Source organism: Arvicanthis niloticus, chromosome 24 (genome assembly GCF_011762505.2).
Source record: "Arvicanthis niloticus isolate mArvNil1 chromosome 24, mArvNil1.pat.X, whole genome shotgun sequence".
NCBI lineage: Eukaryota > Metazoa > Chordata > Mammalia > Rodentia > Muridae > Arvicanthis > Arvicanthis niloticus.
Genome location: NC_133432.1, coordinates 29,408,585 through 29,480,673, shown reverse-complemented (window position 1 = coordinate 29,480,673; position 72,089 = coordinate 29,408,585). Strand labels below are relative to the sequence as shown.

General features: G+C 44.6%; 1 protein-coding gene across 2 annotated transcripts; it reads right to left on the bottom strand.

Annotated features, from left to right (window-relative positions):
* Positions 1–35,717: 35,717 nt before the first annotated feature.
* On the bottom strand, positions 35,718–71,622 carry LOC143437992 (zinc finger protein OBI1-like). 2 transcript variants are annotated; one of them, XM_076923393.1, is made up of 5 exons: positions 71,420–71,622; positions 64,555–64,662; positions 55,227–55,353; positions 50,120–50,212; positions 35,718–39,167 (listed from the first exon to the last, which is right to left on the bottom strand). In XM_076923393.1, the coding sequence occupies exons 3-5, from the start codon at positions 55,258–55,260 to the stop codon at positions 37,387–37,389; spliced, it is 1,908 nt and encodes a 635-aa protein (XP_076779508.1). In that variant the 5' UTR covers positions 55,261–55,353; positions 64,555–64,662; positions 71,420–71,622; the 3' UTR covers positions 35,718–37,386. The 2 variants fall into 2 exon arrangements, with proteins under 2 accessions (XP_076779508.1, XP_076779507.1); XM_076923392.1 differs by lacking the exon at positions 64,555–64,662.
* Positions 71,623–72,089: the final 467 nt, after the last annotated feature.

Here is a 72,089-nt window from a genome sequence, read left to right as displayed (position 1 = left end):
TGGTTGTGGTTGGAAGGACCATGACCCTCCAACAAGGCCACACGGTTACCACCCTATCTAGGAAGGAGGGTGCCTGCTGCCTTGTGTAATCCACACACTTCAATCCACACTGGAAGGCAGCTAAGGCCTTGAGTACACAGTCTCCTCTGACAGACAGCCCAGGAGACCAAGCAGCTGTTGCTTCTGCCTGGCAGAGCTTTTAGTTTCTTGGCTAACACTGGGTAGGGCTTTGTGTCTTTCGGTGGTGCACATGCCATTGAGACAGAGACAAATGCAAGCCTAGATCTAGCAACAGCCCAGGAATGACCCCCCCCCATGACCCCAACCCCCATCCCGCAGGAAAAGCTGAGCCTTTGTTTGGAGGCAGTCACACCCTCACACTCTCCAGAGGAAAGAATGATGGCTCCAGACTAGGTGGAGACCCAGCAGGAAGTGGGTGAGCTCTGTTCAGGGTTTAAAGGTTCATTGGTGCATTGCAATGGACCACACAGAGTCACAAGCTGATTTGAATAGCAAGGAGAGCTGTTCCTTCTCAGAGGAGAGCACAGAGTGAGGCTGTCATGTGATAAGGAGACACCACTGTGAGACTCACCAGTGACATCAGTGAAAAAACACAGGCCACAATAGTCTCGTGGGCTCCTCCAGTTTATGGAGAGTATTGACATCAATTAGTAGAGATTGATTCGATCAACGATGTGGAATCATTTCCTCTTACTGAATCCCAAATAGTTTTGATTGGAAAATAACATAAAGACTGTCTTAGGGTTTCCACTGCTGTGAACAGACACCATGGCCAAGGCAACTTTTATAAAGGACAACATTTAATTGGGGCGGGCTTACAGTTTCCGAGATGTAGTCCGTCATTGTCATGGTGGAGAGCATGGCAGTGTGCAGGCAGACATGGTGCTGGAGGAGCCAAGAGTTCTATACCTTGATTCAAAGGCAGGCAGGAGGGGACTGGAATTCCACACTGGGAAGAGCTTGAGCATAGAGATGCCAAAGTCCACTCCCACAGTGACACTTCCTCCAACAAGTATTCAAACTTATGAGTCTATTGGGGTTCATACCTATTCAAACCACCACAAAGACTAGAGTCAGGCTGATGGTGTACACCTCTCCCCTCAGCACTCTAGAGGTGGGGGCAGGAGGATCAGGAGTTCAAGCCATTCTTAGCTACCATGGTGCTTGGAATATGCTTGGCCCAGGGAGTGACACTATTAGGAAGTATGGCCTTGTTAGAGTAGGTGTGGCCTTGTTGAAGGAAGTGTGTCACTGTGGGCGTGGGCTTTAAAACCCTCATCCTAGCTGTCTGAAAGCCAGTCTTCTCCTAGTGTCCTTCAGGTGAAGATGTAGAACTTTCAGCTCCTCTTGCATCATGCTTGCCTGGACATAACTTCTGGCTTCCACATGTGCACACATAGATGAGCATATCTGTACGTATGCATGCATAAACACACACACACACACACACACACACACACACACACCCTCAAAAAGGCCAGGAAGATAAAATAAGATAATGTTCTACACTGACATTTTTAGAGAACTATGCAGGGGGGCTGGAGAGTTGGCTCAGTGGTTAAGAGCACTGACTGCTCTTCCAGAGGTCCCGAGTTCAATTCCCAGCAACCACATGATGGCTCACAACCATCTGAAACGGAATCTGATGCCCTCTTCTAGTGTGTCTGAAGACAGCTACAGTGTGCTCATATAGATAAAATAAATAAATCTATTTAAAAAAAAAACTGTGTAGGGAAATACAGAAAAATAAATTTAGTTGATATTGACAGTATAAGTTAAGGTAAAAAACAAAGGAGAGGGGTAGTTATAATGATTTAACATACTAGTGTATCCCCATATATGTAAAAATTTCTTGGAAATAATTATTTCCATTTCTACTGAAAAGTGGGCAAAATGCACAAAAAAGCAAAAAAAAAATTGTCATTAAAAAATGAAAATGTCTAGTAGCTTTTATTGATAAAGCAAATATAAAGAAGAAGCTACAGATTTAAGAATTTGGTTCTCTTTTTTTCTTGAGAGTCTGTTGTATCCCACTCTGGCTTTGAACTCTCTATGGACCCAATTTGACCTTCTGACCCCACTTCCTCTGCCTCCAGAGTGCTGGGTTTCCAGGCCTGTGCCACCACACCTGTTTTATGTGGTGCTGGGAATGGAACCCAGGGCTGCATGTATACCAGGATAACTCTCTGACCATTGAGCCATTCTCAGCCCTTATGACCTTTTGAGAGTGCAAGGGCAGTGGTGATGGTGAGGAGTGCTGTCACACTTGGGGCAGTGGTGGGACATGTCCCAGCCTTTAGGCATTCATGGATGATCCACATCTACTGTTGTCTAGAAATTCAGAGCCGACCCTGTGGTATGGGGCTGACAAAGGCAGGCATCTGAATAGCAGTGGGAAGAGTCACACAGATGGGTGTTGGAGCTGCGGGGACCACATAGCAGTGTGAAGCATCCACCAGGAAATGGGGCAGCCGCTTCCTGGAGTGTGCGGTAAAAGTAAGTCTCTATGGTGTGAACAGGGCGTCAAAGAACCAGTGTAATGAATCTCTGGAGAGGGCTGGAAGGATCACTCAGTTGATAAAGCACTCGCTGAACAAGGATGAGGACCCAAGTTCAGATCTACAGACCCACAAAAATACTGATTGGCATGGAATCTCACAGTAATTTCATTGCTGGAAGGCAGAAGTAGAGACTCCTTGGAACAAGCTGACCACAACCTCAGCAAGCTCTGGATCTGCTCGAGAAACCCTGCCTCAGTGATAAGGTAAGGAATAGTAGCTTTGTCCTTCCACATGCATGCTTCCACGTGTTTTAGTGCACCCACACATATGGGAGCACATACACATGCATGCACACACAACACGTACGTGTGCTAAGTTGGTTAATGACATGTTTAAAGAATGATGGTAAGGTCAGATGACACACAAGCCAGCATGAGAGGACCCGCAGCCACATCGGGACAATCCTGAGTGGGACAGCAGCCATACTAACAGAGAAATGTCTCAGCTTGAAATACAATGAGGACGAGAATGTTTATATATCACCAAAGAAGCCTATTTCTTGACACTGGACGCAAAGGAGACGGTGGGAGGAATGGTAGACCCCACTACAGTCGTGGCCAATGAAGCACGTCATCAGTAGCAGAACTACTGACTGTGCGGCGCCTGATGGAGCATGAGGAGGATACAAGGGTGCTTCTGCCATGCTCCTGGCAAAGGCCTCATGAGGAGTCATCATGTCCACACGGAAGAAGGTTGTGTCAAGTAGCTGGCTAGTCCACCAGGTCCAGATCACAAGAGACAAGACAAGGTCATGAACAATGCCTAAACCAGGGAAAGAAGGAGGGAGGGAGAGGGAAGAGACAGAGATGCAGAAAGACAGAGAGAAGAAGGAGGAGGGAGAGAGGCCGAGCTTGGGGCTGTGAAATGGCTCAGGGGGAAAGGGCACTTGCTGTTCAATCACAAAGGCTGGAATCCCAATCCCCAACACCTGTGTAGAAAGCTAAGCGAGCTATAGAACCCATAGCCTCAGAACTGGAGGGCAGAGATGTGAGAATCCATCATGGGACTTGCTGGCTCTCAGCCTTACTCCAGGCTCGGGACGTGAATGTAGAGGGTAAGTCTAAGAAATCCTTTCTTCCTCAAGTTGTTGTTGGTCATGGTGTGTTATCATAACAACAGAAAGCAGAATAGAATGGTGTGTTCTAGTTTGTGAAAAACAGTACTGATGGAAATGTCTGCCGGTCAAGGAACCCGGTATCCACAGCTGTTGAAGCCAAGGATGGTGCTATAGTTTGCCATCACAGCATTTGGGAGTTTGAGGCAGGAGGATTTAGAGTTCAAGGACATTCTTAGCTATAGAATGAGTTTGAGTCTGAACTATATAGTGAGTTTTTGCCTCAAAAATCAAAGTCAATGCACATACAAATCAAAATCAGGTTGGTTAGCAGTGTCAGAGAGAAAAAAAAAATCCCTGCTTCCTTGGTACTTGCAGCTTTTCTGTAGCTTGAAGACTCTCTCTCTCTCTCTCTCTCTCTCTCTCTCTCTCACACACACACACACACACACACACACAATCACACATCACACATGCAAATATGTAGACACATGGATGCCTACATTCATGCATGCACATACACACATACATACACATGCACACTTGCATGTATATGCACATGCACAAGCACATGTACACACACACACACACACACACACACACACACCACGTACATCACATTGGCCCAGTGATTCTACTCCAGAACTCATCAGAAGGTCATCAGAGGCCCTGCCCAGGCAGTGTGCAGAAGAATGCTTTACTCCTTCTGGGCAAACTTTAGAGGTGGTAGCAGTTCCCTACAGTAAATGCAGAATACCGCTTGCTTACTAAGAGCTGTGTTTGGGAAGCGAGCTCAGGCTCGGTGTGATGAAACTTTCCCCTTAAAGTGATCCTAGAGACTAGTTTACCACTATGTAGATGTGGGGGGAAAAAGCTGCAGTTTTTTTCTGGAAGACAGAGTTTAGGCAAACAGGCTGACTGGGGAAAAAAAGGTGCAGTGTGAATTGTTTTTCCTGTTGTTGTGACAAAATGCCAGGTAAAGACAGTTATGGAAGGAAGGCTTGATTTCTGCTCAGGGTATGGTCCACCATTGTAGGGCAGGCATGATAGCAGGAGGGTGGGGCAGCTGGTCCCCAGGAAGCAGCAAGAGGTGGATGCTGGTCTTATGCTCACTTTCTTCTTTTTATGCAGTCTAGGACCCTTTCTCTCGTTTGCTTCCTCTCACTTTGATAAAACACCCTGATTAAAAGCAAGTTTGGGGAAAGGGTTTATTTCATCCTAAACTCCCAGGTTACAGTCCTTCAGCTGGAACAAGTCAGAGCAGGGGCCCGGTGCAGGGATCTGAAGACAGGCCTGCTTGCTGTTCTGCACTGCGTGATCTCTGACCAGAGATCTTCCTCACAGCTAAGGGAGTTCAGCAGGAGTCATGGAGGATGCTGCTTGCTAGCTGACTCTCTGGCTCCCTCCCTCCCTCAAGTGTAATTAGCTTTCTTATACAGCAGAGGTCCACCTGCCTAGGAACAGCACCTCTCACAGTGGGCTGGGCCCTCCTTTACCAGTTAATAATCAGAACAATGCCCCCCCACACACACACACACATGTCCACAGGTCAATCTGATCTAGGCAATTCCTGAATGGAGGCTTCCTTCTCCGAAGACTCTAGGCTATGTTAAAATTGGCAACGAAAGCTAACTAGGACCGAATGGTGCCACCTACGCTCAGGGTGGGTCTGAATTACCTAATCTAGAAACTCCCTTACAGACAAAGGGTTGTCTCCTAGGTGATTTTAGATGCTGCCAAGTTGATTCTCAATATTAACCAACAAAGAGAAGTGTGTGGGGCTGGGGGAGAGAGGAGAGGAGAGGAGAGGGAAGGAGAGGGAAGGAGAGGGGAGGAGAGGGGAGTGGAGGGACAGAGGAAGGGAGAGAGAAAGAGAGAGAGAGAGAGAGAGAGAGAGAGAGAGAGAGAGAGAGAGAGAGAACACAAGTGGGGGAAGTAGAGGGAGACAGGGTAGCAACCAGGGAAGCGCCCTAAGAGCATGGTAAGGATCCCTACACAGTCCTTCTGTGCCACTTGTGATGGACCAGTCTGGGATGAGTCCATGTCCTTCAGCGTTGTGAATCCCAGAGTCACCGAAGCTGCACAGACTCTGGGGTCTAGAATAAAGACAGCACTCTGGTGTGGCTCCCTCAGGGCCCCAAGGGCCAGTTCCATGGTAGGTCCCAACCCTCCACATCTACACATTCCCAGGGGGCTGAGAGACCCAGTCACCTCACCTCATAGGGCCGTGCTGTACATGGAGCCCAGTCATCCGTGTGGAAGGACGGATTCTCCAGGCCTCAGAATGCCTGGCTGTAATTGCTGTCTGGGAAGGAAACTAGAACCCACATGTAGGTGACAGAGGATACGTGTGTGGGGTATCACAGGACTACCCCATGTCTGCAATGCTCAGAAGCTGAGGACGAAGAGCCACCATGAGGATCTGAGTTGAGAGATTGGCTGGCAACTCATTGAGGGACCTTGTACTCTCTGGTCATGTCCACTCCCTCTTTCTTTATGAACACTCGGGGTTAAAAGCCATCTTTCTTCTGGTAGAAGAATCAGGGCCTGTAGGGGAAGCAGCCATGACTTGGATGAAGACATCTGCCAGCTCTTTGTAGATGCTTATCCGGCCTCACACAGGGACAGTGAGAGCATGGCTCAGAGATGGCTGCTTCCCTAAGGCCATTCTGGCTGGTCCGCAGTCTCCCCTTCACCTTCCGGTCTTAACCTTTGCAGATCTCCCAGTGAATTTACTGGAAGGAAGGTATATGTGAAATCTTAGTCATTTCTTAACAGCCTTACAAGACTAATGGTCGGTGACACTCTCTGTGGCACCCTGTGTTAGATGCCAGCTCCTTCTCTGTTGGAGCCCTTGCTGAGGTGGAGTGGGGATGAACTGGGACAAATGACATTTGCGCTCAGCTGAAGTTCCAAGTGCCCAGGTCCACATATTTGCCCTTCATTGTCTTCGTTTTGCCCGTCAGCGTGGCGTTTTGTCAAATATTTATTTTTATTTGTTTATTTATTGGTTGATTGTGTGTGTGTGTGGGGGGGGGGGCAGAAGACAACCTCAGATGTGATTCCTCATCCTTGGGAGGCTTCTGCCCTGGATTTTGAGACAGAGTCTCTCATTGAGAGCTACAGTTTATTCAGCCTGGCCAGGGAAGGGGTCTGCCTGTCTCTCTCTCCCATGCTGGGGTTACAGGCCCGTACCACTACTCTCAGCTTTTGACATTGGGGCCAGGGATGGAACTCATGCCATCTTGCTTATGTTGCAAACCCTTTACTAGCCGAGCAGTCTCCTTAGCTCTCACATTGATCTCAGACATCTTTCTAGAGGCCCGGCTCACAACCCTCTGAGGGACCTACCTCAGGGTACTGTGGACTCTGAGCCATAGCTTCAGAACATTTTTGTTACCATCAAGAGGAACTCAGAACCCTTAGCTTGCCTCTGCTTTGCTATACAGCCTGAGTCTTAACAGCTGAAGCAGCAGGTGGCTAGTAGTTACCCTGACAGTGGATGGATGATGGCTATGTTGGAAGTTCCTCCTTATCCTCATGTGTAGCTTTGCACTGTCCGGGCCCATGCCCACCTCAAATGCCAATTTCTACAATTAATTGTTATTTAGGGATAGGAGCATGGGATTTTCCGGGAAGATGAAATCAGTCAGTAAAACTTGTAAATACAGGACCTGAGGTCAACCCCCAGCATCCCCTAAAACCAAGCATGAGGGGTCGCCATCGGGCTAAGAAAATGGCTTAGTGGGTAAGAAAACTTGTTCTGCAAATATGAGGACCTGAATTCGAATTCCTGGCACCCACATAGAATGCCAGGGCTGCCTATGTGTGGTTATAACTCCAGCCTAGGGGGACAGAGACAGATTCAGAAAACTCACTGGCTACCCAGCCTAGCCCAGTGGGTTTCTAGTTCAGAGAGACCTGCTTCAGAGTGATAAGGTAGAAAGTGATAGAGGAAGCCACTTGACACCCTCTGCTCTGGCTTCTACATGTGTGGACATGGGGGTACTCATATTCACGGATATGTACCACCCATGTGAGCACTCACACACACATATATGTGTGTACACACATATATGTATACACACACGTGTATACACACATGTGTATACACACATATGTGTATACATACATATGTGTATACACACACACATTTTTAAAAATCAAAGAAGGCCAAGTATGGTGGTGCCAGATCTGGTGCACACCTTTAATCCTAGCACTTGGGAAGCCACAGCTGGTAGATCTCTGTGTGTTCAGTGCCAGCTAGAGTTACATGGTGAAACCTTATCTCAAAACCCCAAACAAATAAAAAAAATAAAGAAAGAATTTTAAAAAGAGTATGGTATTGGGGCTTTCCCAAAGTGGCCCTGGGTCACGTGTCTTGGCCCACAATTACATGTGGCTTTGTTTTTAGGCTAATGAGAAAGAGGGAGATTCCAGGCCCAGCGTGGTTGCTGCTAGCACGGTAGTCCTTGGGTAGTAAAAATAAATACAGATAAACACACAGACAGAAAGGGAAATAAACATAGTCAGATGGCTTCTGCAGTGCTGAGGGCAGATAGACCGCTGACACCCTCAACATGGAATTGTGTGCACCTGCCTTTGTCACAGATGGCAGCCAGGGATCCTCAGGTATCAGCAAAACCCACCTGAGGCCTCAGGTCAGCATACATGTTCATGAAGTCTAATGAGACTCCACTTGCCATCCAGGAGACCCCGCCCCTGACTGGCTCGATTTTGAGAACTTGAAGGAGATGGTTATAAATAAACACAATTCTTCCCCAACATGTAGTTAATGGCCATCTCCTCCCAATCGCTCTGAAATCATTTCTCTTAGTCTTTTCCTGTGTGTGATATCAAAAGCCCAGTGCAAGATGTTTGGAAAAATGTGGCTGAGTCTGATTTCTAGAGCAGCTATAGCCACTATGCAGTTTCCTCAGGGTGTGTGTGTGTGCACGCACGTGTGTGCACGCATGTGTATGTGCAGTGTTAATAGCAACTGGGCTGCCAAGAGACTATTCAACTGGCTCTTGGCTGACAGTCCTCCACTCAAAGCAGCTAAGCATTAGGATATCCATGACAACTGTCAGAGGGTTAAATTGTCCTGCTTCCTCCCACCCACCAAAAAAAAATATTATTTTATTTAAAGCAGTGGTTCTCAACCTGTGGGTCTCGATAATTGGAAAACACATATTTTGGATGGCATTAGGAACCCCGAAACCATAAATTTATTTTTGTTGCTACTTCATAACTATAATTTTGCTACTGAGAAGTGTCTCACTCAGTTCCTAGGACCACCAGAAATATGTGTTTTCTGATGGTTGCAACACACAGGTTGAGAATACCTGATTTAAAGAAAAAATATTCATTAATTGAGTGCTTACAATAAAGGTCCTCCACTGACTCAGCTTTAAACATCGCTTTACTCCTGTTTCTCTGCCCCAGGAAGCTGCGGGTCTCTCTGGTCACTCTTAGCCTTTGCCAAGAACAGTCAGTCCTGTAGTGGGTTTAACACAAAAAGGTGCCTTTTGCCCAGAGAACAGGGAAGACAGTGGAAGACTACTTTGCTCCGATGATGAAGACACAATATTCTCCAGAGGAGTTAAAGGCCTGCTCTCAGCCTACTGGGTGTTGCAGTTGCAGGGATTTTCAGAGAAGCAATTGGGCTTGTTTACGGGTTTCCTTAGCAACAGGGATACCAGGAAGTGGGCACATGGGACAGGTGGCTGGATGGACCATTTTCAGGAGCTTTGAAGAGACAGAGTGGGCCGTGTTGAGTGAGGAGCTCTACCTCTGAAGTTCATGGTTTCAGTCTGTGTTGAGAAAGGTGTTAAAGTAGCAGGAGTTCTCCATAGATGCACCGGTGCTGTGTCCCCAGCAGTCTCTGTAGAGACAGTAGACTGTGAACACAGAGAAGTCCAGGCATGAAGCGACTTCACACTTCCCCTGAAACAGCTGTCCTCAGTTGCGTCTATGCTGAGAGGTGCGTGCAAGGTGATTATCCAGAGTTTTATAAGCCATTCCTTGGCTCAGCCCCAGGGCTGCTTAAGGCTTTGAAGAAAGACAACATCACACTCCATGAGGGACAGATGGCTTTTTATCAATCCTTGCATGATTATTGATGGAGATGTCTGGGATGCCCTGCGGGTGGAACCGAGTGGTTGATTTGGTGTAAGGAGGGGACCCTGCTCACCAGTTCTTCTGTTGTGCCTCAGGTTCTCCCAGCTCTCCCAGTTCAGGCCAGCCAGGTTCTCCACACACCTGCTGTGCCCTCCCCTCCCCCCCCCCCCCCCCCCCCAATGCACAGATTCTCTTTGTTCTGTAAGTGTCTGTGATGAGTTTCTAGGCTGCTCTTACAGTCCCATTAGGTCCCCTGTCTCTGTCTGTCTGTCTGTCTGTCTGTCTGTCTGTCTGTCTGTCTGTCTGTCGTCTGTCTCTTTCTCTCTATGGTGTATACATGTAGAGGCCACAGGCTTACATGACATATCTTTTTCTGTTATGTTCTACCTTGTATTTAGAGATAGAATCTTTCACTGAACCTAGAGTTTACTGTTTGGTTTAGACTATCCGGCCAGTGAGCCCCAGGGATCCTACTGTCTCTTCCTCACTTCCCCCAACCCTGTGGTTATAGACACAAGATGCCATACCAGGGTGTTGGAGATCTGAACCCAGGCCGTATGCTTGCCCGTTGAGCATTTTAAAAAAATGTATGCATGTGCACAGAGTCAAATCAGCTCTGCCTTACTATGAATTATTGTAAGAGGATATGGGTACAAATCAGTCTGGATTATATAAATGACAATGAAGAATCAGGGGAGGGAGGGGTGATTTTGCCCTGGTGGAATCTACCTTGTGCTTACCCCACTAGGGGTACCCTTGTGATCCCAGAGGACACAGGAAAATTATTTCTTTCTGTTTTATGGGCAGCTGAGTCTCAAGGCTCGGCTGAGAGGATGGAAATGTAGTTCTGGTGCAAACGAGGACTGGATGGGGAAAGGTTGGGTTCCCCATAGGGGTGCCAGGTACTCATGTATGCAAGGCATCCCCCTCCCCACCCCAGAGAAGATCGGGAGGCACAGAGAATCCAGTGCGTGGCCAGGGCCCAGGGGTAGCAGCAGCTTCATATTTTTGCCTTTGGCTCTTTCCTTTCCCTCCCTGCCGTCCATCTTCCTCCTGTTTCTCTTCCCCTCTTCTTTTTCTGTAGACAGGCTCACAGGTGAGCCCTATGGCTTTTCTAGGCGCTTTGCTGCACTGTTGTCTACCCTGTGGAAGACAGACATTTGTTTCTCAAGTTCTCTGCTAGGAAGTCACAGACAGTCAGAACCACATGCTTTCCTCTGCTGTGACTCAAAGGGTGTGAGGGTCAGACCCAGGGCATGTCTAAAACGGGACAGGCAATTGTTGGTTTGCTTCCCTAGGAAGGTTTTGAAAGATCCTGCCACACTCCCTGACAGAAAACAGCCAAGAAACCTATGCACATTGCAAAACAGAGCTGCTGGGGTGCTGGGGTGTGGGGTGCTGGGGTGCTGGGGTGCTGGGGTCTTGGGGTGCTGGTGAAGAGAGAGCTATGGGCCAGGGCCTTGGGGTGGGAGCAGCTGCAAAAGGTAAATTCTGGGACTTTGTGGCTCTTTTTCTTAATGTAGGGACTGGACTGGGTACATCTTGAGCCTTGTGGCAAGAGACAAACACCTCTGGGGAAAGCACAGACCTTTGGCTTGAAGGACAGGAATGAGAAACAGGAAGTTGTGGTCACCAGAGTGGGAGCTTCCAAAGAAGGAAGGAGAGAACTTTCAGACTCTCCACTCTCCCTCTTTACACAGGGATAGGCGCGCGCGTACACACACACACACACACACACATACACACACACACACACACGAGAGAGAGAGAGAGAGAGAGAGAGAGAGAGAGAGAGAGAGAGAGAGAGAGAGAGAGAGGGCACACACATACATACAGGTGCACACAGTTTCTTGGTACATACAGAGACACACAGAAAAACAGAGATGGATGCACAAACACGCAGAGAGACAGTCATGCATGTCTTCTCACACACACATAGGCAAATGTGGAGATACAGGTTTACATACATATACAGATGCATACAGATTCTTAGAGACACACAGACAGTCACACAGAGATACAGACATGCACACTTGATTTAACACTGGCAGCAACAGGATAGATGAACATGCCACTGAGAGTGAGAAAAGCCAAGATTTCAGCCTCTCCTTCAGCTGTGCCTCAGGTCTGAGGAAGTCTAGCAGGGCCCCACCTGACTCTCAGCTTCATGGAGGCCAACATTCTGGCTGCAAAGGAGCCTCTTCAACCTGCAGATCCCAGGGTAACTGCTGTCACCAGTTAGTCTGGGGCTTGCCAGGCATTTCCTCTTCCAGTGGTTGGGTTGAAGTTGGCATATTGTTCTATGGTAGGCTAAGAGGGTCACACAGTATTACTGAGGCCAAGGCATGTTCTCTGCCAGCTCCTCCTTAGAGGGCAAGGTCTCAAATTTTAAAACAGTGGTTCTCAACCTGAGAGTTGAGACTCCTGCAAGGGTCACATATAAGCTATCCTGCACATGACAATTCATAACAGTAGCAAAATTACAGTTATGAAACAGCACCGAAATGATTGCATGCTGGTCACCACATGAGGAGCTGCATTTAAAGCTTTCAGCATTAGGAAGGCTGAGAACCACTGTTCTAGAAGGTCCAGCTTGTGATGCTGCTCCACATACATGGAGAACCCAATGCGGTCTTTGCTCAGGAGTCTGGGATTCAACTGAGCGTCTGGGACATGGACCATGTCCTATTTAGGGTTTCTATTGCTGTGATGAAATACCAGGGGCAAATTTGGGGAGGAAAGAGTTGATTTATTTATTTATTTATTTTGGCTTACACTCCCACATCTTAGTTCATCTTTGAAGTTTCCTCGAAGAAAGTCAAACAGGAACTGGAAGCAAGATGCAGAGGGGCGCTGCTTACTGGCTTGCTCATCATGGTTTTTTTTTTAATCCTGATTTCTTATAGAACCCAGGACCATCAGCCCAGGAAGGGCTGGGCCCCTCCCCCATCCATCCTGAATTTAAAATTGCCCTACCGGCCTGCCTACAGCTAGATCCTATGGAGGCAGTTTCTCAGTTGAGTGTCCTTCCTTTCAGAGAGCTCTAGCTTGAGTCAAGTTGATATAAAACTAGTAGCCAGCACAGGAAGCTTCTAGAGCTGGCTCACCTGCATCCTAGAGGCTCTGGAGACAGGAATGGAGAGCAACCCAGACTGCCTTTCTTCTGAAAGAGACCATCTGCTTCCTAGGAGGGTCTTTTGCCCAGGAAATGGGACCAGAAAGAACTCAAAAGGTCCTCCAAGAGCCAGAGGAAAAGCAGTTTTTTTGAGCACACCGTGGAGATGCTGACAGCAGGCCTGGGCCCAACAAGCAGGGTCAACCTGCAGAGGCCCAAAGGAGAATCAGGGTTGTCTTGGGAAATTTGTCCAAACCTCTGTTTGTTTCTTTCTTTCTTTCTTTCTTTCTTTCTTTCTTTCTTTCTTTCTTTCTTTCTTTCTTTCTTTCTCTGTTTCCTTTCCTTTCTTTCTTTCTTTCTTTCTTTCTTTCTTTCTTTCTTTCTTTCTTTCTTTCTTTCTTTCTTTCTCTTCCTTTCTTTTTCCATGTCTTTCTCTGTCTTCCTGTCTAGCTCTCTGTCTCTGACTCTGCCCTCTCTTCTTCTCTCCTCTCCTCTCCTCTCCTCTCCTCTCCTCTCCTCTCCTCTCCTCTCCTCTCCTCTCCTCTCCTCTCCTCTCTATTCCCTCCCCTCCCTTCTGTTTCCCTTCCTCCTTTTCTCCTTCCTTCCTCCTTGCTCCCCACTTTCCTGGTCCCTCTCTGTAACAAGTTTGTCATTCATGCCCCTAAGTCCATAAGTCTGTTTGAGAGTCACTTCAGAGTACCAGGGAGATGTGTTTCTACCCTCAGTGCTCTCTGTGGGGAGTCTCCTCCTTAGCTGGATGAAGGGCCAAGCCAGAAGCCCTTCCTGAGGACTGTGTCCCCTCCTGGGTTTTCAGCAAACCCTATGCCCAGGGTTGTACACTCTGCTTACCAACTCTTGCAAGCAAACTGCTGGTTAGAGAAGGAGGCCCAAGTGCAGCTGCTTTCCTTGCTGACCAGCTGGGATGACCATGCAGGACTGGTCTTCTGAGCCTCAGAGCCCCAGCATTGACCATAGCAGGTGACCAGAGACCTTCTTTGACCTGGGTCTACTCATAAGAGGACCTTCAACACAATCAACTTTTCTTTGTTCACAAGCTAATCTCCTTATTCCAGAAATTTCTGTCAACGTTTTCAAAAGCTCAGCCTTAGAGATGCTCGTTTTAATGTCATGCCTTCTGCCCCCACTCTGGCATCTCTGCTCTGTCTGCCAGCAGCGTGCAAACTCCGGCCTCTGTGCTCCACAGATAAACTGTGCTCCACAGATAGAAAGCTGTGCATCTGCCCTCCCTCCCCAACAGTAAGCAGCAGGCAAGAGAATTAAAAATGCACAACTTAATTGGATCTCCAGCATCCTGCTGGCTCAGAGAGTTCACCTAACCATGCCACATTTGAACGCAGGGTTTAATTCCACCAGTGGCTTGGCAGGTAGGAGGCATTAATAGTAAACAGTTCATTAGGGGGAACATCCAGCCTCATGCCTTCTCTAGTATGGCACAGACACGTTAGGAGTGTCCTACTTAGCTTTAATTGTCAACCTGACACAGCCTAGAGTCACCTGAGAGAAAAGCCTCTATTGACGAATCACCTAGACCAAATCTGGCTTATGGGCATGTCTGTGGGGGAATATCTTGATGATTAATTGAGGGAGGAGGGCCCAGCCCACTGTGGGAGGTGCTGTTCTTAGGCAGGTGGACCTCTGCTGTATAAGAAAGCTAATTACACTTGAGGGAGGGAGGGAGCCAGAGAGTCAGCTAGCAAGCAGCATCCTCCATGACTCCTGCTGAACTCCCTTAGCTGTGAGGAAGATCTCTGGTCAGAGATCACGCAGTGCAGAACAGCAAGCAGGCCTGTCTTCAGATCCCTGCACCAGGCCCCTGCTCTGACTTGTTTCAGCTGAAGAACTGTAATAACCTGGGAGTTTAGGATGAAATAAACCCTTTCCTTTCTGAACATTTTTGTTGGTAGGAGTGTTTTATCATAGCAACAGAAAGGAAGCCAGAACAGAGGGCGACTCAATTAAGAACGGAGTAATTGACCTGAATTGGGCTGTGGGCCAAGACCAGCCTCAGACAATTCTTTCTCTCAGCTAATTCTCTGTAGGAGTTCTCAATGGAGAATGGCGCGATGCCCAGCCCAGGGGCTTCTGCCCAGCTTTGGAGCTCAAGCCTAGCCCAGGGGCTCATGCCCAACATAGGGGCTCCTGTCCAGCTCAGGATTTCATGCCCAGCCCTAGGGCCTTATGAGTGAACATTCATGAAGTGTGGCAGGTTTCCATTGCTGCCTTACCTGGGAAAGGAGGGAATGGGACTGGGGAGACTTAGATCTTGGCAGTGGAGCAACCGGGCTTCAGTCTGGGTCTGGCTAGCCACCAGGGAACCTCTCCAACTCCAAGAATAAATGGACGAATGAGGGAGCTACTGCCTGTGAATGGGAACTTTCACTTGACATGACAGCTAGACCCTGAGGGAGTGGCCTGGACCACCCTGGGAGGGCAGAAGGGCCACTGAGGGTGGAACACAGATGTGTACTGAGGTCCAGCTGTGGTTACTGCTGAGCACTGGACCTCACTGGAGCTTGGGATGAGACAGAACAAGGTGTCTTCATACCTGTGCCATGCAAACTGCCCAGAGATGCTCCAACCCCTCTAGAACTGGTGACCCAACAGAATCTGTCTCCATAGGAAGAGTGTTCATGAAGGTACGCACGTCCCCCTGAGGGACATCCCGGCTGAGGGCAGTCCTAGCTTCACTAGCTCACACCCTCAGTACGTGACTCCCAGTGAATGTGAATGATCTCTGCACACTCTTGGGGAAAGGCCTACTAGGACCTGTGGGGGTACAGTCTCACCCTTGACCTACACTCAGCCTCACCAGGTCAGTCATCACGGACAGAAGCAGAGGCATGTGAATGCTCACAACATGCAGACACGTAACAACTCTGACATGGGTGCGTGTACACACACACACAGACACACACGCGCAGACACACACACACACAAATACACACAGGCATACACACAGATACATACATGCACACATAGACATACACACAGACACACACACAGACACAGACACACACAGACATGCACACATACATGCACACATAGACATACACACAGACACACACAGACACAGACACAGACACACACACATACATGCGCACATAGACATACATGCACACATACATGCACACATAGACATACACACAGACACACACACACGCACATATACATGCACACATAGACATACACACAGACACACACAGAGACACACACAGACACAGACACACAGACACACACAGACACAAACACACAGAGACATACACACAGACACATACATGCACACATAGACATACACACAGGCACACATATGCACGTGCCCACGCATGTGTGTGCACACATGTTCACACACACAAACACACATGCATCACCCCTCACATCTGACTTAGATACAGAGGAACATACCTCTTCATTTTGATGCCCTAGCTGCCTGCTTTGATTTTTTTTTTTTTTTTTTTTTTTTTTTTTTTTTGTAGACAAAGTCTCATGTAGGCCAGGACGGCCTCGAACTTGCTTTGTAGCCTATGACTTTGAAGTCTTGGTTCTCCAGCTTCTACCTCTTCAGAGTATGGTCCACCATGCCTGATACTGGGGAGGGAACCCAGGGTATAGTACAACCAACCTTAACTTATCCCCGATCAGCTTACAAATAAATGAGACTCAGACTATAGTTATTTTCTTTGGTTTTGACAATTACTGGGGAGGGGGTCACCCGTAATCTACTTTTCTAACTGCTGGCCTGGCTACCTCCCTAGCGTAATTCCCCAAATACTTGCTATTTCTCCTGGCCGCGTGCTCATGGTCCATCTCCCCTCAGGGTGGCTTCCTCCTTCTCCTGGTCTCCTCTCTTTTCCTTTCCCTTCTCCATGCCAACCAGATAACTCAAAAACCCACCTACCCCTAATCTCCTCCGTAATTGGCAGTAGCCAATTTTACTTTTTAAAAAATTAACAATTTTACTATTGGATTTAAAACCAAGAGTTTTAAATCAAGGAACAAGGTTAGAACAACAAAAGCTTGTGATCGTGAGGATTCGCTCGTAGGCCTAGACCTTTGGGTGCAGAATTTAACATTATAATACGTATCAACAGATCAGACCTCAATACCGGGGTTTCCTGTATGTTAGGGTAGCGCTCTAGCCATTGAACCATACTCCTGCCCTCCTCTTCCTTTTTGGCACAAGGAAAACAAGAAAACCCCACATCTGGTTTTGAGGACACTTAGGTAAACGACAAGTCTAGGACCATATTCTACACATTAGAGTTCCTGAAAGTCAACTCAAAGCCAAGGCCATCCTGGGAGCCTGTGTTGCAGATGTGTGGGACACACAATGGGACGCTGGGGCAGCATCCCACTGCCTCCTCCTGGATCTGCTGGCTTGTTTTCCTGTGCCACAGGCAAGAGCATCCTATCCTCTTTGTGGAAGCCTTTCCTCACGCTAATGACTGTTCTGCTTCAGTGAGAAAGGAAGCCATAGGAAGTGTGTGTGTGTGTGTGTGTGTGTGTGTGTGTGTGTGTGTATTGTGATGAGACCCTCACTCCAGCCAGTGTAATGCAATTCTGCCCTAATGGTATGTGGCCTTACTGGGCTCTGGTAAAGGATAGAAGGCAGGGGTGGAGAAGACTAGGGAAAAGCTACCATCCTCTCTGGGTACAGACTTTCCGGGGAGGTCACTTCAAGATCGCTCATCTTTCTGTTCATAACTCTCCAGCCATGATCTGTAAATAACCTTAATCAGCTCACTGGTTCCCAGAGTGAACTTTAGTTTGTCACTGGAGCCTCATTAGGATGATGTGCTGGCTCGTCTTATGTCAACTCGACACAAGCTACAGTTATCTGAAAGGAGGGAGGCTTAATTGAGAAAATGCCTGCATATGATTCAGCTGTAGAAGAAGAGTCAAGCCCATTGTGGGTGGAGCCATCCCTGGACTGGTGGTTCTGGACTCTATAAGAAAGCAGGCTGAGCAAGCCTTCGGGAGCAAGCCAGTAAGCAGCACCTCTCCATGGCCTCTGCATCAGCTCCCGCTGCAGGTTTCTACTCTTCTTGAGCTCATGCTTTAACTTCCTTTGGTGATAAACACAAGCGTGAAAGTATCAACAGAATAAACTGTTTCCTCCTCGGCTTGGTGTTTGGTCACAGTGTTTTGTTCCAGCAACAGAAACCCTAACTAACTAAGACAGGCAGTCCATATTGCTAAGTCCTTCTGCCCTCCAAGGTAGAAAATTTTCACAAGGCCAGCATGGGATATATGATATTTGTCTCAAAACAAAGCAAAACATCACACAAAATTCCTTAAAGAGAGCATTAAAACAGAAGAGAAGCCCACAAGACCTGAAAAAGAGAAGCCACTCACTGGGAAGATAGTTGACAAAGGACAGATGCCAAAAATGCTTCAAGAGGGCCCAGTAAGACTAGTATAAACTCAGGGAAGGATGGAGTGGGCAGGGTAAGCAAGGGCATTCCACTGTAAGAGTTGGCTCCTGAGAAGTTAGCCAGCTCAGGCCCAGGCCTTGGTGACATGCCATCTGACAGGCAAAGGGTGGGTTTCTGTCTGTAGCTTACTGGCTTCATGGTGTTCTAGCTCTGAGGTCCTACCAGCTAGTCGTGGTCTGAAAAGGCCTTGGAGCCTACTATCCAACTGTAGTTCCAGGAAAGGGAGCCCACCAGGTTGTGCAGAGGCTCAGGAAACCCTGGCACCCCAATCTCCAGGCCCTCTTCCCATATCTTCTACTCTACTTCCCAGGAAACCACTGAGATTATCATGCGTGTGAGTCACACTGTGGCTGTGCGTCGTGGGCGCCTGTGCTGACCACTGTGTGGGGACATGAGGAAGTGGCTCTGTGAGTCATAGACACTTGTGGGACTTATTTTTGAGGAGACTGACTGCTCTGTGTCCCTAAAAGAAGGATAGATATGGGTGGGCCCTGAGTTCTGACTGTCTTGTGAGAAGAATTATTTATAGAGAGACACAAACATAGAGACACATATAGACACTAGAGACAAACACAAAAAACACAAATGCTTAGACACAGACACATAGACACACATACTGAGATGCACACATACGGAGACACATAGATACATACTAAGACATGTAGATACATACATACATGCACACACACACAAAGACAGACACAGAGAGATAGAACACAGAGACATATATTGCTCCTAGAAACATAGAGACATGGAGATCCACACATATTGAGACACAGAGACAAAGAAATAGAAAAAGATACATAGAGACATATACACAGAGATACATATACACAGAAACACACAGAGAGACAGGATCGTACACATATGCAGACACTAGACATGAAGACACATAGGCACATACACACAGAGACAATTAGTTACCCACATCGAGACACACATAGACATAGACACATAGACATGTGGCACAGATATGCAGACATGCAGAGACCTAAACACTAGATACACACAGATACAAACAGATACACACAGACAGACATATAGAGACATAAAACAGAAATACATAGGTACACACACATATACAGAGAGACACAGATACCTACATAAACATAGTTGGAGGAACTATGTGCTTTTTCTCTGCTTCTGTTTCTCTGTCTCTCTGTTTCTATCTCTGTCATTCTGTGTCTGTCTGTCTCTCTTTCTCACACATACACACACTCACAAACACACACTGGGGCAAAGGATAAAGCAGCAAACACTCTACCTCCTGACGCTTGAAGTGGGAGAGAACAAATCTGCAAGCTGTCAGACAGACTGCAGGGGAAGGCTAACATGACGGGCCCTTTCCAATGGAGGAGGCTGTGACTGTGGGTGTGTGTGTGTGTGTGGGGGGAAGCCTCTGGATGCCAAAATGCCCTATAGGCTTTACCAATCATCTGGCCATGATCTTTCTGCTCTACTCAGACCCAGCGGGCCCAGAAGCTCACAGCTTGAAGCCCTGAGAGTCTGAGCCCAATTACTTCAGGATTTAGAAACTATAGGCTTATAAACTTGGGCTTTGAGCGCGGTGATCCTGGCACTTGGCTTTTTGTGTGATTCCCAGCTTCTAGCAGAGGTACTGGCCGCAGCAGGCAGCGCCTTCTAGTGTTACCTCATATGTTAATTAAAGACACAATGGTGAAATGCAGAGAATGGGGATTTGCTCAATGTAGTCACACTGGGAAGAGGAACAAAGAGGTCCAGGGACACTCCTTCCTTCAAAAGACCTCCAGGGCACTGACAGGAGGCTTAGGTTGAAATAGAGAGAAAAGGCTGGGGCTATGCTCAGTGGGTCAGAGGGCTTCCTGTGCCAGCAGGAGGACTCGAGTTCTAGTCCCAGAACTCATGTTAAGAAAAGCTGTGAGCGACGGTTGCTGTCTGAGTTAGGCTTATTGATGCTGCAGTGAAACACTGGGACCAAGCGCAACTTGGGGAAGAATGGACTTAGTGGGTTTACATATTCTAAATCATAGACCGTAGAGGGAAACCAAGGCAGGAACTCAAACTGGGTGAGAACTTGGAGGCAGGAGCTGGGGGAAGTACCTCTTACTGGCTTACTCAGCTTTCTTTTGTATAGAACCCAGGACCATCAGCCTAGGGGATGCACCACCCACAGTGGGCTGGGCTCTTCTCTATCAGTCATGAAGTAAGAAAATACCCTATAGGCTTGCCTGCTTACAGCCCAGTCTTCTGGAAGCGTTTTCTCAATTTAGGTTTCCTTCTTTCATATGACTATACTTTGTTGGGAAACCAGCCAGCAGATGGTGGTGCTTTAATCCAAGTACTGAGAGGTAGAGATGGGTGGATCCTTATCCAGCCTGGTCTACTTGGTGAGTTCTAGGACACTGAGCAACCCTGTCTTGTAAAAACAAGTACAGCATCTGAGAAATGACAGCTGAGGCTGTCTCTGGCTCCCATATGCACCTACAGAAACTCAGGTGCATACACACACACACACACACACCACCACACACCACATACCACACATCCACACACACCACACATCCGCACATCCACACACACACACATCCACACACCACACACATCCACACACACACACACATCCACACATACCACACACACACCACACATCCACACATCCACACACACACACATCCACACACCACACACATCCACACACACACACATCCACACATACCACACACACACCACACATCCACACATCCACACACCACACACATCCACACACCACACACATCCACACACCACACACATCCACATACCACACACACATACACACACACACCACACATACTACACATACCACACACATACACACACACACACACACACACACACACACACACACACACACACTATGGTGAGACCCAGGGTGAGTTGTAGCACTTTGTCTGACCACCAGACAATTCTGCACAAGCACCACAGCTGAGTTACCTTTCTTCCTCCATGTGGGGTCTTTTCATAATCATAATGCCAGTTAGCTCACTGGAAGTGAATGGCTTGCCCTGGAGGGTGCTCATCACAGAAGCTGACATCTGAAGAGCTGTCTTGTATGGAGGGTCCCCACCATCTGGCCTTCAGCTTCATCCTTCCTGACGTCCAAGGTGCATGAGCCAGGGATAGACTTTGCACACAGGAGGGAGCCCATGTGGGTCATGTGTGCAGCTGCCCAGAGAAGCCCTTCCTGGACGGTCAGGAAAATGGGCTGGGGATCATTCCTGGAAGACACATAGCTGGTTCTGTCTGGCACAGAACGGGTATTGTCAAGTCAATTGTGAGTAACTGGGTCAACAGGGCACTTGAGGCAAGACTAGTTTCTGAGATGTTGCTGAGAACAGGCATGTGTCAGGAAGTGTCATTTTTGGAGAGAGCCACTCTTCCTGGAGCCATCCAGGTGGTACTAGGACACACTGGGTGGACCACACTACTGTTTCTCAGCCTTCTCTACAGAGATGGCCATGTGACCCAGGTTTATGCCAGGCTGGTCCGGGCTCACAGAGGCATGCTGGGCCACAGTAGGTATGAGTGTGTGGATGTGTTAGTGGGGGGTGTGTGTTTCTGTGTGGTACTGGGGGAAACTTTAGGGCCAGCTGTGTGTCTTCCTCTAGTTTCAGGACAGCTAGCCATGTGATTCTGAATTTGGGGTCACAGCCCAATGTGTTAGAATACACAATTTATTCCTGCTTTCCTCTCTTCCCTCCTTCCTAAAAAGATTTACTTTTATTTTATGTGCATTGGTATTCTGCCCACAGGTATATCCATGTAAGAGTGTCAGATCCCCTGGAACTGGAGTTGCAGACAGTTATAAGCTGTCAATGAATGCTGGAAATTGAACCCAGGTCCCCTAGAAGAAAGGCCAGCTCTTAACCGTTGAGCCATCTCTCCAGCTCCATTTCTCATCTCTTCTCAATTGCCACCAGGCTCATCCACCCATTTTCAATAGGCCAATTGAAAGAGCCAAATTAATAGTGGAAAGAAGAAAAGGGAGATTTATTTAATGTGACCACGGTGGGAGAGTCAAATGGCTTCAGAGATCCCTTACCCCCCACCCCGCCATTGGGAATGAGATGAAAGTTTACATAGAGGGCCAAGGGTTATGCACATTTAAGCAGTCCTGGCTAAGCCGCGGCTTTACTCTTATCCTATAAGGTGGCCTGATGAGTTGTTAGAATTACGAGAAATCGCTTTCCTGGAAACAAGTTCCGTCTCAGGCTGGTGCCTCTCCCTTCAACTAGCATGAGATCCCGGGGAAATTTCCATTTCTTTGGGGGTCTATTGTTTCTGATAGTCAGACGGAAAGACGCACGGGTCTCTTTAAAATGTCTTCATTTCTGTCGGCTCACTGCGTTTGCGCCACAAACCTCACTTGTGCTTCCTCTCAGGCCTGCAGCCTCTTGGGTCATCTGTCCACGGGAGCATCCTTCTGAGTACTGGAATGCACACGGTCCAAGATAGCTATCCCACTGTCAGATTCTAATCCTGAGGATTCTCATAGCATTCCTCTGTGTGGACAATTGACCTTACCCTGCAGTGCTAGGACAGATTTGAAAGATTTCACACTTCAACCAGAGATTACCTGGCTGACAGACAGCAGTAGTTTTCTGGTGGGAAGTCACAAACTTCACAGAGATAATAGAATCTGGGTCCTCTTTGGGTACTTATGCCCTATCCTACTCATGGATTTTGGTGATGTAATCCTTCAGGGGAGTTATGAGTGACGTAGGGATCTATCGTAGAGACTTTAGGGAGGGACTTTGAGACCCTCATATTGTCCTAGGCCATTCTAGGACAGGCCATTTGATGTCTGGAATATCATAAGAGACTCTAGAGAGTCAAAGACACTCAGACAGGACTGAAATTTAGACATGATATCTCACCACAGGGGGGAAATGGGACAACTAGCTGGGACCACAAGGAAGACGTGAATAGATATTAATCTATGATGCATGTCAAAGAGGGTACAAAACCAGGCCAGTTGAGGCTTGCCATCAATACCAGTGAGGAATATTTGGAGGCTGGAAGGTTGAGCCAGAAAAGGTGAACAGTGCTGAAAAACTGGCAGTGAATAAAAGGAAAGTAATCTCGTTTCCTGCACGTCTGGGGTTATCTAAGTGCATCCACAGACACAGTGAATATGGGACCCTATAGAGTTTTGGGGCCTGGTGGGTCTTCAGAGGAAGCTTACTTCCTTGTCGGCTCCTCATAGACTAGGAGCCGAATAAGGGGCATTTGCCAACTTTCAGGTTTGACTCGAAGGTGAGGTGTTTGTAAGGAGGTTGTCGTCTGATTCCCGTGAATCCCTACTTTGCTGACTGGACATGTGCCTGGGCAAGTCTGTAACCTGGTGGCCTTGAGCACTTCCTACAGAAGTGTTGCTGTCTGACCAGAGGCGAGATTGCCTCTCTTCTACTGAGCTAAGTGTCCACTAGAGGGAGCTCTAGGATTTTCTGAGATAGGCAGGGAAAGGGGTGGGGGTTGTCACAAGCAAGGATGAGCAGGAGAAGACACAGGAAAGCCTTAGGATACACTGGTAAGCAAGGGTGATGGGTGAGAAAAAGGGGTGATAGTTTACAGGATGACTCACAGGTAATCGGGATGAAAGATATTTGAATAGAGGGGACACAGGTTTACAGAAGGGGTACCATTGGTCAGGAGGGGACAAAGGTGTGCAGAAGGGGACAGGGAGACCCAGGGAGACAGAGTGGTGTGGTGTAAACATGGAGGACCACAAGAGGGCACAGTTGCATAAACAGTAACATATGAGCCAGAGTTGACAGAGCATTGGGTGACATGTCCTCAGGAGAGGAAAGGGGTGAGGAGGAGAGGACACTGATGAGTTGGAGGTCCAAGGGTCAGCAGGAGGGACAGAGTTGAGCACGAGGGAACATATTTGAGCAGGAGGGGACATGGGTGAGCAGAAGGATCCATGAATTCTAAATAGTGTTTGTGGAAGGGGGAGGAGGGGGAGAGTCAGGTGACCAGAGACAACGTAGCTGATCAGGAAGGGGAACAGGTGGGCAGGAGGTGACACTCATGGGTAGGACAAGACATGGGTTAGCAAGAGGGGACAGATCGGGAGGGGTAAGCAATGAGAGTGGGCTCAGGTGAGTAGAACAGAATCCAGGAGAACAGTGGGGGCGTGGGGAAGAAGCTGGGGACTATCTGGGCATGGGACATGGGTCATCAGGAAGTGGCAGCAGAAAAGTAAATGAGAATATAGATGAACAGAAAGCGGGCATCGGTGTGCAGGAGGAGAAACAGCATGGAGGGATGGGGTAGGCAGTGGGTAAGCAGCAGAAAGTATTGGTGAACAAGCCTGGGGACATGTTGGGCCAGCAATGGGCAGAAAAGTAAGAGAGACAGGAGGATACCTAGGGGACAGGGTTGGAAAGTAGAGGACATGGGTAGTCAGTAGAGGATATAGGTGAAGGGGGAGGGCATAGGTCATCAGGAGACACAGGTGAACGGTAGGGGTGGGATGAACAGGGAGAAACATGGAGTAGCAATGGAGAGGCAAGATTAATCAGGGAAGAAGGCAGTGGCCGGCAGTATGTGCAGGTTGAGTGAGGTCAGGGACCCACCCTAACAGAAGGTAGCACAAGTTCGATACAGGGAATGTGGGTGGATAGGAGGGAGGCAGAGAGGGGGCATGGTGGGCACAAGAAAGCAGGAGGGATACAAGTTAGCAAGAGGTGGGCCAGGCCAGTAGGAGTGAGCATGAGAAACAGCTGAGCAGGTGGGCACACGGGTAAGCAGCAGGGCGTCAAGGGAAGCAGGCCCAGACACCAGTGAGTGGGAAAGGACCTGGGTGAACAGGAGGGGCACTGGTGGGCGGGAGGCTGCATGTGTGAGCGTGAGGGGACCTAGGTTAGCAAGCACTACACAGTTGTGTGCATGGAGTGAGGGCATGGGAGAGAAAAGTGGGGATGTGGGTGAGCTGGAATATCATGGAGCACAGGAAGGGGTTTGGGTGAACAAGAGGGAACCCAGGTCATCTGTGGGGAATGTGGTGATGGCCACTGATGAGCACTGGGGACACAAGTGAGGAGGAAGAAGTGAGTGACTAGGAGAAGACATAGGTGGTCAGGAGGAAGCACAGGTGAGCAGGAGGGAAGGGGGTGTTTAGGAGAAAACACAGGTGGATCTCAGGGTACGTAGACATGCACACACACAGAGACACCCACGCACAGACACACACACGCATGTGCACACACACATACACAGACATGCACACACAGACACACGCACACACACAGACATGCACACACAGACATGCATACACATAGACACACGCACACACAGACACGCGCACACACACACACAGACATGCACGCACACATACACAGACATGCACACACAGACATGCACACACACACAGACACGCGCACACACAGACATGCACACACACATACACAGACATGCACACACAGACATGCACACACAGACATGCACACACACAGACACACACACACAGACACGCGCACACACACAGACATGCACGCACACATACACAGACATGCACACACAGACATGCGCACACACACACACACAGACACATGCACACACACAGACACGCGCACACACACAGACACGCGCACACACATACACACACACACACACACACACACACACACACACACTCCAATCCGCTCCAGCTTGCCAGAGCTTTATTTTGGCCAACCAGTGGCCTCACAAGCTCAGTCTATTTATATTAAAGTTTTAGTTCTGAATTCAAAATAAGGAAGCGTCTTGGACCAAAGTCACCATCAGCAGTGGATTCTGGCGTTAACTCACCTTTCAACAGGTGTACATGTGTCCTGTGTACATATCTTGTTTTCCTGCACATGGTCATCTACTGTGTAGCATGCATTATGACTTGTATGCAGCTTATGGCGGGCTTCATAGAGGCCATGGTCGTCTGCACAGAATTCATAGTGCAGAAACAGATTAATAATGCCCTGTGTAACCACACCTCTGTGCTGAGCCCAGATTTCTCTGTAGAGTGTCCATAACACACCCAGCTAAAGCCTAGAACAGAGTGCACCTCTGCTGAGGTTATGCTGCCCCTGTGAGGCGAGCACAATGTCGTGTATGTGTGTCACAGTGGCCAACACAGAAACCACAGAACCCCATGTCCATCTCAGTGTGAACTTGTATATAACTCATAGCGCCTTGTATAGATCTCAGTGTGAACTGGTAGATGAACAGAAGTGATCGCGCCTCGTGTGGAGCTCACAGTGCCCTTTGTGGATCTCATAACGCTCCTTGCGGTGCTCAGAGAACACCTGTGTGCAGCCAATAATGTGAGGAGACGAAATGCTCGCATAGAAGCATCACTGTCAGAGGATGTTATTGTGTATATTAGATCACATAATTAGGTCTTATATGTCATGCCTATATAAGGTGTATATGTATTCATATGTGCAATACTATCTGATATGTCTTACTATGAGCTTCAGAATAAACCTAAAGAAAGCACATATTGCTCTTGGAGTGATCTGAGTACCTGTGCATAAAGCTAGATGCCTCTAGTGCCTTGGGGCACCCGACCTCATGCACATGTCCACATGCAGTCACACTCCTACACATAACTAAAAGTAGTATTGGAGCATCTTTAAAAATAAGGTGTCAGTCAATTGAGGAAAACAGTAGTTAACCTCTGGTTTCCACATACATGTACGTGCATGCATACAATGCCTCCATATGTGTGTATCTGCGCATGTTTGTACACTCAAACATACCAGGTGCATGGATGCTATTCTTCACGCAGTAAGAATCTTATAGATATGAGTTACTACTGACAGTGGCCGTGGTGTGGGTGTGGGTGTGGATGTGGTGGGTAGGTGAGTGGGTGAATGGGTGAGTGGAGGTGTGGGTGGGTGGGTGAATGGGTGAGTGGAGGTGTGGGTGGGTGGGTGAATGGGTGAGCGGAGGTGTGGGTGGATGGGTGAATGGGTGAGTGGAGGTGTGGGTGGGTGGGTGGTGTAGAGAACTTGTTTGCAGAGATTTTTCTGTGTCTTTAGACCTTCACTACTCATCCACCCACATCCGAATGTAGTCCCATCCCTTCAACACTTTTCACAATTCTAGAAGAAACGTACAAACCCAAATGTACAAAGACGGGGATTTTGAGGTCATTTTCTTATTGACTCTCTTGGGGGTGATGGGGATAAACAGAGACACATCTTTTCTCCCACGGCATCAAACTATGCTTACACAATAGAAAGGCCGCCTCATGTGCAGGGCAACTGATCTCCTTACCAAGCCAATTGTGCTGTTCCTCCCTGACCACAGTTTTACACACATGCACACGCACGCACGCACGGATGTATGTATGTACACACACATACATATTTTGTGTGCCCGTGAGTGCATGTGAATACAGGTGCCTGAGGAGGTCGTAAGCGTCAGATCCCCTGAAGCTGACATCTCAAATGGTTGTGAGTGTCCTGATGTGCGTGGTGGGAACTCAGGTCCTGTGTAAGGGTGGTTAAGTGTTCTTAACTGTTCATCCGTCTCCACGGCTCCCATAGTTCTGTTTTGGGGTGCGTGGCTGTGGCAGGAAAGGGGAATTAGGGCAGAAATCTGCTCAGGTTAGTGGACACCTAGGAATCATTCTAGTGTTTTCCAACCAATGACATATGACAAACAGGACATACTCCCGCTGGCCAGCCAGGTCTGCTGTACACACACCTCATTTTCTCAGGACAACCTGTGTGCCAGAGGAAGTCGCCCAAACACCATGCTTAGTTTTCTCTCCCAGAAAGTGGAGACTTTACATGCAGCACAGAACTCTGCTCAGAAAGGAGATGGTTTTTAAAAATTAATCTTCAGGTTCCATAACTTGATGCTGTGAGTCTCAGATAATGTCACCTCTTTTGATTCTTGGGTGCCTCCCCTATCACAGGTCTCCGGCATGCCCTTGATCTGCCCCCCCACTTCCCTACCCTCCAGTTGCAGATTTCCATTTAGTCTCATGGCCATCTGGCCATCTCTCTAGTACATCCCCACATTTTATCTTAACCCTCCATCCCATGCTTCTCTCCATCCCCTCTCCCACCGAGTTACCTCACCCCATCTACTTCCTACGACTATTTTATTTCCCCTTTTAAGTAATATTCAAGCACCCTTTGTTGGACCTTCTTTCTTATTTAGCTTCTTTTGGTCTGTGGAGTATACTGTGGTACCTGTATTTTATGGCTGATATCCACTTATAAGTGAGTGCATACTATATGTGTCCTTTTGAGTCTGGATTACCTTGCTCAGGATGATATTTTCTAGTTCCATCCATTTTCCTGCAAATAATCATGATGTCTTTGTTTTTAATAGCTGAATAGTACTCTGTTGTCTAGATACACCAATTTTCTTTATCTGTTCTTCAGTTGAGGGGCATATAGGTTGTTCCAGTTTCTGGCTATTAAGAATAAAGCTGCTATGAACATAGTTGAGTTGCTTGTAGACAGGAGTCTAGCAAGCTTGTCCTCTGAGAGGCTCCACCCAGCAACTGACTGAGATGGGTGCAGAAACCTACAGCTAAACAGAGGATGGAGAATGACTCTTATGGAAGAGTCAGGGAAAGGATTGAGGACCCCGAAGGGGATAGAAACTCCACAGGAAGACCAACAATGTTCATGAACCTGTGCTTTCAGAAACTGAACCACCAACCAATGCATGAACACAGGCTGGAGCTAGGCCTCTCCCCACATGTGTAGCAGATGTGCAACTCAGTCTCTATGTGGTGTTGAGAACCGTAATAATCCCTGTTCGGGTGCCAAAAAATGTCACGGCCCGAGCAAAATGTTGAGGCCCGGGCTGCCCCGTGTTTGGCGGCCACTGTATCCCGGTCCAAGCTGCCGCTCCGGTCCGCGGGTGGGGGTTCAGCAAGAGAGAGAGGATGAACTCGAAGAATGGAGATCAGACAGAGTGTGTTTCAATCCCGTTTATTCTTCAGTCTCTCTTCCTCTAAGTGTCTGATCCTCTCATCTATAGTCTGATTCTCTACCGTCTGCCTCTGCCTTTTATATGTCTCACTTCTAAGCCATGCCTTTTGGTCACACCTTTAATCATGCCCTTAGGTCTCATCTCTAAATCTGATCTCTAGGTCACACTCTTAAGTCACACACCTTTAATCTCACACACCTTTAATCTCAAGGTATCTAAACCAAGATTATCGGAGTGAGCTCAGCTGTTGTAGGCTATTGTAATCCAAGTCTCATGTCAGGGTATATGGCTCAAGATGGCTGCAAAGTTGATAGTCGCTTTCTGCTAAAAGTCGGCCCCCAACAATGTGGGTCCCAAACAACTGGAGAGGAGGATATCCCAAAGCTGTTATTGCCTGTGTGGGATAGTTTCTTCTAGCTGAGCTGCCTTGTTCAGCCTCAGTGGGAGAAGATGCGCCCAGACCCACAGAGGCTTCATGTGCCAGGGTTGGGGGATACCTAGGGAGCCTCGACCCTCTCATAGGGCATTGAGGAAGGGATTGTGGGGGTAACTGGGAAGGGGGCAGTGATCAGGATGTAAAATAAATAAAAACTCATGTTGAAAAGAAAATATATGACAAAGGAGAATGAACAAACGATCATATTCTAAGTTGATTTTATTGAATATATGACTGAAATGACATCAGAAAAATAATTAATCCTATATGTGTTTATGGGTTGGGAGACACTGTCCATGATTCATATGTGGAGTCCAGAAGTCAACTTGTAGGAGTCAGTTTTCTCTTTCTACCATATGGATCCCTGGGATTAAAGCTTGGTGGTAGTATCTTTACCCACGGAGCCATCTTGCTAGCCCCAGGAGATAGTTAAAGCACTGTAACTGACCTACTAAACCCAAACTTGTGCAAACAGTGTGCCTTCTTCTTAATGATAAAAGTAATATTTAAACTATTTCCTTATGGGCTGAAGAAGTGCCTCAGAGATCATTGTCTGCTCTTGTAGGAGACTCAAATTCCATTCCCAGTACCCACATGGCAGCCCCTAAATGTCTATAACTCCAGTTCCAGGGGCTCTGCCATCTTTTTCTGGCCTCTAGCCAGACATGCAGTGCTAAGTGTGTGTTACTCTGTCTTTAAGTTATATCCGAGTCCTTCATGACCATCCCTGCATAAGGCTGGCCTTAAGACAACTCAGTCAAGACCAGCGGTAACAACCATTAGTCATCAGAGTAGCTGGGATGACAGCCCTGAAGTAACAAACATAGCTGGTGAATTATTGTTTATGTCTGGCCAGAACTTCAGTGGCTGGTCCTCTGCCTCCTGAACGCTGCCATGAAAAAAGTGAGCAAGTACACCTCATAGTTATTTTAAATAATTAACAAGTTATTACTTTATATGGAGATTTGAAATGAGCTTATGCCACGACACATACGTCTTGGATTAGTTTTTGCGAATTGGCATCTTTTTCGCTGAGTTCTGCCTTCAGAGATGTGAATAATCTAGCTACCTTTCTCATTTAAAAAAAAAAATGGCTTGAAAATATGTCTGCCCTAGCTTGGTGCCCAGGGTTGTCAACCCAGCACTCACTGGAAAGGCAGAGGGAGGAGGAGTGTGAATTTGAGGCTAGCTGGGGCTATTCAGACAGGCAGGCTGAAGAAAAGGAGAGAGACTTTCAATGTTGAGTCCCAGTGCTTCTTGGACAAAAGAAACATGAGATGTATTGCCTTGTGTGTTTCTGTAGGTGCTAAGAATTGAATCCAGAATCATTGATCCCATTCAGCCTTTAGTCCATATTTTTGTGGTTCCATATCAAGCATAGGATCTCCCACATACCTAGACACAGGCTCTGTCACTGAGCTACATCTGAGAATGCCTCATTGGAATACTTTACTGCTTTCAGAAGCTATTTATGTTTTTATTAGGGCCTCATACGATAATCTCATACCCACCAGGATAGATACTGCTCAACGGGACGGCATCAGCCTATCATGTCCGAGTCATTGGATTTGACTACTAGCGCCATAAAAAATGACCTAGTAATGTATTTACAGTAAAATGATTCAGTTGATCAGGATGGCAGAATAGATCAAGACAGATAACCCTATAGGCACCCATCATGACCTTCCATCTCTAGCTAACAAGGAAAATACCTGGATTCTTAGTATGCTGAACTTAATGAATTTTGTCTCATCGAGAGTTGCAAAACAGCAGTGTGAACACCAGAGATGGAACTCCTGAGAGAGTTTTCAAACATGGAAATGGATGGTTTGGATGACCAAGGCAAGGCAAGGGACCATGGAAGGAGGAGTAAGGGCGTCAGTGAGAACTGGTCTTGGCCTTGACATTAGAGAACTTGTTTTGAGACTGTGTGTCTTAGTCTCCTTTCTCTTGCTGTAATAAAATATTCCAACAAAACCATCTTATAGGAGAAAGGACTTATTTAGCACATAGTTCCAGGTTATAGGTTCATCATAGCCTGGAAATCATATGGCAGGAACTTGAGGAAGCAGATCATATCACATCCACATTAGAAAGTGGAGAGAGATGAGAGAATGGCTACATGCTAGTCCTTAGTTCCATCCCTACAATTATATAGTCCAGGATTCCCAAGCATGGGGCATGATGTAACATACAGTGGGTAGGTCTTCCAGCATCACCTGATGTAGCTAAGACAGTCCCTCACAGTCACACTCAGGATCCTCTCCCCAGTGATTCTAGATTATATCAAGTTGACATTCAGACTATCACATGGGGGTCTTTTACGTCTTATGTAACCAAGGATGACCTTGAACTTCTGATCTTCCTACTTCCACCTCTCAAATGATGATATTATAGACATGTAGCACCATACCAGGTTTTCATGCTAAGAAATCTTAAATACCTCGCAAAGACACCAAGGAACCTCATCATGAGTGTATAAACGCCGGGCGGTGGTGGCACACGCCTTTAATCCCAGCACTTGGGAGGCAGAGGCAGGCGGATTTCTGAGTTCGAGGCCAGCCTGGTCTATAGAGTGAGTTCCAGGACAGCCAGGGCTATACAGAGAAACCCTGTCTCAAAAAACAAAAAAAAAAAAAAAAAAAAAAAAAAATTAGTGTATAAACAACACCAGTATTTAGACCAGTTAGGAAATGCAATGGAGAAATCCAGTTACGTGGAAGATTTTATCATGAATTTGAAGTCATATTCTTAAATACCAGTTACTAGCAACAGATATGGCTGATATCAGGGAACTCTTGAAAGCCACCCACTTATTTATTTATTTATCTATCTTTTATTTATTTATTTATTTATTTATTTATTTATTTATTTTTGAGGCAAGGCTTCTCTGTGTAGCCCTGGCTGTCCAGGAATTCATTCTATAGACAAGACTGGCCTGGAACTCAGATATCCATCTGTCTCTGCCTCCTGATTGCTAGGATTAAAGGTATGTACTACCACCACCTAGCTGCTGCTGTTGCCTCCTCCTCCTCTTTCTCCTCTTCCTCCTCCTCCTTCCTCCTCCTCCTCCTCCTTCCTCCTCCTCCTCCTTTTCCTCCTCCTCCTTTTCCTCCTCTTCCTCTTCCTCCTCCTCCTTTTCCTCCTCCTCCTTTTCCTCCTTCTTCCTCCTCCTCCTTCTCCTCCTCTTCCTCCTCCTTCCTCCTCCTCCTCCTCCTTCCTCCTCCTCCTCCTCCTTCCTCCTCCTCCTTCTCCTCCTCCCCCTCCTCCTCCCCCTCCTCTTCCTCCTCTTCCTCCTCCCTCTCCCCCTCCTTCACCCCATTTGAAGCAAGCTTTATTAAATACTGGCTAGGTCTTTGGCTACTGGCCTGGTCCATACTTGAGATTCCCAGAGTATGGTCCCTTTCTCTCTGAAAGCACAAGTCCAAGGTAAGAGTCTGGTTTGTGTGCCATTTTATTGGTCCCACTGTTCCAATGGCCTGGTTAGCTGTGATAACCCCAGATAACTCACTGCAGGACGTCTGCAATATGTAGCAACTATAGGTTCAGTAAAGCCATTTTCACCTCTAGAGAAAGAATGACTTTCCTGTGGTTGGCATGTATTTTCTATTGTCTTCTGTGTTATCTGGAAATGTATTTTATATCCTTTCCCTTGAGAACTGTCACATTCTCTTACCGATTGGAAATACAGAAATTCAAAATTAAGTTGTTACCGTCCCATGCATCCCATGAGACAGTACTAAAAACTTTCTATAGCGGCTGCAGGTGTATTCCATTTCTCAGTAATACTTGGGCCATGGCTTTGTCATTCTCATTGGTCTTCTTGTCACATAGTGTTTTCCTCTGCATATATGGATTCCATTCATTCTGGATGACCAGTCACCCTATATTATCTCTCTAACTGATCATCAAGTACGGTCACATTCTCTTTAATCAGAGATAATGACTTCTGTATCTTAAGACACAATTTAACCTGCAACAATATGGTTATAACCACCACCACCACCATCATCATCATCATCTTTTCCTATGGCTCTGACAAAACCAACTTAAGGGAAGTTTGTTTTAGTTTATAGTTCAAGGTACAGTTCAGCAAGATGAAGCTCAAAGCAGCTGGTCATATTGCATCCATACCAGAAAGCAGAGTGACGGATGGTGCATGCTCAGCTTTTCTTTCCTTATACAGTGCAGGATCCCTGTTCTGGGGTAGTCTGATTTTAGGTTGGGTCTCATCATCATAAATGGTACTTTAGGCACTGAGCTATGTTTTTTTGTATCTTCTATCTATCTATCTATCTATCTATCTATCTATCTATCTATCTATCCATCTGATGTATACTGAGGATTTCACCTGAGGATACATACATGAAAAAGCATGTACCCTATCACTGAAAGAGATAGACTCACACCTCCTGTCATGCTTGTTGCATATGTATTGCCTGTACAGTAATGGTGGGGTCCCTCAAGGCATGTATGGGATGGTATGTATAATGTCCATTGTTTAACTGCATGCTTGGCCTCTGTATATTGGAATTCAGTGCCAACTACCAGCCTCCAGTATGACAAGACATAGCTCTGTGTGTGTGTGTGTGTGTGTGTGTGTGTGTGAAACAGAAGAGTACCATTTATGGTTCTTTGTTAACACACTTTTCTGTAATTTAAACTGTGACTCATAATTCATGATTAACAAGTCTGTTTGAAAACCAACATCAAGCCAGGCAGTGGTGGTGCACACCTTTAATCTCAGCACTTGGGAGGCAGAGACAGATGGATCTCTTTGTGTTTGATCTATAGTACTCTGGTCTACAGAGTTCCAGGACAGCCAGCACTACACAGAGAAACCTTGTCTCAAACAAACAAATACCAAAAGTAAAATAAAATAAAATAAAATAAAATAAAATAAAGAAAACCATCACAACATTAAGTTCTATGGATTGATACTTTCTTCCACAGCTCTCTGATACATGGGTACTTACAAAATATTCTCTAAATGCTTAGGCACTAAGGAAATTGTTTCGCCAAGCAAAGTGTTGCTTGTAATTCAAACACATATGAGGCTGGGCAGGAGGATCAGGACTTTGAGATTATCTGGAGTAATATTAGGAGTTTGAAGACAGCTTTGACTATATATCATCTAAAATACCAACACCCCCTCCAAAAAATCCTAAAACAAACAAACAAGCAAAAAAACTGGGCTAGGGAGATGACTCAGTAAGTAAAGTGCTTGCCATGAGGACCCGAGTTTGAATCCCCAGAACCCATGTAAAGCTGGATACAGCTTTTATTGCTGTGAAGAGACATCATGACCAAGGCAAGTCTTATAAAGAAAAACACTTAATTGGGGCTGGCTTATAGTTTCAGAGATTTAGTCCATTGTTATCGTGGTGGTAAGCATGACAACACACATCTGTAATCTCGGCACTCACATAATGTGGTAGTTTGAACGTAATTGGCCTCCATAGGCCCATAGACAGTGGTACTATTAGGAGGTGTGGCCTTATTGGAGGAAGTGTGTCACTGTGGGGGTGGGCTTTGAGGTCCCCTATGCTCAAGCTATACCCAGTATGACACATAGTCTCCTTTTGCTGCCTGCTGATCAAGATGTAGAACTCTCGGCTTCTCCAGCACCATATCTGCCTGGATGCTGCTATGCTTCCCACCATGATGATAATGGACTAAACCTCTGAACCTGTAAGCCAGCCCCAATTAAGTGTTTTTCTTTATAAGGGTTGCCTTGGTTATGGTGTCTCTTCATAGCAACAAAACCCTAACTAAGACATATGGTGAACTTGGAGGTGGACATGGGAGTGTCTGCAGAAGCTTGCAGGATAAACTAGTTTGTCATACACAGACCCTGTCTCAAGGTGGAAGGCAAAGGATAACACCCAACGTTGTCCTCTGACTTCTAGACATATGTTGTGCTACATTCATGCTCTTGTTTGCACACAAGAAATATATACTGCACACAGGCGTACAAAGATAAACAAACTAAAAATGAAATTGATTAAGATTTATTTTGCTGAATGCAACCAAAGAAAGCATCATCAATTGACTGCAATTAATTTTGGCATATGGGACAATGCAGCTACCTGTATGAATTTGAAAGGATGGGTATGAGGATGTCAGGAGTGCTGCAATGACTGTAGATGTGTGACTCTACCTGACATATGGAGGCTGCTAGCATGGACCTGTACAGCAGCACAGTCCCTGTACACTTCCTGTTCTTCTGTCTTCGTGGTATTCTGATTCCAGCTGAACTAATCCAGCCGAACTCTAAATCCCACTAAATAATTTTTAGAATATATATATATATATATATATATATATATATATATATATGGTTCCAAACTGGTGTGTTTCCCATATCCTATAAGGAGAGTGTCCAATATAGTCTGACTGAACCTTCTTTATTTAAAAACATCTTACTATAAGCCAGGTGTGGTAGCATATGCCTTTAAAGTATTTGGGGTGCAGAAGCAGAGGCAGGTGAATTTCCATGAGTCTGAAGCCAGCCTGGTCTACATAGGGAAATCTGGTCTCAAGAAAAAAAAAAAAGACAGGTGTTATTACTCCGCTGTCCAGGCTAGCCTTGTCTCAGCATGAGTGAAATGTAAGCAGCAGCCCTAAGGAAGCAGAGATTAAAATCAAGTGCTCCTTGAAACATCTCTGGATTGTTTACACTCATGGGATTTCTTACTTGTCAGGGTTCTCTAAGCTCCCTTAAATTAGCATGCTTTATCATCTGTGTGAGTCTTCTGTCAGACAATGAGGTCTCCTTTGTTGAAAAAGTTCCCTTGTTGTTGAAACTTAAATGTCAGTTTTAAGTTCTTGGGTGGTTCGTGAGTTGCTTGATGATAGAAAGGTTTTCTACATTGTTTACATTGACAGGATTTGTGTCTGGATACATCATCCCTTGTTGTATCTGGATACTTCACCCCTGTTGTGTCTGGATACTTCACCCCTGTTGTGTCTGGATACATCACCCCTGTTGTGTCTGGATACTTCACCCCTGTTGTGTCTGGATACATCACCCCTGTTGTGTCTGGATACATCATCCCTTGTTGTATCTGGATACATCACCCCTGTTGTGTCTGGATACATCACCCCTGTTGTGTCTGGATACTTCACCCCTGTTGTGTCTGGATACATCACCCCTGTTGTGTCTGGATACATCACCCCTGTTGTGTCTGGATACATCACCCCTGTTGTGTCTGGATACATCATCCCTTGTTGTATCTGGATACATCACCCCTGTTGTGTCTGGATACATCACCCCTGTTGTGTCTGGATACATCACCCCTGTTGTGTCTGGATACATCACCCCTGTTGTGTTACAGCTCTGCTACATCCTACAGTCACAGAGTTTCTCACTTGTATGAATTCACTAACGTGTGATGAGGTGTAACTTAAACCTAGCATCCCTACACTTCCTGCAGCTTCTCACTGGTATAAGCTGTCTGACCTATAGTGAGGCATGACTCCTGCGAAACACTTTCTTTCATACTTTTCCGTTTGTAGAGTTTATTACTGGCATGGGTTTTCAGATGTAGGCTGAGATGTAACAGTAGCACATTTTCCTACATGCGCATGCGCGGGGCTTCTCACCTGCGTAAGCTCTCTCTTAAATCCAACTAGCTTAAGAACCTTCTTCATAATTTACGTCCCTACAGTTTCTCACCCAGACAGGGTTTTTCGCCTTTGTGTGTCTTCTGATGTCGTGCAAGGTATGACTTTCGGGAGAAAGCTTTCCCGCATTTCTTACATTCAAACGGCTTTTCAGATTTATGGATCACCTGGTGTCGGGTGAGATACGCCTTGAGATAAAAAGTCTTCCTACATTCTTTGCACTCATAGGCTCTCTCACCGGTGTGAGTTGTCTCGTGCTGCATCAGTTGCGACTTACGAGAGAAGGCTTTCCCACACTCCTTACATTCATAGGGCCTCTCACCTGTGTGGGTTTTCTGATGTTGAGTGAGGTGTGACTTGCGGGCAAATGCATTCCCACATTCTTTACACTTATGTGGCTTCTCGCCTGTATGAATTTTCTGATGTTGAGTGAGGTGTGAATTACGGAAGAAGGCTTTCCGGCATTCTTTGCACTCAAAGGGCTTCTCCCCCGTGTGTGTTCTCTGATGCTGAGTGAGCTGTGACCTCAGGTAGAAAGATTTCTTACATTCTTTACATTCGTAGGGTTTTTCAGGTGCATGGATCCCCTGATGCCGGGTAAGATGTGACTTGTGACAGAAAGCTTTACTGCATTCTTTACACTCGTGGGGCTTCTCCCCCGTATGAGTTCTCTGATGCCGAGCGAGCTGGGACTTGTGGGAGAAAGTCTTCATACATTCATTACATCCGTAAGGTTTCTCAAGGGTCTGAGGTCTGTGGTGCTGAGTGAGGCTTGATATGTAGAAGTAAACTTTCATTAATTCTTTGCAGTCACCTTGCTGTTCATCTGTACGAGCGCTCTGATATTGAGACAGCAGTGGATTAGGGTGGAAAGCCTTACTACAGTCTCCGCCCTCACAGGCTTTCTCTTCTGTATAAAGTCTCTGATGTTGGGTGAGGGCTGACTCGCCATAGCCAGCGTCCCTACTCTCCTTACTCCCACAGGCTTTCTCACAGGCATGTGATCCCTGTTGGCTGATGTGCTCCAACCCCCGGCAAAAGGTTTTCCCAGATACTTTACATTCATAAATTTGTTTCTCTCTGTGAAGTTTTTGATCAACTGTTTGCAGCTCAGCATCCAGGCAGAAGAATTTCAAGTTTTCCCCGTGTGCTTGGGGCTCTCTCCCTGCATGTGCTTCCTGGGGTTTTGTAAGGTATAATGAGTTGTATATGACGGGTTTCTCGGAATCACGTTTATAATTGTTCTTTCCCATGTGCACGCCGCCATGGCTGCTGAGGCCCATCTTGTTAGGGAACATTTTATGACATATATCCCATCCCAGAGTTTGCTTTCTTAACTGAGTCATATATTGGGCAGGAAGTGTTACCTCATCGAAGGGTTTATCACAGTCATTGCACTTCCTAGAGGTTTCCTGAACATAAAACATCTCAGGTATTGCTTTCGTGTGGAAGGCTTCGTCTGGTCCAAAATGCCGAAAACAGCACCGATTCTTGCTGTGGTGAGTAAAACGGTCAGGATATGAGAGAGCTTCCTGAGTTCCATTCAGATCATGAGGTACTTCTGTACCTTGCTTCTCACCAGCCTCAGTAGGCAAAGGTGCATCTTGCAACGGATTAACAAGCTCCTGAAAGAACATTCTAGAACAGACTTCATTCTTCATAGTCATATTTGAAATACAGTTTGAGTCCACATTGTATGTGTTTTCTACTTCAACCTTATCTTCATTTGATGTATTTCTCTTGGTGATTTTGACTTGCCTCAAATACTTCTCTTGACTTTGCTGGCTTTTTTCAACTGGGGCACTCCACTTATGGACATCTAAAATGATATTAAAATGGTCGTTTAATAAGAGATATATGCTCTTAAGAGTAAACATTAAGCTTCCGGTCTGGGCCAGAGCACTGAGCAGATCTTGGGTGGCAGCTCTGTTCCCAACATCCAAGAACCCAGAGGAAGCAGGGATCCCAGGCTCTCGAACTCAGGCAGTATCTTAGGTAAGCAGACAGCAGGGCCCGCCCTAAACAGGGAGTAACTGGGAACCAAAAGGACCCAGGAAGTCACTCCCCACTCCTGGCCCGGAACACTGGTTCCTTCCGGTCTGGGCCAGAGCACTGAGCAGATCTTGGGTGGCAGCTCTGCCCCCAACATCCAAGAACCCAGAGGAAGCAGGGATCCCAGGCTCTCGAACTCAGGCAGTATCTTAGGTAAGCAGACAGCAGGGCCCGCCCTAAACAGGGAGTAACTGGGAACTAAAAGGACCCAGGAAGTCACTCCCCACTCCTGGCCCGGAACACTGGTTCCTTCCGGTCTGGGCCAGAGTACTGAGCAGATCTTGGGTGGCAGCTCTGTCCCCAACCTCCAAGAACCCAGAGGAAGCAGGGATCCCAGGTGCTCTAACTTGGACAGTGTCTTAGAAACTAGTTCTCAGATCTGAGGCCTGGATCAGACCTCTGCCAGGTCTGCTGTTGTGTGGACCCCGGATTCCACCTGAGACATACTGGAAGGTCCACTCAATCCAGAGCCACAGAAGAACAAATGAACTCAGAGCTTCAGACAACATATCCTGAGATATTCTAGAGGAGACACTGCACCCAGAACAGCAGACACCTAGCTGGACTACTACCTTGGAGGCACCATATCCTGAGGCATCCTAGAGGTACCACTGTAATCAGTGCAGCTGGAAAAGATCACAGAGACATCTGGACCTCTAGGAGATCAGACACAAGCTAGATAACTAGAAAGACAGGCTTCAGTCAGAGACAGCAAGTGCAGGCAGCACTAAAGTTAACCAGATGGCAAAAGGCAAGAGCAAGAACGTAAGCAACAGAAACCAAAGTTACATGGCATCATCAGAACCCAGCTCCCCCATCAGAGCAAGCCCTGAACACCCCATCACACCAGAAAAGCAGGAATCAGAATTAAAATCACTTCTCATGATGATGATAGAGGGCTTTAAGAAAGACATAAATAACACTCTCAAAGAACTTAAGGAGAGCACTGGTAGACAGATAGAAACCCTTAAAGAGGAAACACAAAAATCCCTTAAGGAATTGCAAGAAAATGCAACCAAACGGGAAAAGGAATTAAACAGAACCATGCAGGATCTAAAAATGGAAGTAGAAACAATAAAGAAATCACAAAGGGAGACTACCCTGGAGATAGAAAATCTAAAAAAAAAAGATCAGGAGTCATACACACAAGTATCACCAACAGAATACAAGAGATGGAAGAGAGAATCTCATGTGCAGAAGATACCATGGAAAACATTGACACAACTGTCAAAGAAAATGCAAAATACAAAAAGCTACTAACCCAAAATATACAAGAAATCCAAGACATAATGAGAAGGCCAAACCTAAGGATAATAGGTATAGATGAGGGGGAAGATTCCCAACTAAAAGGACCAGTAAATATCCTCAACAAAATTATAGAGGAAAACTTCCCTAACCTAAAGAAAGAGACGTCCATAAATATACAAGAAGCTTACAGAACTCCAAATAGTTTAGACCAGAAAAGAAATACTTCCCGCCATATAATAGTCAAAACATCAAATGTACAAAACAAAGAAAAAATACTCAAAGCAGTAAGGGAAAAAGGCAAAGTAACATATAAAGGCAGACCTATAAGGATTACACCAGACTTCTCACCAGAGACCATAAAAGCCAGAAGATCCTGGACTGATATCATACAGACCCTAAGAGAACACAAATGCCAGCCCAGACTACTATACCCAGCAAAACTCTCAATCATTATTGATGGAGAAACCAAAATATTCCATGACAAATCCAAATTTACACAGTATCTCAACACAAATCCAGCACTTCAAAGAATAATTGGTGGAAAACTCCAACACAAGGAGGGAAACTACAACCTAGAAAAAGCAAGAAAGTAATCTTCCAAAAACCCCAAAAGAAGATAGTTACACAAACATATCTCCACGGATGTTAGCCCAAAAGCTTGGATTAGCGAAGACTCAACCCACAGACCACATGAAGCTCATGAAGAAGGAAGACCAAGAGGGGATGCCTCAGTTCTACTTAGAACGAGAAACAAAAATGCTCAAGGGAGCAAATAGAGAAACAAAACATGGAACAGAAACTGAAGGAGGGGCCATCAGGAGACCATTCCACCTGGATATTCAACCCATGTACAGCCACCTAATCTAAACACTGTTGTGGATGGCTGGAAGTGCATAATGTGAGGAACATGATATAGCTGTCTCCTTAGAGGTCAGCCAAAGACTAACACACTCAGAGGACAATGTTCACAATTAACCACTGATATGATCAGGGGTTTCCCAATGGAGAACTTAGTGAGAGGACTGAAAGAGCAGAAAGGGTTATTGACCCCAGGTGGAAAGCAACAATACCAAACAACCAGAGCCCCCCAGGGTCTAAACCACCAGCCTGGGAACACATAGGGAGGGACCCAAGACTCCAGAGGTATATGTAGGGGAGGATGGCCTTGTTGGACATAGGTGGGAGAGGAGTTTCTTGGTCCCATAAAAAAAATGAACACACAGTGGGGGGTGGGGGGAATGTGAGGGCAGGGAGGGGATAGTGAGGGGGGGTAGGTGTGGTCACTGCCTCATAGAAGCATGAGGAGGGGGATGGGATGGGAGGTTTCTGGGTGGTGGGAGGAAGTAGGCTAAGGGGATAAAATCTGAAACGTAAATACTACAACCAATTTTAACAAGCGGGAAAAAAAAAGTCGTCAGAACTAACATCTTTAAAAAAAAATGTTAGCCCCCTGGGGGTGGGAAATTTTTTTTTCTCTTGATACTAAAACTTGTTCTGAGAATTGTATATTGCAGAATACACAGCCTTGGTGTATCTACTCATCAAGCAAGCATACTGAGCAGACCTGCCCAAACCTCTGATGTCCTGGAATTCCATCTGGATTCAGTGAAGACACAGCATCAGAGGCTTATCAACTTACTCTTCCCCCCACCCCTCTGCTAAAATCTCAACGCCCTTAATCAGCTTGAAGAAGTTAAAGAAGAGTCAGCGCCCCTATTCCCTGAGCTTGGGGACTAATGTGGTTAATAATGGTCTGTCTTTCTAGGGACAAGTAGTGGTTTTGTTGGAACAGGGGGGATTAGCTAGGACTTATTGCACAGCCATAACCTATTGGTAGAAATCTGTATAATTATTATCAAGATGAAGTTATAATTTCTTAAATGGTACAAAATTTACTTTGACCTCAAATTTAAGGTTTTCATTGGTACGAGCCTCTTATTAATATAAAAATGAGATGAATATTGATACGCTCATGGGCATTGTGCCTGTATAACACATTTAGGAATAGAATGCCTAGACCCAGCCCTTTTTTAACTTTTTTAACTGATTTGGGACGGTTAACCTATGAGTTAAGGGACTATAGCAAATTCATGGCTTTGAGTTTATTGTTAGGGTGTTTTCCATATTTTATTTAGAAATAGCTGAGAGGAGTGAACAGACAACAGTCCAGGTTACCTTACATGGATAGTTGGTTTTCAAAACATCAGAAGTCCATAGAACTGACGCTACATATATTTATATATTAATGTTCATATTGATTAGAGACCTGTCTGCTCCTGACAGCTTCCTGTCGTGGATTCTAAGAAGAAATTGAGCATCCTTGGAGTTACTCCAGTTGTGTGGTAACAGCCACTAGGCAAGAATTGCCTCTCTCCATCTACAGACAAATTACTGTCCAGAAAAGGACACACATGCAGAATAGTTGACTGATTATATATGCCTAGACAGAGTAATCAGTCCTTAATAATCCTGCATCACCAAGGTCTGTCAGATGATTCTGGGCCAGAAGGCTGAAGATTTGATGCTCCAATATTCAGTAGTATAGGGGCTTTTCAGGTGTTCAGAGGTCTCTATAAATTGGCTAAGTTTTAGAAGCTATGCTTTGTGCTTCCCACAATTATAGTTAACTCAGTCATTCTGGATTTCTGATGGGGTTGAAAACTTATAGCTATTTACAGTAAGAGAAAAGACTTGAGTGGATGGTCGTCAGCTGACATTCATTCTAAAGCCAGGTTCAGAACTAAATGTTTTAGTTAGGATAGATGACAGAGGTGCTGGTTAGTCAACAAAAGGATGGACGGGGTATTAGGACTATCTTGTACCTCACTGGTACAAATTGGCATAATTATGCTCTAATTGTATTTTGAGAGAAAAGTTTCATTTTAACAGGAAGGGTGATGTGTAGGAGGAGTACTGAGAGGAAGAAAAGGAGTAAGAAGAGGAGAAGAAGAAGGAGAGGAGAAGCTAGGTGATGAAAGAGAGAAAGAGGGGGGAGACAGGGAGGCAGATATTCATGTATCTCCACCAGTCAAAGATAGCTGTTATATCTAGGTTGGTCAGTGGGTTACACCTCTGATTGAACAATTCCAAACTTATAACGCTTATAATTAACATTATTTTAAAACAATGTATAAATGCAAAAAGGAAAAGGGGACATGGGATAGGGCTTTTCTAAGGGGTGGGGGAATGGGGAAAGGGGATGGCATCTGAAGTGTAAATAAAATATCTAATAAAAAATTAAAAAATTTAAAAAAAAAGAGTAAACATTAAAAATTTACATTTGACATTCATAGCTATTTATAGAGTTTGACTATCAGTCTGAGAAATTGTGTCATTTTTTAAATAAAAATGTATCTGGGAGTGCATAAAATCTTTTCTATATCCTGATTGTGGTAATGATGGTTATATACACTAAGTAGAAGAGTGAATGTTGCTGTATGTTAAAATAAAGAATTGAGAGGTAGGATCCACACCTTCACACATCATAGGTCATTAGACTCCTCTGAAATACTGCTTCTTTGTTCCTCCGGGTAGGACCCATTCTTCTTCATCTCATAGGATACCTGCCTCTTCCAAGATCATACTTCTGTGTGCTGCCAGGCAGCAGACTTTATATCTGGTTATTTCAGAATCTTGCTCCTCAATGGTGGCTGCCAGACCACCCTTCTCTGGGATGCTGCATCCCAATGCCCCCAGTCAGTCCTCTGTTTCCACAGCTTTTCAGGCTCCTCTAGGATCTCACTTCCCAATGCAGCTAAGTAGAGCCACTCTCCTTATCCTACAGGCCGTAAAACTGCGCATCTAGATTCCCTAGAATCATGTGCCCCCAATCCACCAGTTAATCACAGCCTACTCAAAGTAGGACATTTGGGCATTGAGAGATACCAGGACGTTGTGAAAGAGAGGGCCAGCAAGGACTGCGCTGATCACTGCATGACTGTTAGCACAGACAGTAAAGTACTCTAAAGAGACTGCTAAGGACAGAACCTGTAGGCCTCAATACTAACCCTACAGAGAAAATAAGGTCCCAACCCTCTTACATATTAGTCCTTTCTGAACAGTGCTTACACCTCCATTGAAAAAGAAAGGGATTTGAGCAAAAAAAAAAAAAAAAAAAAAAAAAAAAAAGAAAGAAAGAAAGAAAGAAAGAAAAACTCAAAAAACAAGTTACTTCAGGCCAGGCTTGCACAGAAACAAATGTAACATGAAAATCATGACAACTTGCTCTCCCTCAATTGCTAACCCTACAATCATGACCCCAATGGAATGATCTGGAAAAATTCTCAGGCAACAAATTCAAAGGAACGATCTTAACTATGTTCAAACAACTCAAATAAGGTATGAATATATTCCAAGAAAACAAAACCAGAGCTGAATGGAATGAAGAAGTCAATCTAAGACTTGAAAATAGAATTCAACAGAGACAGAATTTCTGAAGAAAATCCAAACTGTATCAAACACTAGAAATTAAAATCTCAACAAGCCAAATGAAAACTTCAGTGGAAAGCCTCCTCAAAAGAATGGATCATGTGGAAAACAGTGTCCAGGCTAGAAGACAAGGGAGGGAATTATATTACCCAATAAAAGTCAATGATACATTAAAAACTATGAACAGAACATGAGAGTGTTTGGGACACCATAAAAATACCTAATCTTTGAATTATGGCTATAAAAAAGAAAGATATCACAACAAAGGCATACATATAAAATCATAAAAGAAATGTCCCAAAAATCTAGAAAAAGATACAACTATCCAGGCACAAGAGGCCTACAGAATACCAAATAAATTGGACCTGAAAAGAAACTCAGCTCCCTACAGCATATCATAGTTAAAGTACTAAAATGCAGAGAAAGGATGTGGAAGCTACAAGAGAGAAAGGTCAAATCAGGCATAAATGCAGACCAATGCAGTATTGTGTCATAGAAACTTTAAATGTCAGAAGTGCCTGGAAAGATGTATTCCAAGCCCTGAAAGGCTCTGAAATATCAACTGTCAACCCCGAGAAGAAGATTAAAGAAATTTATGACCAATAAGCTAGCTCTGCAGAGGATACTGTGAAGGAAAATGGGAGATAGCAGAACATAGGCTGTGTGTGTGTGTGTCTGTCTGTCTGTCTGTCTGTCTTAAAATATTAAGTAGACACACATACACACACAGAGACAGACAGACAGACACACACACACACACACACACACACACACACACACACACACACACACAGGTCTTGATTTATCAAATGAAAACCTCAGTGCAAGGCATGGGATACCTCCCTATGAGTTATTGCTCACTGAGTCCCCAGAGGCACCCCAAGCAACACAACCTGTTGACTTGACCCTTGGTTGCACACTATAACTAGCTGGTAGGACCCTGCTACTGGAGACGCTATTCACTGTAGATGTGGACATACAGAGATCAACCTTAGCTGGGTAGGAATCTCTGTCTCTGTTGGGGAGCTTACACAGTGCCAGAAAATGTTATTCAGGATTCCAGGGGAGGAAAGGCATCAGAGTCTCACTCAGTGCTAGACCCTGCATATTACAATACCGACCTTCCTGATGAGATGTGCCTACAGGCAAAACAGTGGTAGTGATGGGTTAAGGGGATAACCAGCCATGTTTTTGCCTGGATATGAGGCTTGCTTCACAGGAAGTATTTTATTTCTACTACTATAAACCTGATCAAAAGCCCATAACTGTAAGTGTAATACATTTCTTTTAAAAAGATTGAAACAGTAGTGAAAAATCCAATCAAGAGAAGTTCAGAATCAGATGGATTCAGTGTGGAGTTCTCCCATCTCTTTAAAGAAGATCTGACAACAGTGCTTTCCTCACCCTTTTCTGTAAAGGAAGAGGAACACTGCTGTTGTGGATTGCTCTGGTGCTGTTTGTATTTTGATGTTAATTTTACTTCCTCAAGAGGGGCTGCCCTGACAGGAGTGGATCCTGTACTCAGGTGATTTCATGTGAACATCTCCCCATTTTAACTGATCAAATAAATAAAGCCTAGAGCCTGTGATTGGGCAGTGGAGAGGTTTTAGAGAAGGGGAAGAGAGGAAGGAGGAGAGGAGACAAGGAGACTGGGAGACAGAGGAAGATGGAGCAGAACCATGTGACCCAGAAAAGCCACAGGTAACAAGGGATCTCGTAGCTGGGGATAGAGTGGTGCAGTGGTAAATCTGCCCAATCTAGGTGTGCAGCTTATAAATATTGCATCTGAGTTGTGTGCTGTTTGTATGGGCTTATTGGGGTTGGAGTTTTACTGCAACACACAACACCCAACTCATCCTGAGACTCAGACCCTGTCCTAATACCCAAACCTGGTAAAGAGATAAGAAAATGATAGGACAATTTTCCTTATGGCCACAGATGCAAACTTCCACAATAATTCTTGGAAACTCAATTCGAGAGCACATTAAGGAGATCACACACACAAACTGAATACCAGCACGTAAACAACCCAGATACAGGCATAGAACATAAGACAACTGCCAGCCTCTCCATGCCCATGGGAAGAACAGGCAATAAACAGTGGCGAATAAAGTTAAATGAATAATGAAAGAATGAACTAAAGGAAGGAGGGAGAGAAAGGGATACAAGAGAGAATGGAAGTTAAATAACACAGGGAAAGGCCAGGCATGGTGGCACATGCCTTTAATCCCAGCACCCACTGGGGAGGCAGAGGTAGGCAGAACTCTGTGAGTCTAAGGGCAGCCTGGTCTGCATAGTGAGACCAGGGAAGCCAGGGCCACCATAGAGTGGCATGTCTCAAAAATAAAATGAAGTAAAAGAAAATGCAGGTCCCCCCAAAAAGCATGTATGGGAGAAAGCATATAAGTTAAAAGCAGTTAATTTAGAACTTAATATAAGTTAGTATTTATAAGTTTATGTATATTTATATTATTTTATTATATCAATTATATATAAAATATATAGCATTATATTATAATATAAAAATATAAGTTAAAAAGAACTTGCATCGTAAGAACAAAACACATAAAAATAGAGGTACAAGGAGTCTGAAAATAAAATAGAAGACTGAGAAAATGAATGTAAACAGTAATATTAATTACCCAGCAAAAATAAAATAGGTCATAGAAGGAACTGGTGAAGCTTTGAATCTAATGTTGCCTTCAGCAGCAAGGGTGGAGGCTAAAGTTCTGCCTGGAGTCTAATATCACCGGGGGTCTTTATCACCTTATCAGATGGTACTGGGTGCTGCATGTTGGGTACTGGATGCTGGGTTCTGGGTGCTGACAAAGAGCTGGGCCCTTATGTTGTAAGTGACAGGGCTGCATTTCATTTTGAAATTTTCCTGTTTTCATAAAAAGAGTCACTGATAACCTCAGCAAACTTCGTGGTACGTGTGCCAGACAGGATCCCACTTGCTCCAGAGGTTATTTTGTGCATGGAGGGAAGGTGATGTCTACTTGAGTCTGACTGAGCCTTTGGACTGTGGAAGTCTAAAGCCTGCTGATTGCAGTTTGAGTCTTGCTATTATTCTCTGAGGAAATCCAGAAATGATTGGGGGCTCAGCCTAGCACAGGGAGAAAGACCAGCAGACACTCTCTACCCTCTGAATTCACTCTGTCTTACGCGTCTCAGTGATTTGGCACCAGACCCTGCTAACCAATACAACTGTGTCTTTTCCTGCATAGAAACCCTGCAAGTGTGTTCAGCACCTCCTCGTTTTGTGATTATTTCCAACTTTTAGGCTCCAAGAACAAACAGCCCAGTCTAAAATAACAGGACCACTCTAAAGGTGGCAGCTGTTTCTAGCATCCCAAGAAATATGGAGAAATGCAAAGGACTTCTCCACCCACGATAGTCTGCAGTAAAAAAAAAAAAAAGTCAGACAAAACCACCTCAAGGGATGGAGTGGTCACAGAACTCACTAGTGGAGGAATGTGGATCCACCAGCAACAGGGCTCCCTGTAATCTCCAGGCCAGACTGTGGGTGTGGCTTTAGGTTTCCCTTGCTCTCAGGGGCTGAGGTTGGACCTGAGTGTCTCCCATGTTTGTCTACTTTGCCTTTATGTTTTTCTGTCTTTCAGCTATCCCCACAACATCTGCCTAATCAGAAGGGTTTGTTGTCTCTCTCAGAATATATTCTCTTCTTTGTTACATGCTGGTCTTCCCATTCCCAAATTAGTAAAACCTTCTGACTGTCACTTTCTTCCTGAACCGCTGATTCATTCTTTTCTTGTTTTCTTAAAAATTCCACAGGTAACTGCAATGATAACTGTATCTTAAAACTTTAAAATGGTAGGCCACTGTTTTTCACATTTGTATATCTAAGTTAACCAAGGTCACCGGTTTTTATTGCTGGGATAAAACACCATAAGCAAGAGCAGCCTGTGGAGGGAGGGGTTTGTTTGCTCTACACATCTTGCTCACACTCCATCACTGATGGAAACCAGGACAGGAAATCAAAGCAGGAACCTGGAGGCCCGATCTGAAGCATAGACTGTGGGGGAGCACTTGCTCCACATGGCTTGCTCAACCTGCTCTATCAGAGCAGCTACAGCCACCTGCCCAGGGGTGGCACCCCACACAGTAGGCCGAGGCCTCCCCAAATCAATCACTAATTAAGAAAATCACACACAGGCTTGGCCACAAACAATTGTGACCGTGGCCTATGTTGATGACAAAAAGGTAGCTCTCCCAACCATGATGCAGTGCTTAGTTGATACGTAAGTAACTCACTGGATGCTGGCTCACTGGATGCTCTTAAAATATAACTCCTGTTCTGTCCTCTCCTCTTGCTAAAAAAAAGATGATACATTTGTGTAATCATTATTGCCACCCAAACAATTACAAAGACAACAACCTGTGCGACGATCAAGGAGAAAGAACCAAATAAATAAATAAGTATAAAAGAAAAAGTCGATGAACGCCTAATAAAAATTAGTCTATGAAAAGGAGGAAAAGACAAGTGAGGGGTGGGGTGGGGGTGGGGTGGGGTGTAACTCAGCTGCCAGAGCGCTCTTTTAGAATATCTAAAGCCCTGGGTTTCATCCTTAGCGCTTCAAAACAAGAAAATAGAAAAATAGGGAAAGCACGAGAAGTCCCACAGAGCAGTAGAGAGGCAAAAGCAAGGTATCTTCTTTTCTTTTACTTTTTTTGGTTTTTCGAGACAGGGTTTCTCTGTTAGCCTTGGCTGTCCTGGAACTCACTCTGTAGACCAGGCTGGCCTTGAACTCAGAAATCCGCCTGCCTCTGCCTCCCAAGTGCTGGGATTAAAGGTGTGCGCCACCACTGCCCTCAAGGTATCTTCAACAACCACCACCAAACCAAAACAGGGAACGCGTTAGACAAGAGACCCCAATTTAGAAAGTTTATAAAATGAGTGTCTGACTCACGAGCCCACCCTGTCTAGAGCTGGCTTTGCTAAAAGTTGGTGAAAACATTGAAACATGACTGACGGGTGAGGAACTCCTCCTTGCTGACTCTTGCCCAACAGTGTTGACTAACCTGGTCGGCACTGCTCTGTGGCCTCTGCAACACCCCAAGGTTCAAATCCTTCTTCCAACTTGGAGATCAACTCAGGTTTGGTGAAACAGTGCCCTGTAAATGGGAAATAATAAAATATTTGTACCAAAGTGTTAGGTCAGGTTTATGGACAAGAGACAACAGTCCTATTTTTAGGGTCTTTGCCACAATGGGTGAATTAGAACTTGCGTTAGAGAGGGTTTACATCACAGTCTTCACTTGCTGAGGTATCACTCGTCTGTGGGATTGAATTGTATAATACAATCCAATGCAATGAAGTAACAAAACCTGGAAGAAACAGAAATGAAGAAAAACAAAACAAAACAAACAAGCAAGCAAAAAATCCAAAACAAGAGACATTGGTGCGATGGTTTGTATATGCTCGGCCCAGGGAGTGGCACTATTAGAAGGTGTGGCCCTGTTGGAATAGGTGCATCACTGTGGGCATGGGCTTCATCCTAGCTGCCTAGAATCGAGTATTCTGCTAGCAACCTTCAGATGAAGATGTAGAACTCTCAGCTACTTCTGCACCATGCCTGCCTGGATGCTGCCATGATCCTACCTTAGTGATAATGGACTGAACCTCTGAACCTGTGAGCCAGCCTCAATTAAATGTTGTCCTTATAAGAGATACCTTGATATTGTTGTTCTTCCTATGGGTTGCAAACCCCTTCAGTCCTTTCTCTTAACTCCTCCATTGAAGACCCCATGCTCAGTCCAATGGTTGGCTGTGAGCATCAGCCTCTTTATTTTCCAGGCTCTGAAAGAGCCTCTCAGGAGACAACAATATCAGGCTCCTGTCAGCATGCACTGACATATTGCATATTGGCATCTGCAATAGTGTCTGGGTTTAGTGTCTATATGTGGGATGGAGCTCCAGGTGGGGCAGTTTCTGGATGGCCTTTCCTTCAGTCTTTGTTCCATACTTTGTCTCTATATTTCCTGCCATGAGTATTTTGTTTCCCCTTCTAAGAAGGACTAAAGCATCCATACTTTGGTCTTCCTTCTTCTTGAGCTTCATGTGGTCTGTAAATTGTATCTTGGGTATAACAACAATATCAGCCAACCAGACCCCCAAGAGCTCCCAGAAACTAAACCACCAATCAAAGATTACACATGAAGTGTCCCATGGCTCCAGCCACATATGTAGCAGAGGATGGCCTTGTCAGACATCAATGGAAGGAGAGGCCTTTGGTCTTGGGAAGGCTCCATGCCCCAGTGTAGGGGAATGCCAGGGCAGAGAGGCAGGAGTAGGTGGGTGGATAGGTGAGCACCCTCATAGAAGCAGAGGGAGGGAAAATGGGATAGGAGGTTTCCAGAGGGGAAACCGGAAAAGTGGATAACATTTGAAATGTAAATAAATATTTACATTCAATTTTTTTATCCAATAAAAAAATTGGGAAAAAAAAAGAGTAGCCTTGGTCATGGTGTCTGTTTACAGCAGTGAAACCCTAGTAAGACAATTGGAATGATAACTCATGATCTTTAAGAGAAATGGAGAAGGTAGATAGTGACCACAATGAGGACTAGCCAGAAGTTTTGGAAGTAGAGGTCTCAATTCATGAGATAATAGAAGAATGCATTATCTTGATGGATGCAACCACAGAACTTCTCAGTCAGGAGAAGGAATTTCAGGCAATTTAAAAATAACCCATTCAGGTTTACAAAACTGAAAGAAATATAAAGAATGATAAGGCTGTTGATGGACATGTACTGTGGAGAAAGCAAGCGTTTCATCATGGTGTTCCAGAAGGAAAAGGGACATCAACACAGAAATTCAATGTAAGAATTTTATGTATAAGAAGATGCATATGTCCAGACTGAGGATGCTGAAGAACTCCTATAAGACTGGGCCAGGAATAATTTTGAGTCATATTAGAGTCAAACAAACAAAATTCCATGGCCAAAATACTAAAATATACTAGAGAAAAACCTATACTAATTTATAAAACACCATTGAAGTAGTGTGGTGGTTTGAATGAGAATGACACCCACACTCCCATACGCTCATGTATTTGAATATTTAGCTTCCAGTTGTTGGAACTGTTTGGGAAGAACTAGGAGGTGTGGCCTTGTTGGAGGAAATGTGTCACTACAGGTGGGCTTTCAGGTTTCTTTTCTTTTTTTAAAGATTTATTTATATATTTATTTCATGCACATGGGTATACTGTCTCTGTCTTCAGACACACCAGAAGGTGGCATCAGATCCCATTACAGATGGTTTTGAGCCACCATGTGGTTGCTGGGAATTGAACCTCTGGAAGAGCAGCCAGTGCTCTTAACCACTGAGCCATCTCTCCAGCCCGGCTTTCAGGTTTCTAAAGCCTGTGGCGGGCCCAGTTCTCGTTCTCTCTCTCTCTCTCTCTCTCTCTCTCTCTCTCTCTCTCTCTCTCTCTCTCTCTCTCTCTCTCTCTCTCTCCCTCTCTCCCTCCCCCTCTCTCTCTGTCTCCCACCCTCCCTCTCCCCCTTCCGATCTTTCCCCTCTCTCTCCCACTTTTGGACAAGATATAAGCGTTTAGCTACTGCTCTAGTGCCATTCCTGCCTGCATGCTTGCTACTATGCCCCCTGCCACGATGGTTACAGACTTACCCTTGGAAACTATAAATAAGGAAGCCCAAAATCATATGCTTTGTTTTTTAAGTGAACTTGATCATGGAGTCTCCTCATAGCAATAGAAAAGTAAGACAAATCAGCTGTAGCCTTACAGACTGACACTATAGTGATTTAAAAAGCTGGTGTGGACACAGCAAACTACAGACTAATAAGACCTTAGTTCTCAACAAGACAGAAAATTAAGTAGAACGGAAGGAATATATAAAGATTATAAACAATGATTCTATTTTTGATTTATTTATCTTAGGAGTGTTTTTCCTACATGTACATCTGTGTATCATGTGTGTGCCTAGTGCCCTTGGAGGTCAGAAGATGACATTGGATTCCTTGGAACTGGAGTTATGGGTGGTTGTGAGCCACAGTGTATGTGCGAGAAATCGAATCCGGGTCCTCTGCAAGAACAAACAAGTGCTTTTAACCATTTAGCCATTTCTTCCAGCCCCTAAACCATGGTTCTCTGTCATTTGTTCCAGGGATACAATTTTCATGTTATGGAAATTCACAGCATCACCCTATCAACAGAATGAAGAATGAGAAGCCGTGTGAGCACCGCCATCCATGCATAAGAAAGACATGAGGAAAGTCAACATCCTATCTTCACGAAACTCAATAGTTAGCAGAAAGTCTATATTTCTATACTATAGCAGTGACACAGAACAAACCCACAGTCCATGGATCAATGATGAGGAAAACCAGAATTTATTTCCTCTAAGTTCTCAAACAAGACAAAGATGCACTTTTCAACCCTCATCTTCAATATGAGTACAGAAATGGAAGACACAATAGTAGAGTAAGAGAAATAAATAAAAGCAATCAAGACCGGAAGGGTAACTTCAAAATTGTCCTTTTTTGTAGGTTAAGTGATTTTTTACACAGAAGAGAAACAAAAAATTAAAAAAATATAAATAAAAATAAAAACAGTTGGAATAGTTGAATTAGTTCACCAAAGGTACAGAATACAAAGCAAAAACACCCAAATCTGAAATTATATGCTTGCTAAGAACTAAATTCAGAATCCAATCTGCAATAGCTATACAGTATTTAAAAATTTTTTAAAATCATTTATGTTTGTGTGTGCTCTGTGTGTAGACGATCGTGGAGGCCAGAGGAGGGAGTCGGGTACTTGCTCTCAGAGGGAGTTTACAGGCAATTGTGAACCATCTGATGTGGGTGCTGAGAATTGACCACATTCGTGGATTAAAAGAAAACTGTGAGTATCTCCAACTAATCAAGGTGATTTACAGATTTAATGAAATTCCCATTTCAATACCAATCATATTGTTCGCAAAACTGAAAAAAAAAATACTGTCCTAAACAATCATAAGATCTAAAACTGTGAAAGCAACTTTAAACAAAAAGAAAAAACTTAGAGTCATTCTAATACATGCCTCCAAAACATACTCCAAAGATAAAATAGTTCAAATAGTCTGGACTCAGCATAAAAAGAGACAAACACCAGCGGAACAAAAGGCAGAATAGAATTAAGAAGGCAGATAGAGCTCCGTATGTAGAGAATGTTACCCTCTGGGTCTGCCTCCCCTCCCCAAGTGTTAGGATACAGGCAGGTACCACCATCCATTAGGTACCACCATCCATGCCTGGTTTAAGACCTTCAGTCTTGTGTTCATTATGGTATTGTTCACAAAACAAAAATATGTGATCAATGTTGATGTTCATCAACCCAGGACTATTAAAAAATATAAGATGTAGTATATATAGAAATGAAATATTTTCTATTAAAATAAGTGAAGATGTTGTCCCATGACAGAAGGGGAGAGTGTTACAAGTATAGTACAGCTAGTTTCTCTGTGAATATTTGTCACCATCTTGAAGCAAGAGAGCTGTGGTCTACAGGAGACACGGGCCCATTAATGGCAATAGAATGGAGTGACCCATACAGCAGCAGACTATGATAAAAGTCTATGATAATAGTCATAGATGTTAACATTCTCTCTTTAGACGGTCATTAACACAAGACGTGAAATTCCAATAATGGCTCTCTCCCGCTCAACTGTATGTACTCTTAGTAAACAGACTTTGAAGCTCTGGCAAAGTAGAACAGACATTTCTTCCATCAGCTGCCACTTATTTGGGGTGGTCAGGGTTTCTTCTATGTCTCCCCAGGAAAGCCACAATACATAAGTGAAATATATCAGGTTTAAAGAAAAACTAAGAAGGAAAAAAAAAAGAGAGATGGTGCTGCGTGTCGTCATGACACTTGAAAGCTGGATCAAAGACGTAAAAGACAGTATGGTGGTTACAACATGTGGAAAACGAGTAGGGGGAGTGGGCTCGTTAGTACATCCTGGGTACAGTGAAAGGAGGAGTAGTTTCTGATGTTGTATGGCCCCAGTACTACGTGTCCATTAAAAAATGTATAATACCTACTGGTATGAAAAGATCACAGTGATTGTCATCCTTATCAGCAAAGAAGAAAGTAACTGCTAATGAGGGCTGCAGAGGGCTCGGACTCACCCAACCACACCAGGCTCCTGTAGTTCTCCAGCATCACGTCCCTGTACAGGGTCCTCTGAGCAGCATCCAGCTCCTGCCATTCCTGCCAAGTGAAGTCCACGGCTACGTCCTCAAACGACACCAACCCCTGCAACGACACACTGCTCGTTAACCCAAGGCCTTAGCCTTGAGAACACAAGATCAGAGGGAAAATGTATTTGTGTCACACGCTCACACACACTGACACACACACACATACACACACACACCACCCCTCCTCACTACTGGCTTGTTAGTGTTTAATAAAAAGGTACAGCTTAATTTATATTCAGTATTATGTGACAAAGACAACTGACTGTAAATATCCTACTCCTGGTTTTGTCCATCTGTAATCCCAGTACTGGGGAGTGGAGAGTGGTGGATCCTGAGAGCTTGCTATCCAGCCAGCCGAGGTGAAGTGGTGGGCATTTCATTAAATGAAAGACTATCTCTCAGGAAAACAAAATGAAGAATGATAAAGACACCTAATGTCTACCTCTGGTTCTATAAATGTATGTCTGTGCTTGAACATTTGTGTGTATGTAACACACACACACACACACACACACACCACCTAATAGTCTATATAAATATGATCATAAAAATAAAATCAAACAATGAAAAGAGAAACAACCCAATGAAAAGGCCTATGTTAGGCCGGGCAGTGGTGGCGCACGCCTTTAATCCCAGCACTTGGGAGGTAGAGGCAGGTGGATTTCTGAGTTCGAGGCCAGCCTAGTCTACCGAGTGAGTTCCAGGACAGCCAAGGCTATACAGAGAAACCCTGTCTGGAAAAAAAGAAAAGAAAAGAAAAGGCCTATGTTGGGGCTGGAGCACAGGACTATGGTACACTGTATGCCATACATGTTTCTTCCAGTCACAGACAGTCTGAATGAACACCCACATATGTTTCAAGTCTCTCTCCAAGACATGAATGAGTTGACAGACTTTTGTATAATCAGAACCTGTGAAGACTCTCCCCATTAAATATTAGGGGGAAGCAGAGGCACATCTGGGCATAAATTCTGACTTGGACAATGTGCCATGTCATTGAGAAATGACTCTAGTAAATAACACCAGAAGATTTGGAAAATGCATATGGCACCCTATCTATGTAGGCATTTAGGTCTAGGCAAGCATGAGTCTACTTAGACCACAGAATGAACTCATGGGTGTGTGGGGGCTTACAAGTTCTCTCTTTAGCTTCAACTCCTGGGAGCAGGGAAGAGAAAACTCAATTCATCTCTGAAAGATATATATTAGCACAGTCTATTAATTTCTAAGCTGATAATTAAGCTTTTATACAGCCTTCCCCAGAGAGTTAACACAGTGAAGGTCAGCAGGTCTCTGACAGCTTGCCTGGGAATACTGCATATCCTGAGCTCTCTCCACTGCCTATCACACTGACATCTCCCAGATCCTCCAGTTCCTCCACGATGGAATTTGCCATGCACTGAGTGACTCAACTTTAACACATTTTATTTGAGGAAATATATGTCAAATCTCCAAGCTCTGTCAGCAAAGGCATCTGGACATGGGCAAATTACATTGGATCCTAGAAATATAAATGTCCTAGGTGGACATACACTACTTCCATGGTCTCAAACCTCCAGCTTGAACACAGGGATGGGTGGGAAGCCACAGGTCCTCACTTATTCCCAGAAGAACATTTAAGTACATTTTTCCAGTTTCTAATTAGCATTCTGGCCTCTTAAACATTTCCACTGTGGAACACATACATCCCAGAGCACACTGCAGAACCCCTATGGCCTGAGCTCAATGGTCAATGCTATGATTATAACCCTAACAGACACAAATGTCTTTGAGAGGGAACTTGTGTGGCAAGAAGGAAACCTGATGGCATTTAGAATTAATGCATTGGCTAGAGAGATTGCTCAGCAAATAAGAGTGCTGGCAGCTCTTCCAGAGGACCTGGATTTGGTTCCCAGCACTTGTATGATGGCTCACAATCACCTGCAGGGTATCTGGTACTTCTAAGGACAGGCTGTCATGTTTGGAGATGAAACATAATGGGAAAAGGTGTGTATGCCCATCTAAGATCCAGAGAGGTTTGGCACCTTAAGGCTGAGTCATGGATAACAATACTTCTAAAAGTATATATATTTTAAACATTTTCAATGACCTCTATCCTTCTTGTCCTTGGGCCTCTATTGAAATACTCATCCAGTGCCTCCATTTGGCTATATATTTAACTACCAAAACAAATTTGACCCAGATAAGCTAAAGAGAAAAAGGCACCTTTACTTATTTTCTTACAAAATAGCTTGGTTACAACATAAATCAGATGAACTAGAGCGATGGCTGTTTAGTGGAAGCCTTACTTACACTGTAGTACAATGAGACTTACTTTATGAGAGAGAAATGGTCAGAGATTGCATACGTACAAGCCTTCATGGTCTCTTACCAAGAACTCTTAGTTTACAAAGGAGCACAGAAAGAAGAGACTCCAGTATGAGCCCTGACATAGTGAATGTCTACTCCTGAGAAGTCCATGTGTGTTAGGGAGAATGACAGTCACCTCTGCTTACCCTCTTTCCTCTTACGCTGTACCAACATGAAGGCTTAGAATGTCATCAGACAAACACCTGAGAGCCACAACAGAAACTTATCTGCTTTGTGGTAACCTTACTAGGGATGTTTCTACCATGTGTCTTAAAGTGTCCATGTAGAAAAAGTTACAAAGGGCTGTCACTACGCGGGGACACGTATGTGTTCACAGGACGTGGTCACTCATACCTCGCTCTAAAACAAATCATCTCATCTTCCCTTTGATGTAAGAGCTCTATCTTTGCAACTGTGGTTTTGGTACCTAAACATGGTGCCCAGGGACAATGCACTTGTACCAGGGAAGTCACATGGCTTTCCCTCGAGAGGATGGTCCAACTCTGAAAATACAGGCTGCTTGTTATACTCACGTACAGAAAGCTAACTGAATGAGTTCTGGTAGACAGCACAGGAAAATTCATACACTGAGGGAATAAAGCTAAAGATATGACCTAGGACATCTCACAGGGCTCCTTTCGACCTCTAACTGGGGACCTACTGTCTGAGAAAAGGCGTTTGGTGTCTTTGCTTTCATATTTACCATCAAAGCCAACTTTGCTCTGCAAATCAGAAAATGTTCTTCTTGGGGACCAGCTCTTACCTATGCCCTCCAGCCAGCTGGACAGGAACCTGTATCTTTTATTTATTTGATCCCTAAGAGAGATAATTGTTTCTAACAATGAATATTTAACTGTTCCGTTAGCATTAACTGTCTTGGCTAAAGGAGCTACACCACTCATGTTGTTGCTCAGACGGCAACAGGCCCAGTCTGTAGCTGGAGAAAATGACGGACTTGACAACCCAAAGAGAGGACTTGGACCTACAGAGTGTGGAGTAGAAGACAGGGGGTCCTGGGTACCTGTTTACAAACAGCTCTGTCTCTTAGCTCAGGACACCGGCCACACACTTACCATTCCCAGGGCATCCCTTTTCCCCCCTTATATTTTCCTACCTGTATGTCACAGGATGACAATGGTTGCGATAGAACTTTGTGATCTTCCTGAACAGAGATGGACTGTGGTGAAAGATCCCCAAATGGCAGACAAACAAGATGATGGGTCAAACAAAAACTCCAGCAAGACAGACTATCAACACCCACTCTCTAACTGTGCCTAATTGGACATTTATCATGGCCATAACCAGGACCTCATGTCTCACTCTCTCAGACCCTGAATGACAGAGGATGGCACCAACCCATGGATGAATGAAACCAGAATGGCAAGTTGTTATCCACGGGTGTTTTAAGGCAGAGCTTTCTGTGGAAGAATCTAGCTCCCCATTGGATATTTGCATTCATATCAGCTCATGGAAAAGTGTGTGTGTGTGTGTGTGTGTGTGTGTGTGTGTGTGTGTGTGTGTGTGTGTGTATAATATATGATGCCGATAAAATAAAAAGGCAGAAGTGTAATTTTATTGATTTATGAAATTTTCTTTCTTTCTTTTTTTTTGAGACAGAGTTTCTCTGTGTCTCAGTGACTGACTTGGAACTCATTCTGTAGACCAGGTTAGCCTTGAACTCAGAGATCCACCTGCCTCTGCCTCCAGAGTGCTGAGATGAAAGGTATGTGGCATTACGGCCTGGTATAAATGTTTTAAGAAGATATTTCCCCCAGCACTTAGGAGATAGATTAAGGTGAATCTCTGAGTTGAGGTCTACCTGGTCTATTCAACAATGTTTCAGGCCAGCCAGGAAAACACAGAAACAGATTTTTTTAAAATTATATTATTTATATGTGTTTGTCTGCATTTCTGTGTGCCACATGCAGGCTGGGTACCCACAGAGGCCAGAAGATGGCCTCTGTTGCTGGAATTGCAGATGGTCCTGAACTATCATGGGAACTAAAACCTAGTCCTCTTCAAGATCAGCAGATGTTCTTAAACTCTGAGCCATTTCTCCAGCCCACTTAATAAAAGTTTTTTTAAGTGAGCGATCAGAACATAGTCCAGGGATGGAGCTGTGTGAAGAAAATTTAGAGTGTTTGTGAGAACAATCCAAGAAAATAGAACAAGAGTCTACTGACCTGTGGGATTGTTCATGGAATATGTTTTTGTGTCCCTCCCAGGTGTAGAGGATAGAAGTGGATTTGCTTCAGATTACCCACTGGCACTTGCTATTATTATTCAGAATGTTTATGGCCTGAACTCATATGATCTTTACCCACATGACCTTTCTTCACCCTAAAAGTATAAATTTTCTGATGCTCTAAATAAAGGTAGTGACTGAATGAGTCTTTTGTCTGTCTTATTCTTTGGCTCCATTCTTTCAGGTCCCATCACCTCTGGAGCAATGACAGTGGGCCATGGAGTTGGTTCCGTGAATAAAGGCACCTGCCACTGTGTCACTACTGTAGTTCAATGCCCAGAACTCACAAGCTGAAAGATGAGAATTGACTCCTGCAAGTTGTCTGACCTCCACATATGTACTGTTGGATGTTTGTGTGTCCTTGTGTGCAACTACTGTGCACAACCACTGTGGTGGTTTGAATAAGAATGGTCCCACAGGTATTTATTTATTTATTTATTTATTTATTTATTTATTTATGAGACAGGGTTTCTCTGTGTAGTCCTGGCTGTCCTGAAACTCATTCTGTAGACCAGGATGGCCTCAAACTCAGAAACCCACCTGCCTCTGCCTCCCAAGTGCTGGGATTAAAGGCGTGCGCCACCACTGCCGGCCAGACTTATATTTAAATACTGAGTCATCAGGGAGGGCCAATAATTGAGAAGGAGTGGGGGTGGCTTTGTTAGCGTAGGCGTGACCTTGTTGGAGGAAGTGTGTTACTGGGGGTAGGCTTTGATGCTTCAAAAGCCCAAGCTAGGCTTGCTCTTCTTGCAGCTTCCAAATCTGGATGTAGAACTCTCAGCTATTCTCCATCCTCATGTCTGACTGCATGTCACCATCCTTTCCATGATGATAAAGGATTCACCCTCTGAAACTGTAAGCCAGCCCCAATTAAATGCTTTCTTTTATAAGACTTGCCTTGGTCATGGCGTCTCTTCACAGCAATAAAACAATGACTAAGACAACCATTAAATAAATGTAAATATTTAAATGAATTAAAAACGTTGATGTATATTCATGTTGCATTATAAGAGGTTTAACAAAGACATCTTAATGCAAGTCTATCATGTAATTTGATGGCACACTCCCTGCCGTCCCCTTTCTCCCTCCTCCACTATTCTGATTCTACAGTCTTGCTGCTTACTTTCATGTCATTTATGTGCATACAGATTCCATGTATCTCCATAGAATTTAAGATATATAGTGAGAAAATATGATATTTGTCTGAGTCAAACTTAGTTCATTTCATATGATGATCTCCAGTTATACCCATTTTCTTGAAGAAGAAAAACAACCTTAATTTTGAATAAAACACGCATACTTTTTTATCCAGTCATCTGTTTGAAATCCAGGCTAATTCTGTAAGTTGTCTAGTCTGCAATAAACAGACACACGAGTGTTTTTGGATATACATCCAGTAGTGATATATCTGGGTCAAAGAACTACTTGAAATATTTTGGAGACTCTCCATACTGACTTCCACTGGCTGGAATAATTTGTATTCCCATCAGTGTTGTATAAGGGCCCCACCTTGTACTCCCAGCTTACCCAGCTTACCCAGCATCTATCTGTTTTCTTAATGGTAGTCTAACTTGGGTGAGGTGGAATCTCACTGTACTTTCCCAGTGGCTTAAGGTTTTTCAATAGTCTTTACATATTTACTGACCATCTGTATTTCTTTTTTCAAGAATTAATTTTTTTTCTGAGACAGATTCTCTACATAACTCTGGCTGTCCTGAAACTCACTATGTAGACCAGGTTGCCCTTGAACTCACAGAGATCCATCTGCCTCTGCATCCCAAGTTCTGGGATTAAAGACTGTTAAGCTGGAACCCCTGGTCATCCCTCACACAAGCTAGGAAACCCCATCTGCCCTCCTTCCTCTAACCCCTCCAGCACAGAGAAAACTCCCCGACCCATTTGAAAAATCTAACAAACAAACAAACAAAAAAATAAAACACTGACCCAAGTGTAAAAAAAAAATAAAAAATAAATAAATAAATAAATAAAACACTGGGCTAACGTCATCATTCTGCATCTAGACTGCCCACCCAGGAACTCAGTTTTTGACCATGTATGAACTCAATCCCAGATCCTAGCTGGCACGCCAGCCATCACTCCTTGCCTAAACTCTATAAAAGCCTCTTGCTTTAGCCCTGACTTGTAACTCTACTGACCTCCATTTGTGAGATCAGTGAACCCAGAGCCTCTTCCTAATAAACCTGCCTTTATCTACCGTTCTGTATCTACAACACCAAGGGAGAGAAAAAGCTTGCCAAGCTGTGTCACTTGTAGTTATTTTTCTGAGACTCATGCAGGTTATGTTGACTTGGTACTTGCTATCTAGTAGAGGACAGCCTTGTACTACATTTTTTTTTGTTGTTGTGTGTATTTAGGGCAGAGATGCACATATGTGCACCATGGTCCCTGTGTGGAGATCAGAGAACAGCCCTGTGGAGTTGATTCCTTCCTTCCTTCCATTTTTTTTTGGGGGGGGGTGGGGGTGGTTCGAGAAAGGGTTTCTCTGTGTAGTCCTGGCTGTCCTGGAACTCACTCTGTAGACCAGGCTGGCCTCGAACTCAGAAATCTGCCTGCCTCTGCCTCCCAAGTGCCGGGATTAAAGGCGTGCGCCACCACTGCCCGGCTCTAATACATTTTTGTGTTGGTTTAAACTTAGGCCATCAGGCTTTTGGGTGAGCACCTTTACCTCCTGGACCCTCTCACTGGCTCTGTGTCCTTTATATGTTCTAGACAGTAGTCCTGTCAGCTGTATAGCTAAAAGGGGCTTATTTCATTTGTAGGCTGTGTCTTACTTCCACAATTGTTTCTTTTGTTGTAAAGTTTAAATTTTTTTCAAGCCTTTTGCCAACTTTTGGCTTTTAGTTTCTGAGCAATCAGTCACTCTCTCAGTGTCTGTCTCTATGCCTGTATCCTCACATGTTTCTCATTTCATTCTTAATTGATTTGGGGGGCAGGCACAGGGTGAGGTTATAGACATACTTTTCTTCTACATTCGTGTGGATAGTTTTCCCAGTACCATTTGTTAAAGAGGGTTGTATTTTCTCCAGCTTTTTAAAACATTGATTTTATTTATTTTTTATCCTTATCAAAGATTAGGTGCCTGAGGACATATGGGTTTATTTCTGGGCCCTCTAGTCTATTCCAGGGATCTACATGAGTGTTTTAAGTTAGCACCTCGTGATACATTTTCCATCTCTCTCTCTTGTTCAACTTGCTAACCTTCCTCCTTCTAGATCAGGAAAACAGCAGTGAGAGATAACCATAGCACAGCCTGAATGCTATGCTGTGTTGAAAACAAATCAATCCATCATTTAAAATTTTTAATTACATTTATTTATGCATTTATCTGTAAGAAGGAAGGGTGTGCACGGGCCATGTACACATGTGGATGTCAGAAGACAAGTGGCGGGAATTGGTCCCTTCTTCTACCATGTGGGTCCCAGGGATCAAATTCAGGCCATCAGACTTTCCAGCAAGTATCTTTACCTGCTGAGCCATCTTACTAACCTGGTCCATTATCTTTGAAGCAAGAATCATGCAAGTTCTCATCACATGGACAGAATGAAGTGAGATTCTTTGGTGAGGATGTAACATGAATGACCTCCAACCCAGTTCTGGACAGAATACTCGTTTCCCTCTGAAACCCCATGAGCTTCGTCTCCATAGTCCACATTTTTCTCAGTACGCAAATGGCTCACTGAGCTCTGCTTATAGGATTCTAGGACTTCCCTAGTCTACAAGTCTTCTTCAACATTTTAATCACAACCTGTTCAGAGCATGCAATAGACACATACCTGAATGTGTGTATTTCTGGAAATGGTGGTCCCACTACTGTTATTGGTTTCTGTCATGGCTATTATTTCATTACTACAATAAGTTAGTTATCTGACAAATCAGCTTAAGGAAGGAAGTTTATTTCACAGTTTGAGTGTCAGACCATATGACAGGGAAGGCATGGTAGCAGGAGTATGAAGTCGAGGGTCACACTACGTCGACAGTCTGGAAGCCCAGGACAAACGGATGCTTATGTGCTCACTGTCTCCTTTTTGATTCAGTATGGGACCCCAGCCTATAAAATAATGACGCTCACCTCCAGGGTGTATCTTCCGATCTCAGTTTAAACCTCTCTCTCGGATAAAAACCCTCACAGACATACTCAGAAGTTTGTCTTCTACATTCCATCAAGTAAGCAAGCAAAAATAACCATTATCACAAACAGATCTGTAATAGCCTAACAGCATCTATAGTTGGAAATAACTTTTTAGCTTGAACTGAATTAATGTAGATATGTTTGTGACATTTGCTATTGCATAATCCATTCATTATGTCTCCTTGTTAAAAATTACCAGTAATCTAGCTTGCATGAGATACAATTAGAAGAAAGGATGAAAGATGTTAGGTTTCATAGTTACTGTGTGTTGACTGATAGGTGTCATAAGGGCTACAATGACATGCTTGTAATATATTTTTAATACTTTACCCTGCTAATCAAAAGTATTGTTGTGTGCTGCATTGCATTTTAGTCAATAACACAAAGAATATTATAATAGCTCTATAAGACAATGTTAACGCAAAACTCTCAAACTGAAGTTATGTGATGGCTATTCTCAGTTGTCAACTCAATATCTGGAATGAACTACGATTCAGAAATGAAGGGCACACCTGTGATCCAGATCTTGAGGCTGCAAGGCACAGGATTTTGATCTGGATCTTGAAGCACAGTGGCCATGAAAAGCTTAGGTCCAGGTCAGGTGATACACATCTTTAATCCTGGAGACAGAGGCAAGCAGATCTCTGAGTTCAGGGCCATCCTGGGACACAGCAAATTCCAAGTAAAGACTAGTTTAAGTCCAGGCATGGTAGTGCACAGCTTTCATCTGGGTCATCCCTTCTGCTGGCGGCCTACATAAGGACAATGGAAGAAGGAAGTCTTCCTTTTCTGTCACCTGCCTGCACTTACTTTCCAGCACATCTGTTGGGACCCACTTCTTCAGGATCCCAGCTTATACAGAAGACCAGCTGAAACACCTAGCCTTGTGGGACTGAGCAACTACTAGATTCCTGGACTTCCCATTCACAGCTGCCCATTGTTGGGTTAGTTGGACTGCAGACTGTAAATCATTCCAATAAATTCCCTTAATATAGAGAGGCATTCCATACATTCTGTGACTCTAGAGAACCCTGACTAATACAGGTTATAAAGTTATGCAACAGTACCAAGTATGAAATTCTCTGCACACATTCAAACCCTCGTATTCAGAAGGAGCTGTGGGAAGACACTGACCAGGATCAACTTTGTTGCAAGGATCAGATTCTGCTGACATGGAAATGTGGCTGGCAGGAGCTATTTATAGTCCACAGAAGGAAGATGGATCTGTCTGTAGACTGACCTTCCCTGCATTCATTCTACAGGAACAGGGAAATTTGAACTGTCCAATCAGGTGCTTTGCTGCAAGAAAGGGGGTGGGAGTAAGAAGGGCTACTGGGATAAAGTACATGAGTATGTGTGACTGTGTTATAGTTGGGACAGTTACATGATGTGGCCCTTACAAAGTTCATTGGCTGTGCAGTATCCTGTACCCAGCTGTAACCTATATGACAGTCATTGGAGGACAGCAAGAAACCATCAAGCAGGACACGGTGAATTTGGACCAGGAAGTCCTGAAGTGTAGATGCATATGCCACTGAAACCTGCATAACTAGCACTTATCACCTGGGCATCCCTTGTCTAGAGCCCAGTTTCACAGCTGCCCACTCATCCCCTGGCTTCTGCCCATTTGTGGTATGGTTTTGGATCTAGGCTCTTGTCTGAATGGTGTCCTGGGATTTGGGCCCCCTTCAGACATGTCCGTGTCCACATGCCCACAACTCCCCAAACTTTGGAGTGACAAAAGGAGCAGGACAATCAGGTAATGTGTGGGCTTAGCGCATAGGACTGTCCACACCTTAAAGAGAATAAAAAGTACTTTATTCCGAGTTAAAACTTAGTGGCTGTGTCTTAGCAACACGGATTAAGGTAGAAGTGGTTACATGAACTTTGATGGTCACAAAACAAAGTCATAGATGAAGGCATTACTAAACACAGTGGTGTAGCTATCAGGTAAGCAGCTGTATCAGTTACTTCTCTGCTGCTATGATAAAATATCATGACGGAAAGCAAACTAAGGAAGAGTTTGTTTTGGCTTACGGTTTAAGAGGAATGAGAGCTCATCATAACAGGGAAAGCATGGTACGGTGGTAGAAGCAGGAAACTAGATCATCACACTTTTATCCATACACAGGGAACAGAGGGAGAAAAGTGGGACAAAGCTGTAAATTCTCAAGGCCTGCCCAGTGATGCACTTCCTCCAGCAATGCTGTACCTCATAGAAGTTCAAAACAGCACAACCACCCGGGGACCAAGTGTTCAAATACAGGAGCCTGTGGGGGACATTCCTCATGTAAATCAACACAATGAATTAGAGCAAAGTGGGCACCCTTTTAGCATAAACCACAGACACTATCTGTAGTTATCTTTGGGTGGTGGGAGCCAGTGGTCTGCTAAACTAACCCATTCCAAACATTTTACCTGTTACAAAAGGCATCCATTTTTGACACAGATAGTAGTAATTATGTGTTCCTTGTGATAGTTCACTAAGCTATATAATTTTGAAGTTTGTCACTTCTTTCTTTTGTTCAAAGAAATGTTTAATACATAAAATATGATGGGCTGAAGCATTAAAAGGAGGACCTGTATGAAGACACTATAAAACACGGTGGGGTAGTGGGTACGCTAATTCTGCTGGCTACAGTGCAGGGGTTATGAGTGTAAGCATGCCAGTAAACAAAAATATATGTAAATCAAGTCAATTATAAGCCAATAAATTTAAAAAGAGAGAAGATACAGCCAATTCCAGTGTTAAAAACGAAGCACACAATCTTCATTAGAGACAAACAATATTAGGTAAAACAACGAAGAGACTAAGAATTCACTGCCTAATCTCTGATCTCAATAATGAAAAAAATTGCTTAAAAATAAAAAAACGATGGGGCTGACAAGATGACAAGATGTCTTCTTTGGTAGAGACAAAGGCTTGACACCAAGGCCGATGACCTCAGTTTGATCTCCAAGACCCATAAAATGGAAGGAGAAAGTGACTCCTGAACATTTTCTTCTGAAATCCACATAGTCTGTCTCACTCATTCACTCACTCATGCATACAAAAATAAGTAAATAAATGCAACTTTCAAAAAAAAGGGGGGGGGGGCTGGAGAGAAAAATTTAAAAAAAAAATCCAAAAGTAAAGAAAAAAGTTAAGAGATATCGAAAGGAACATATTACAGAGGAGGTCAGTTATTCTAGGTAACTTTAATATGAACGAGTTCAATGTTAATTTGGATTATATATTTGAATTCATATCTCACATCATAATGGGGACACTCTATGAGAAATCATTCTGACATTTTGTAAACATTACTGAGTAAACTTATACAAACCTCAGTTCCATGTCAGGGCCATTGTCATATGTGAATCTACTATGATCACCACACCTTGATGTGTCACATGACTCTCTATATTATAAAGCTGTAGCTTATAAACTTGGCAATAAGATGAATAGAACTGTGGATATGAAGACAGAGCCCTTAAATAAATTCATGTCTTTTTAGATCATGGATGGCAGAAATTGGACTACACAGCAATAAAGAAATACTCCTTTTCCTATGAAAAGTACAGCAGCAGCAGAGGATCAGAATGGCTACAAATATCTGTGAACCCTTTCCTCATACCACGTAAGAAGTCATTTCCACAGATATTAAGTATATAAATCTAAAAGCACACTAAGACATTCAAAAGGTGTTATGGGAAATGGAGTGGTTTCTTTAATTGTACACAAAGCTATATTTTAAAAAGAAAAACATACTCATAATTTAAATTATACTGAAATAACTGTATTCATCAAATAAAACAAAAGGTAAAAAGATGAAGTGGCCCAGTGGGAGAAATCAATTGTCTTACAAACATCTAATCACTTTTAATAAGGAAGGAAAAAATAGAGACCTAGGAAGAAAAATAGGCAAGAGATTTGAAACGCTGTTTTACATAGTAGGTATGTACATGTTCAGTAAGTCTGAAATATGTAGAACACATTTAGAAATGAGAAAAAAAGACCCATAAAACAAAATAACGAGATAGACAGACTATTAACGAACACCTGGAATTACTGAGCACAAACTCCAGGTGGAGTGGAAGTTGTTCCTTTGGAGAAAGTGGCTTTCACAGAGACAACATATTCTCTGTCACGGGTCGTACTCTATGTCATGATAACACCGGAGACACAGAAATAATCAAAGAGCTGAAATCCTGGGAGGTGGGGGCAAGAGAAGATATACTCAGGAGATGACAAACAATGATGTGTCCTACACGCCAATCACACTCGGGATCTTTGATGTGTGGGTTAATGATGAAGCCTGGGCTAAGTTTTGCATAGATATTATATGCATGTGATATTTAACTTGGACACAAAATTTGGAAAGAAAATAGGCAGTACTTAGGAGAAACTAAAAATTCAGAGGCACATAGAAAGACTAAGCTTCATATACCATTTGTGCTGAAAAGTTTAGAAATAGAACCATTTTCCCCTGTTAGTTAATATTATCATATCAAAATTTCAACATGCCTAACTCTTTTTTTTAAAGATTTATTTATTTATGTATATGAGTACACTGTAGCTGTCTTCAGACACACCAGAAGAAGGCATCAGATCCCATTACAGATGGTTGTGAGCCACCATGTGGTTGCTGGGAATTGAACTCAGGACCTCTGGAAGAGCAGTCAGTGCTCTTAACTGCTGAGCCATCTCTCCAGCCCAACATGCCTAACTCTTAATAGAGGGGAAAAAAGCACAAAACCCTGGAAAATTTCTGGAAGATTCAATATATGCATGAGTAAATGCATAATACACATTGTGTGTGTGTGCATGTGTGTATCCACAGTATATATGAAATTAACCTAGAATAAGAGCGATAGGATTGGCTATTAATATATGATAGTAACATATACTATGTTGCTCTAATGCTGTAATAACAAAGTCCAAGTTATCCCAATATAAGTAAAATATGTTGATGGATTTATATGGGTGTGAGATTTGTATTAAGAGCAACAAAAAGGCATATATCAATCCAACCATATAAAAAACATTATTGGTTAGTAGGAAAAAAATAATAAAAGAGTAAAGTTTGGCATCCAGAATGGATGCTCAGGACTTCCTAGGCTCCCTGCCCTACCCCAGTTCACCCCAACAACAAGGCCCACCGGTCTCTCCTGGAATGAGTTTGAATACACACCCTGTGTCTCAGTTTTAATGTATTCCATTTTAATTAATTAATCCTAATTCTCTGAACACTGGAAGCAGAAAAGACTGGGTCTATGCAAATAGCCATGAACCCCAGGAAAAACCAACTTAGGTTTAGCCCATTTAGACGCATGTGTTTGGATGCTTGGCCATAAGGGAGTGGCACTGTTAGGAAGTGTGTCAGTATGGGGTTGGGCTTTTGAGGTCTCCTATGCTCAAGCTCTGCCCAGTGTGGAAGTAGTTCCTTTATGCTGCCTGTGGATTAAGATGTAGTGCGTGAGCTCCGAGTCTGCTTGCATGTTGCCATGCTTCCCACCATGATGATAATGGTCCTGTGAAACTGTAAGCCAGCCCTAACTCAATGTTAGGCAGGCACACAAGCACCCCCTTGGCCCTCAACTCCCAGCATTAATGAAGAAAAGTGTTAAAAGTCACAGACCCATGTGACCCCAAAAAGAGGCTTTGAATGCTCTCCCAGTGGCTACTTGAATCCCACCAGGGATTGGCTGTTCCAAACAGCAGACCTCCTGTAGCTTCAGCACAGAATAAATATTATCAAAACAGTGCCAGACATGGAAACAACTCAAGTTCCTTTTAGATGACAGTGTACCAGGACCTTCCTTCCAGCAGCAGGACATCTGGGTGCTCCCCTGAAAGGCTGCACCCCCACACCTCAAAAATCCTCCTAGAGGAGGACAGGACACAGTACCCTAGAATAAGAACAGTAAGAATGGCTATCATTACAGGACACTGGAACAAAGTTTGTAATTCAAATACTGTGATAAAATAGTTCACGCGTCCCAATGCTACAAATATCATCTATGGATGGATAGACATGGATCAAAGGATTGTATCATTAAGAGCAACACAAAGGGATTTCAGTATAACACATGGAAATAGAATTACTAATTAATCAGAAATTAATTACTAGGGAATAGAAAACACACACAACCAGCAGCAAATCAAACAGTGGACCTCTTGGCAGCCTTATGAAACCTTGGCACTTCCTTCACACTCTCCCATAGCTCACCTGACATTTCAGGTCTACTCAGTGTTGCTAAATACCTAAGAGACGGGAGACCAGAGACTGAACGATTATAGGCATTTGGGTTCAGGCAGTTCAGAAACCTATCACCTGGAAAAGACATGGGGTTGGGGATGAGGACATCTCACAGTTCCCATGGGGAAAGTAGACAAGAGTATTCTCATAAGCTGTCCTGGCCTTGAGTGGGGGAAAAAAGGGACAAAAGACACAGTGTTTTTAAAACAAGGACTCAAGGGTTTCTTCTCTGCTTTACTCTCCTGAAATATTCACACAGAAACATCCTTGGGACTAGAGAGACTGCTCAGCAGTTAAGAGCAGTTGCTGCTCTTCCAGAGGACCTGGGGCTTGGTTCCCAGCACCCACATCAGGCAACTCACAGCCTGCTGTAACTTCACTTCAGGGGAATCAAGGACACGCCCTCTTCTGGCACTGTCCTCATTTGGTGCACGTATACACACACACACACACACACACGCACACGCACACGCACACGCACACGCACACGCACACAGACACACTAAGGGAAAAAAAGAAATCCATTTTCCTGGTACCTGGAAGAAAATAAAACACTCTCCTTTTTTTTGAAAAAAAAAATTGTGTTCGGGATATACTGTAAGGAAAATACATCATGAGGAACAGATGGGAGCCTTTCAATGCAGCGGCTCTGCGGAGCGCCTGTAAGCCCAGGACCATACAAAGAGTGAAAGGGTTAATTTTCGTGTTGGGAGGTGGGCGGGGATGTGGGAGAACTGGTGGTCAGGCTCCAGTGGAGCTGGCCTAGGTTCTGGATTTGCGATCCTGTTCCCACACGTTTGTGTTCGGACTAGGTGTGCCACGGAGAGAACGAACGGGCTGCGGATTCTAGAGAACTCAGTTCCTTTCGTGAATGACCGTCACAGTCAGAGACTCGCCCCTGCTGATCCATCAAGTCCTCGCCACTCATGATCCGGAGCAAACAGGCAGCCAGAGCACAGCTGCTCAGAGAAGGCTCCAGAGCCCGCTGCAGTCGCCTCCTCTGGAAGGACAGGACGCCCAGGCTCGAGCAACCCCACAGCCCAGGGGATCCCACGAGGCCTCACCGCAGACCCCGCTCTGCCACAGCGCTTCCCGCTCGCGCACCATCACCTCTGGGCGCCACACGCACACTCACCATGTCTACTTCTAGGGGACGCTGGCGTCTTCTTACCATCGCCCAGCACCCACAGTGTCACCGCGCCACCAAAGCTGCGCAGCCGCTTCCGTGGCAGCGGACACGGATTCCAACATGGAGGTTCCCAGACAAAGGCTGGGCGACAGCCTAAGCCCGCCCCCTCCCTCCGTTTGTGCGTCTGATTGGACACGCCTTGAGACCAAGGCCTCTGATTGGACAGAGCCCCCCCCCCCCCGCATCTCTGGTTCTGCCCCCTGAGTGACATTAGGTGGCGCCTACACACAGCTAAAGGAGCCCAGGATGACAGGTTCTTAGCTGCAGCTGTTGGAGACTCTGGCTCCTGTGCTGGACTTTAGTCACTTCTGTAGGAGGCCTGACCCTCGATCTCTTTCAGCTATGGGGTAGGGACGGCTGCCTCGAGTCCTGTCGCGTATATGCACACAGACCAGCCTCGGTTAAAACCTTGTGCCTTCGGGTTCTTACACATTGCCTTTAGCCTGCTAAAGTCCTCTTCGGACCACAGCTCACATTTGCATTTAACTTTATTCATAAAGTCATATGTGATTATGAATCAAATATGTGTATATGTATATTTGTCAAATATACAAACGGGAAGAAGATGTCCGTCTTCAAAATCATTCTGACTTTTCTGAAATCTCTCCATTAGCTT

Coding starts and splice junctions, on each gene's coding strand:
- LOC143437992 (XM_076923392.1), bottom strand. CDS start 71,458: ATGGTAAGAAGACGCCAGCGTCCCCTAGAAGTAGACATG. Junction 55,354..71,419: donor GTCCCCTAGAAGTAGACATG/GTGAGTGTGCGT, acceptor GTGTCGTTGCAG/GGGTTGGTGTCGTTTGAGGA. Junction 39,168..50,119: donor CACAGAGCAGTGCCGACCAG/GTTAGTCAACAC, acceptor ATATCATTTTAG/ATGTCCATAAGTGGAGTGCC.